General features: G+C 37.6%; 1 protein-coding gene across 1 annotated transcript; it reads right to left on the reverse strand.

Annotated features, from left to right (window-relative positions):
* Nucleotides 1–15,619: 15,619 nt before the first annotated feature.
* Nucleotides 15,620–51,518, reverse strand: SHCBP1 (SHC binding and spindle associated 1). The gene is made up of 13 exons (XM_036751378.1): nucleotides 51,353–51,518; nucleotides 47,827–47,994; nucleotides 47,257–47,372; nucleotides 42,676–42,884; nucleotides 39,646–39,738; nucleotides 35,219–35,452; nucleotides 34,973–35,138; nucleotides 34,556–34,676; nucleotides 25,931–26,062; nucleotides 25,111–25,229; nucleotides 19,696–19,782; nucleotides 19,172–19,313; nucleotides 15,620–16,891 (listed from the first exon to the last, which is right to left on the reverse strand). The coding sequence occupies exons 1-13, from the start codon at nucleotides 51,444–51,446 to the stop codon at nucleotides 16,557–16,559; spliced, it is 2,016 nt and encodes a 671-aa protein (XP_036607273.1). The 5' UTR covers nucleotides 51,447–51,518; the 3' UTR covers nucleotides 15,620–16,556.
* Between the last annotated feature and the right edge of the window lie 9,430 nt (nucleotides 51,519–60,948).

Genomic DNA, 60,948 nt, shown 5'->3' on the forward strand with positions numbered 1-60,948 from the left:
CCAGAACCTCGACCCAGATCCAAGCAGGGCAAAGCAAGAGAACCTGCCTCTGCACCAGCAAGCACTCCTTGCACTCCTGCTCTGATACGCTGCTTGATTCCTCCCACCATGTGAGCCAGGGACTCCAGAAGCAGCCACAGCTGGAGCTCTGGAAGCAGCTTCAGGAGCTTCCTGCTGCTGCGCTCCGCTCCTAGCACCATGCAATAGACGCTTCCCAGCGACCATCCAGGCTGTCCTGGGCTGGAGACCTGATTCCTTCTGCTATTTCGTGGGTTCTGCCGCTCTAGAATTTGTTCAGAGCCATTTTTTACAGGTGTTTGGAGGGACCTGGGGGAGAGCTTAAGCAAGTCCCTGCTTTCCAGTCGCCATCTTGGCTCTGCCCTCCTCCCCGCTCCAAGAGCTAGAATCTTAAGGAAGAAAATGACAGCTTGAAAATTAAAATTGGGCAAGGGAAGCCAGTGAAGTTATAAGAGACCAAGAAGTAATAAAACAGAATATAAAGAATGAAAAATAGAAGAGAATGTCTTATAAGAAAAACAACTGATCCTGATCTGGATAACAAATCAAGAAGAGAACATAAGAATAATTAGACTACCTGAAAGCTATGATCAAAAAAAGAATCTTGATACAATAATACAAGAAATAATTAAAGAAAATTGTCCTGAAGTGTTAGAACAAGAGGGGAAAGTAGAAATAGAAAAAATCCACCAATCACCACCTAAAAGAGATCCTACAAGGAAAACCTACAGGAATATCATAGCCAAATTCCAAAAACCCCAGATTAAGGAGAAAATATTATGCACAAGAAAAAAAAATTCAAAAATGGCAGAGCCACAATTAGAATTACACAAGACCTAGTAGTAGCTACACTAAAAGACTGCAGGTCTTGGAACACTGTATTTTGAAGAGCAAAAGAACTGTCATTGCAGCCAAAAATATCACACCCAGAGAAGTTAAATGTAATCCTGAATAGAAAGAAAAAAAAAGGACATTCAATGAATTGACAGACTTTTGGGATTTTATTGCAAAAAGACCAGAATGAAATGGAAAATTTGACATACAAGGTCCAAGACAAATATAAAGTAAACATTAAAGACTAATTACAAGGGACTCAATAAGGACAAATTGTTTACTTTTTATATGTGGAAATGTAAAACATATGTCTAAGATTGTTATTAGTAATTGGGTAGTTCAAAAGAAAGAATGGGGGCAGCTAGGTGGCGCAGTGAGTAGAGGACTGGCCCTGGAGTCAGGAGGACTTGAGTTCAAATCTGACCTCAGACACTTGACACATTTACTAGCTATGTGACCTTGGGCAAGTCACTTAACCTCAATTGCCTTGTCTTCCCCCCTCCAAAAAAAAAAGAGTGGGGTAGAGCTGAGTATGATGTGATTCTGAAAAGCAAAAAAGCAATTATCTCATACAAATGAGGTTCAGAGAAGAACTGATACAGAGAAATTAGATGGGGAGGAGGGCAGGTAATTCTAGAACCCTATTCTCACCGGGAATGGGTTAAAGAGGGAACAATTTATATATATTTAGAAGGGTATATGAAAGTCTTTTAAATCCAAAAAGAAATAAGAGGCAAGCAGATGGGAGAGGCAGAAGATAAGGGTGGGATAGGAAATAGGATGGGGTGGGATATAGAAGGGTGTGTATATTAACAGGAATGGGCTAAGGATGGAAAAACGTATATATTTAAAAGGATATAAAAATCTTCTAAATCTAAATCTAAAATCTAAATCTAAAAATGTTCTAAATTCAGAAAGAATAAGAGGGTAAGGGGATAGGGTGGAGGGAGAGGATACAGGAGGAACTTTGGGGGGGGTAAGTTAAGGAATAGAAAGGTGAGGAGGGATAGAAATAGGATGAGAAGGAAAGTGAGGAAAATAGGAAGGAGGAAAATATACAAGGTATTATAGTTTAGAATGTGAATGGAATGAATTTACTCATAAAATAGAAACTGACAGCAGATGAAAAATTCAACAATATGTTGCTTTTAGGAAACGGTATAAAAATGAGAGATACACACAAACATAAAGGTCAGGAGTAGAATTTATATGTAAAAAATCAGGGATAGTAATTGTTAGGGGTCCTTGACCAGCAAGTTGCCCTATCTCAGTACGCAATGATGAGGTGGGAGCCAAGATGGATATAACTCCAATTTACTGGCAGACATTACCCAGTTTTATAGGATTTTGCACTACATAAGCAGAAGCATGTGTTCAAGGGGTAAGGAGATGAGAGCATGGGAAGATCGATATCTGGTGGGAAGAATCTGGATTGTTGCAAACTATGTTTCCTACAAGCGTATGGGAAAAACTAGGGCTGTGGTAAGGTGGTTTCCATAGGAGTATGGGAACAGAAGGGGAGTGCTGTTTCTACAGTATCTAAAGAGGCATGGGAAGGCTCGGGCAGGATACAAGCTGGTATCAATACTGTATGAGCTATGTGAGGCACGGGGCAGGATGCCCTTGTAAAGTATCCAAGAAGTTCCCATTAATTAAAGCATGTTTGTGTTAGGCACTGGTTCAAGAGCATTTGGTAATGGCCAGCTGGGTTCCTCCTACTGGGCTTGTGAGTCCTTGGTGGATGGACTCTGCCTGCATGAGAAAGGATGGCTACCAGAGCAGGAACGGGGTGCTGTTAGGGGGGCTGCTAGGGACAGAAGTCTTTCCTCTGGGCGCCTACCGTTCCAACTCCTACTAAGCCTATCTGGTTTTACCCAGGAAACAGGCCAAGCGCTAGGGTCCGAGCAGCCCCGGGGTCGGCACTAACTCCCTACAAATAATCATGATCTCAAAGTCAAAGTTAAAATCAGATTTAATCAAAAGAGAAAAATAGGGAAACTACACTATGTGTCAGCCATATTAATTGTTTTAGACGATATAAAACAACTAGATAGTATATGAGAGTATACTTGCCAAAACAGATATGGGAATTATATGAACATAAACACAAAATACCTTTTATACAAAGTTAGATCTAAATAACTGAAGTAATATTTATTGTACATGGGTAGGTAAAGCTAATATAATTTTTTAAATGACAATCTTACCTATTTACATAATACGATTCCAATTAAATTACTAAAGAATTATCTTACTGAATCAGAAAAAATAATAACAGGGTTCATTTGGAAGAGCAGAGAGCCAGGAATTTCAAGGAAACCAAAGGGAAAAGATGTGAAGGAACTACATTCCATTGTATTAGATCTTAACCATATTATAAAGTGAAAGCAGTGTTGTAGTGTAAAATGGATAATTTTGATTACTTTAAATTGAAATTTTCCTACATAAATAAAACCTATGTAACCAAGAATAGAGTGAATGCAGAAAATTGTGGGGGGAGGGGGGAGGTGGAGGGGGGAACAGAACTCTCACAGACAATCTCCCAAATACAATGTGACTGGGTTGGAATATTGCTGTGGTATAGAAAATAATGAGCTGGTGGATTTAGAAAGATATGGAAAGACTTGGGACTTATAAAGGAAGATGCTATCTACCTACAGAGAAACAGACGACAAATGGAAATGAGTATAATGCAGTCTTATGGACATGTGTATATATGTTTATGGATATCTATGTATATGTGTGTATATATGTGTGTATTATATGTGTATATGTATTATGTGTGTGTGTGTGTGTGTGTGTGTATCTGTGCTTAACAGTAGCCTTCTTGGGGGGGATGGGAGAAGTAAGGGGAAAAAAAAATTAAAAAGTGTACTGCAGAGGACAAAAGAAAGCAAAGAAGGAAAGCTTTTAAAATATGTAGTATTTGTTATATAAGTTTTCTTGAAATGGAAATTTATTGCTTCATGTTGAATCCTCTCATGTTCTCCTGTGTACATGGCAATGTTTTTGTTTTCTTTTCTTATTTTGTATTTAAGTTTAAAATAAATTCAAACATAATTAAAAAATTAGAATTGGTTAAGTGGAAGCTAATGACATCAGGAAACAATTTTAAAAAGTCAAAAGAATAAAAAAAATAGATGCAGCTAGTATGAGGAAGGAGAATCAAGAGGTAACTGGCCTCTGAAAAGCCAGCCTCTTTATGTTAACAGGCAGAGCTCAATAGGCCTGGACAACCTTTTCTTTAACCCCTCCAAAAACTCCAGACTGGAGATGAAGGCTAAGAAGGGATTTATCAACAGACATTTCAACTGAGTAAGTAGGGCCAAAGCCCAAAACAAGAAAAATAAGGGGCCTTCCTTCTTTATAGCTGGAAAGATGTAGTTGTAGACAAATAAAAGCAATCCTTCTTTAAGTAAACTTGTAGGAAAATTATTAACCTAAAAGGCTAAAAATAGAAGGGGAAAAGTTCTAATAATGACTTTAAACAAATACTAAGATCCATAACAAGAGAATCCAGGAGCATTCAGGAAACATTCTAAACTTTTAGAAGTTGGTATCATAGCATTCACTATAGCCTCCCCCAAATTCTTCAAAAATATTTGTCTAGAGGGGTGGGCAATTCTGACATTCTCTTAAAAAAAATAATTACCACCAAACAACCATTCCCAAATACATTGATCCTTAGATGGACTTGAAAGTCTTAAAGTGAGGGAATTGAGTGAATTCATCCAGTCTAGCACCTTTTATCAGCACTCATTCTGAACCCAGGGAAGCAGCCTCACCGAGGTGATCATGTCCAGGAGCTCACTTTTCAGATATTAATTTTCACCGTATTTCATTTCTCTGTTCCCTTCGGACCTGGATCATTCCAGGCTTGAGGCTATGGTTAATTTATCTTCTATTTTAGCTGCTGCCACTTATTAAAAATCTAAACCTCCAAAATTACTCTTTTTTTTTAATAAAAGCAAAAACTTGGAAGTCAGGCTGAGAGGCAGAATCTCAAATCAGACTGTTCATTCAGACAACTTCATTCCTGCAACTTTTCTTTTTAATAAATTAGGTCAGTACTATAGCTTTTCTAACGTGTATCTAGAGCCCCAGCTGAGCTAGTTCCTTTTTATTATAAAATATAAATTGGAAAAGAAGTATTCTTCCCCAGCACAGAATTTTTAATATAAAGGAAAGAGGTAAAGACAGTCACATCAACCCAAAAGGCACAGGGTGATGAAGACTGGATACGTACTTCAAGGCACCAGTTCTTTTGTTCTCCATTAATTTTTATAGTTTTCCCTCACAACTGTCAACCAAACTATCTGTCTTTTCACCTGAATATCATGAGGTTTGAAGAGTTCCTAGAACTCTAGGATTTTAGAGCCAGAATAGATCTTTAAAGTCATCTTGTCTAAAGCCTCTCATTTTATATAGGGAACTGAGGCTAGTAAATGGCAGAGAATCCCAAGCCAGATCTTCTGACTCCCAATACAATTTTCTTCAGGGACACAATTGGATTCTCCAATAGTCACTGCAAAGACCATACAAAATTGAATTTTTATCCTCTTTAGATAACTTGGGTAAAAGACAGCAAGGCTGGCACTTCTCTAAGCCCAACCATGGAGATCTGTTACATGCTCGGTTTTCACATTCGGTGAGCAGTCCCAGAGCATGCTCGGCTTTATAACAACATTTGAAGCTCCTAGTAGCATTGAGGTAATAGTTGGAACCAGATCAAAAAATGCAAATTCTAGTTTCTCCATTTTGTCACTAGACTGTGATATAAAACAGTCTTTCAGGATTTGTTCCAGAAGGGAGTAGAAAGTATGCTGGATTTAGAGTCAAAGCACCTGGGTTCAAATCCTGGTTCTGTCACTTATTACATTGGGATTTTGGGCAAATCACTTAACCTCTCTGGGACTCAGTTTCCTCACCTGTAAAATAAGGGAGTTGGACAAAAACTTTAAGGATCCTTCCAAATCTATATTTGTGATGCAATCATCCAATTCTCTTTTCTCAGTTGTGTCTGCTTTCGCTACAAAATCCTGGGGAGGGAACAAAGGAAGGGAGTGGGGAGGGAATGGAGAGGAAAGACATATTAAGTACCTACTATGTGCCAGGCACTGTGCCAAGCACTTTACAAACATCACCTCATTTAATCCTCACAACAACCCTGCGAGATAGGTGCTATTATTAGCCCCATTTTATAACTGGCAAAACTAAGACCAATAAAGGTTCAGTGACTTACCCAGGATCATAAAGCTACTATTAGGTGCTAAGTACAGTGCTGCAGAACACCTGGAAAGGACATCTTCATAACTTCAAATGAGTCATATAAATCTTACTAACTCAGACAAATAATGCTACACCAATCAGCAGAGTCTTCGCATGAGTTTGTGCTTCTCTGATAGATGCGGGCAGTACTAGAACACCAGAGCTTTTCACTTACAGAAAAAAAAGGAAAAACCTACTATTTTAGTTAGCATCAATAGTCCCTTGCCCATAACTATCAATAACTTGTGGTGAACAAGCAACACGCTAGTAAGACAGAATGGATGAGGAATGTATTTTCTAGAAATAAAAACATTGGATAAATATAAAAGTACATGGTGCTGTGATCTTGAGAAAACAAAAAACACCAAGGTAGCCAATGAATGTATTTGACAGAATAGTGGTTTGGGACTTGGCAGAGTTCTAGCAGAAAGGTCAGGAAGAAGATGGAAAGTTTCCCTGTGGCAGAAAGGACAGAAAAATCCTCTATATAACACACTAAAGGAAGGGTTCTTAACCCAGGATCTGTGAATTTGTTTTTAATATTTTGATAACTGTATTTCAATATAATTGGTCTCTTTTTACTCCTATGTATTTTATGTTATGCATTTAAAAATATTCTGTGGTGTCCATAAACCTCACTGGCCAAAAGAGTTCATGACACAAAAAAGGTAAAGAATCTTATTGAAGAGATCCCTGGTGGCTATTCCAGTCATTAATCTAGCCTAAGTTTCACTCAAATGAATTTTTGTCACCTCTTATTATTAATGTAGAAGACACTATTCAGAGTCACAAAGTTGCCCTCATGGAGCTTATAGGCTTAATGGGGGAACACATGAATAAGTATGATATGAGTAGAATGTGCTAAAGACAAAGAAGAAATCCAGGCAAGACACTTTTAGAAAAGTTGAAGGAAAGATCACTTTTGACTGGAGGTGGCAGGGATCAGGGCAGGAGAAATTTGTACTCCAGACTGGCCTTGAAGGATTTCAGCAGGCAGAGAATATGAAAGGTAAGCACTCTAAGCACAAGGTAAACAGTTTGTAAATACTGAAAGACAAGAGTGTAGCATGCCACCAAGGAACAACTAATAATCCAGTTTACAGTAAAGGGAATGTATGAAATAAGGCTAGAAAGGCTGGTTGGAGTCAGAATAAGGAGGGCCTTAAATGCCATGCTATCTGCATTTTATACTAAGGGATCACTTTAGGGTTTTTGAGCAGGGTCCTAAGAGTCTAACCTGAGCACTAGGAATATTAATTTGGCAGCTGGCTGAAAATTATAAAGGAAGAACTAGAGGCAGGGATAAGAATATGGCTTCTGTAAAAGCATAACCTGAGGAGGCTAGGGTCTGAATTAGTCTTGGCAGTATACATGGAAAAGATGGGTAGCACATAAGAAAAACTACCAAGGAATGTTGGCAGGATTTAGCAAAGGATTAGAACGGGAGAAGGAAGGGGGGAAAGAGGTGTGAAAGCAAAAGGGAATGTCCAGGAAAGATAAGAGTCAAAGATAACTCTAAGGTTTCAAGTTTGAGTGACTTGGTAGTAGTTATCAACAGAAATAGGGGAGTTGTAGAGGAATTAGGAGTTTATTGTTTTGGGTTGGGTTTTGGGAGGGGCATCGCAGGAAGGGATAAGAAAAGTATGTTAGACCAACCACTCTCAAAGATTGATGCAGTTGGGCAGTTCCAGAGGAGAGGATGTTAAGGGGCAGTTTGGATAAGCCAGACAAATACTCAGAGCAGGTTAGATGAAGTTCAGTTTATGTACACCTACTCCAAGTATGGAACCCTAAGCACCTCACAATCCAGCACTATGCTTAAAAGGTTTCTATCTTTAGTGACTGACAGACTATCAATCACATCACACCTTAGCTTGTTGGTACCTTACTTCTAAGACCAAAAGCATGGCTAACAAATCCCCAGTTTCTATTTCAGTTGCACTAAAACTAATTTTAAACCAGAACAAATTCAAATCTATTGATACTTAATACAACATAATTTATCTGCTGAAGAATACTTCTCTTACCGTAAGAGTATACATCTTTGGTGCATTGTCATCACTGATCTTAAAACATTGTCTAACCTGTAAATCAATGCCTCTATAGTTACCAAGATTAATAGGGAAGGATAAAAAGCCAACCATTGATTAAAATTTAAGATTTTCGACAGGAGTTCTGGCATAACTAGCTAGAGGGAAAACGAAATAGAATTCCCAGCCCACTCCCCAACTCATGTTTTCTATCCAAACCACTGTGCATACCGCTGGTGGACTAACCTTCCTAACTCAGTCTAATTATTCAGCTACTACAGTCTAAGTATTCAACTACTATCTATTGAGCACCTACCGCCAGGCCATGTGTACAAGGACACAAAGATGACACCCTCCCGGCCCCCCCAAAAAAGTACCTCTTCTCAAGGCACTCAGTCTAATGGAGAAGAAAACATGCAAACAACTATGTACAAATAGGATATATAAAGGATAAATTGAAGATGGTCTCATAGGAAAGGAGCTAAGATTAAGGAGGACTGAGAAAGGCTTCTTGCAGAAGCAGGACTTTAGTCAAGACCAGAAACAGCAAGAAGGCTGATGTCTTTGGACTGCAGAGTACTCAAAAAGGATTAAGGTAGGACAGGATCAGATTATGAAGGATTTTAAAATCCAAACAGAGGATTTTATATTTGATCCTAGAAGTAACAGGGAGTCACTTCAGTTTACTGAAAAGGGGGGGGCAGGGAAAGGATGTGACATGGACAGAAAATTATTTCCTATTACTCTCTTCAAAACATTCAATGGCTTCCCTACCACCTGTAGGAAGACCAAATTCAATTCAATAAACCTTTATTAAGCACATATTATATGCGAGATGGAGAAGCAGCCTGGCATAGTGGATAGAAAGCTAATCTCAGATGCAGGGAAGACTTGGGCTCAAGTTCCAGATCTGATGCATGATAACTATGTGACATTGGGTAAGTCACTTAGCTTCTCAATACTCCAAGCAGTTCTCTAAGACTAATATAGAGGAGGAGAATTTCCTCACTGAGAACTCCCTGTGCCAATGAAATCAGGTCTGTTAAAAATAAAATAAGTTTTAAAAAAATGCAAGGGCATGGGGGTACAAAAGGCAAAAGAATGGAAAACAGTATCAAACCCTTTCAAGTGTACATTCTAACGGGGGTCAAACGAGAAGGGATTAAAACAAGTAAATGGTTAAGTAAACTCAAGATAATTTAGAAACAGAACACTAGGGGGTAAGGAAGGTTTCCTCGAGCTCTTTCCCTAAATTATCTTGCATTTTCTTGACTGTCAAGCTGCTCCTCGTGGGAAGCTAAGGATTCAAAGAGACTGGTGTGAGAAGACAGTGCATTCCAAACATGTGGAAGAGCCATGAATAACATGAAAGAAGGAAACGTTACAATGCTGGGTCCAGAAAATGTCAAATAGGTCTGCTTGACTAGAATGTAGAGTATAGAAAGAGGAATCTGAAACCAGATTATGAAGGACTTTAAATGCCAAGATGAAGAGTTAGCATTTTGTCTAAAAAAGGCAAAACGAAACAAATGGAGATTTTTGAACAAGACAACAGTATGGTCAAATCGGTGCTTTTAGAAGATTATTTTGGCAGCTATGTAGAGGACATATTAGGGGAGGGAAGAATGGAAGCATGAAGCCCAACTAGAATTCTATTCAAATAGTCCAAGTAAGGGTTGATAAGAACCTGAGCTAGAGTGGTGACCACATGGGTATACAGAAGGTGACATATTTCAGCAGATATTGTGAAGGTAGAATACCAAAGATTTGACAACTGGACTTAGAGAAAGGAGAAGTCAATGACGATTCAAGGTTATAATCCAAAATGACTAGAAGGATGATGGTGTTTTCAAAAGAAAATTTGAAATGGGGAAATAAGTTCCATCTTGGATATGTTTAGATTTTGATGCCTGTGGGATATCAAGATGGAAATGACCAACAGATGCTATTTGGCGATGCTATACTGGAGTTCAGGAGAGATTAGGGCTAGATACATGCATCTGGGAGTTACATGTATATAGTTGATAAATGAAACAGTGGGAACCAATGAGATCACTAGGGGAGAATGCAAAGAGAGCCCAGGACAGTCTTGGTGGGGGAGTCCCCTAGGCACAGAAGGCAGGAGAGAGATGCATGATGCAGAAAAGGAAACTGAGATGGAACAGTTAGATAGGAGACCTGAAAAGTGTCAAAAAAGCAGAGAGCGTCAAGAAATTCAACAGTTTCAAAATCTTCAGTGCCATTAAGAATGGGAAACTGAGAAATAGCCATTGGGATTTAATAGGCAATTAGTAACAATGGAGAGAATATTTTCAGTAGAGGGGTGGAATCAGAAACCAAAAGTCAAGGGTAAGCAGGTGACTGGGAGATGAGGAAGCAGAAGTCTTAACTCTTTAGTCTGGAATTCTAGGCCCTTCACAATCTGGCCCCAATCTGTCTTTGCAATCTTTCCTTCTGCACTGTTCTACATGAGCTTTCACACAAATCCTTCATCTAATATAATCAAGAGATGAATGTGTAGTCACATTAGATGATGAGTTGGGGGGCAGCTGGAGTCAGGAGAACCTGAGTTCAAATCCAGCCTCAGACACTTGACACACTTACTAGCTGTATGACCTTGGGCAAGTCACTTGCCCAATTGCCCTGCCTCTCCCCCCGCCCCCCGCCGCCGAAACAAAAAAAAAAAAAAAAAGAAAGAAAAAAGAAAGACGATGGGTTGGTTACTGAAACATCTGTATAAAACAGTTTCTAGGTTTACCAAAAATTAAGCTATAACACATAAGAAGGGTAATGGTACCTAACAGATACCTCATGACCTACTATTTTCACCTAAGCAAGACTGAAAAAGGCTACTAGTAAGCTTCATATTTTCCTTTCTAAAACTGGATGGGATTGTGTGAAGCTGGAGCAGAAAGAATACAAAAGAAACAATCTCCCTCCTAAATTTTACCATGCTTAGCTATTAACCAGGTACATACTTTCAGGAGTTTCCATAGCAACCTTATGGACAACAAGCATCACAAAAAGAGCTATAAGAAAAATGATTTGTCTGATTCCACTGTGATGTTTAGTGCTACACCCTCGTTACTGACAGGAATCATGGACTAAAATGAATTTCTTTAATATCTTTATTCCTAGAAATCCCCCCAAAACTCTCATTTCACTGTTATTTTCCTTATCCTCAAGCTTTCAAGGAGGAAGAGGCCCAAGTGGAATTACAACCTCAAACAGCTTACCCTACACCTTCTGCTAAGACAATTCAACTAATATTTAAGAGAATATATCCCTCTCCTCAAAAATAAAAAGTCTGTAATTCACATCCCAAGTGTTGAGTAAATGTGGTAAAAAAAAAAATTCACATACAGATATTAGTTTTTCTGGGGAAAAAATAGTTAAGCTTTATTATCAATATGCCTTAATATTCTCAAGCCTCTCCAGCCTCTAACCTCATTGCCATTTTGACATTCTGTAGTTAATTTCAACGTGAGCACTTGTCTGGCATTATCAATTCACATCAGCTTCCCCTTCAGAAAAGCTTTTAGGTTATAGTGTTCTCCAGAGCACATTTTCTTTCCTCCTCCCCTCATCAGCTTAATACCATGGGCAAATTAGAAATTTTATTCAACAGTCTACTGAAACACTCCCCCTATCAATTGCAGAATGGTCAATTACAGTCTGGACATAAGCATTTTACATCGATTAAAAAAAGAATTACAGCCGTTGATTCAGTTTTTCAAATTAAGGGACAACATAAATTACAGAACATTGGCTTCACAAAATGATTATTTTAAAGAACTGGATTTAGTTTAGGGGAAAATGTCTTTGAAATACACATTTTGGTGGCCACAAACAGGGACTATAAAATGTTAACTTAAACCCCCTCAGATTGAAATGCCTAAGGAAACTCTAGGCCCTAAACCCAGTATTAGTAATATGTTAAAAAGCAAAAATGTTAATTCCCCCCAGTGATAGACAAGATTTATTTCACTGGCAATTTTAAGAGAGGAAAACAAAGTCAAAATTCCCCTCCTAGCCCTGTTCCTCATTGCCATACTGTCTCTCATCCTGAACTTCACTTAGGGCCTGGGTCTCACCATTGGATTGGAACATCCAATGACCCCAGTGGCTGTGTCTACTTGGAATATCCTTCTGAAAGGTCTGCCCCTTTCTCCCACCGATAAGTCCTTCCTGGGGCCTCCATTTTATGTGGAAAGTCCCAGACTCTCTTTGATTCCCTTCCCCACCCTGTTCCTGACTTCGACTTCCAATCCATGCCTTATTCCCCTCTTCTCCTTCTGCTTTCCAACACCCTTTCGTGTGTTATCTTCCCCCATTAGAATGTAAGCTCCTTGGGGGTAAGACTGACTTTCTTTTTGCTTGTATTTGTATCCCCAGTGCTTAGCACAGTGCCCAGCAAATAGAAAGCGCTTAATTCATGTTTTCTTTCTTTCCATTCTACAAAAACATTTTCAATGACTCTGAGCATTTTAGCAATGACAACAGATTTGAAATGCATTTTTAAAGCAATGACAGGGAATTAAATAGATTTCAAGTGCTGAAAAGCTTAACGTTACTTCAGAAAAGTGTTAAACTGCTCATCTTCCCTGCTGTTCATTTGGTACTGTGTAGGCACTAAAGTAATGGAAATGCAGGACTTCTTTATTAGAGCACCATATAACTAGTGATATACAGTGTACTTACCCATGGCACCTTTGGAAAGTTTTTTAAGATCTAAACAAACACACAGAACAAGTGAATTTTTTAAAACTTATATCAAAAATGTCACTGGTTGTCAGTTAGAAAGTAGCTTAAAGGCTGACAACATATTAAGAACATTTGTCTTTATAGAAATATTCACTAGTACCAGCAATGTCTTTTGCCTCCCATTAAAATATGACAGACTGTTAATAGAGTAATTGGACTACTTTTATTCCAGCTGTTCTTTAGAAGTACAAGGGATTCCAATATTAAAATAAAAAGCAGATATCATATATAGCAAAGTTCTTAGCCATGTACACATGCATGCACATACTTATAAAGCAGATAAGGATGTGATTTGCTGACCAGTTTTAATCAAGAATTAGGACTGAAAAACTAGACAGGGTACCAAAAAAAATCTTTAATTTAGGGCATCAGGCAGTCTAGAGCATAGTTAGCTGGAATTTCAATGGCTAGAACAAAAATCAGTTATGCTAAAAGTATTTTAACTACATAAAATAGTATGTTTCCCCACTGATTTTATTTCAATGCTTTTAAGTAGTTTGCTATTTATTCTCTAATATAATGAAGATTTAAATAGAAATGAGCTAGATGGTAAGAACTATGCAATGTTGTTTGGTTGCCAACTAATATATATATTTTCCCCCTTTTCTTGCAAATGGATCTATATCAACTAGCATGAAGGTCCTGATTCTATATTCTAGCCTAACTCCAGTTAAAATCTATGGATAATTTCACCCAGAATAAGTCTGTCACAAGTTGCTAACAGATGAATTCAAAGGAAATACAGGCGGATTAGGAGGTAGTAAACATTTACAATTACATAACTTCCCCCGTCATCTCCACCAAATTCAGGAAGTGGGAGCTTTTTCCACATGCCTGTTCTCTACATTATGGAAAAAGTGATAATGTGGAATATGCATCACTGATGCTCACATAATTCCTATTCAGAGAAAGAAGGACAAGTATATGAAGAATTAATCTACAACTGGATAGATTAAAAAGCATTCTCCCATCACCTGCTGTCATAATTTAATAGTAAAGACATGCTCCAAGAAAGTCAGTTTCTCTGTTACAAAATCAAAAGCAATGTAAAATGGCAGGTGAGTAAGCCTAAGCACTAAACTTTTTCATTTATACCAAAAAAGGTCAGGTGACAAGACAGTGCGATGAAGAATAAATCATAGTTGATGACAAATATAAGTACTTAACCTGGCCAGGGCAATTTTAGCAAAACACAATTACAGGCTCTTTTGTGGCTATCACAGAACAATGACAAGAAGCTAATGATTTCATATGAATAAAGAAGTCTTGAGAAATCTGAGAAAATCTGAGAAAATCATAAAACCACACTTGTGCCAAAAGTCAACCCAGAAGAGAAAAGAAAATGCCAGCCAAAAGTTAAACAGATGAATTATTTTTTCCTCCAATGTTTCTTATCTTAAAGTCACTCAACACAAATGCTAAGTACACATACGGTGCTCTCTAGCACACAATCCTGTTTTGGCATTCAAATCCCTTTACTACCTGGTGCCCTCCTACATTTTCAGGCTTCTTATACCTTACTCCCCTACCACATACATACTCATACATACTCAGTGACACTGGCCAGCTGGCTGTTCTCACACAAAGCTGTCTCCTGACTTGCAGCATTGTCCATTGTCACTAGCTATCCCCCAGTGTGGGGAACTCTTCCTTCTCCCTTCTGCCTCCTGGCTTCTCAGGCTCTTCAAGTTTCAGCTAAAGTCTCACTTTCTGCAAGAAGCCTTTTCCAGTCCTCCTTAATCTCAGTGCCCTCCTTCTGAGATTATCTGAAAATTATCCTGTATATATCGTTTATAGATACTTGTTTGAATGTTGCCTTTCCCATTAGACCATGAGCTCCTTAAGGGCAGGTTTTTGGGTTTTTTTGCCTTTTTATTCCCAAAACTTAGCACAGTGCCCAGAACATAATAGGTGCCTAATAAACGCTTGTTGACTGACAGCTAACAGCAATTTTCAGTTTTTCATAATTTACGCTTCTAAAAGTAAGCTTGGCCTGAACACTTAAATATCAGACTACTTGAAAAAAACAGTTAAACTTCAGTTTAAGCTAAAGTATATTAAATTAAAATTAAAACACTCATACAAAATAACTACCACTCATATTTATATGGTGCTCTTAAGTTTTGCACAACACTCTCTTCACAAGATAAGTAGTGGAAAATAAAATTATCTCCATTTTGCACGTTAGGAAACTGAGGCTTTGAGAGCTTATATAACTTGCCAAGATCACAACAGTTAGTTAATGACTAAAGTGACCTCTGAAGCCAGGTATCAAGCAAGTCCAGTGCTTTTTCCACTACACTATGCTGCACTGAAACAAAAAGAGTTTTTAGAATACTACATAGTTAAACAAAAATCTCTCGGGAGTACAAACTGTATGAGGTAAAAAGAAACCAATATTACACATGAAAGGAGAATTACAATTGGAAAACCAATTTGATAAAAATTAGTTAAGTAGATGGTTTTAAATTAGTATTTGGCTGAAGCTAATGTGAAAGTAATCAGCATTGCTTTCTTAATTAACCATCTAACACAGAAACTATTTTGCAATAGGTTAAAAAACAATCACCTTTCAGTGGCAAAACAGTAAATTCTTTGTAAGAGAAACTGAAAAATGATAAGGATTAGCATTAATCCACCCACAAGTAAAAGGCATAAAAAGGCATTAAAAACCTTTACCATTCTTTTTAGAATACAAATGATGCTAGGATACTTACAATAGTCCTAAGCTCCATCTTGGTACTGCCTGAGAAGTTTGAAGAGATGTGACTGTATTCAAGTTCAATATAATCTCTTTATAATTTTAATTGATAGGCATACATTATAAATTTTTCAAACATACAAGTTTTTTTTTAAGTTTCATGTCATATCAAGAAGATGAACTCAAAATAGATACATTAACATTATTTCATTTCATCTTGGAAAAGGTGAATGAAAAAATTGGTCATAACACTGTCATGAAAAAGCACTAGCTTTTAGTTTTTCACATTCAGCAATAGTGGAAGAGTCCTATGCACACTCTTAATGACACTTTTAGTTCTGTTTCAAAGTCAGCACATTATCTATGAATGTTTTGATGATTGCACAGTTTGCCCCCAAGAAAACGAATCCTACTGAGTCTTAAAAATGAGTTTGATTAGGTGAGCAACTTCCTAATCATAAAAGCTTTTACTGTTGACACAGGCACTAAGCACCTACTACACAGAAATCAGATCCACAATCAGGATTGAGAAAAAGGATGAGAAATGTTCCTATTGTTCTAACGGTCACATGTCCCTTAATTCCAGTCCCCTCCCTCAAAAGCTAGATTTAAAGTGTTAGACACTACAAACTTACTTAATGTATTCAATAAAAGCCAATTACAATACAAGGAAAGCAGAGCTTCTGGGCAAGTGATTCCTGCCCCAACTCTACTCCCTACCAAGGCTTATTTTAAAAACTTTTTATTTTTCACTTTTCTTATAAAAGGAGAGTAATTCTTGTGCAACATTTGCAGATAAGAATAAATATTGTTGTATTTCATTCAAATACAAAAGGACTAACAAGTACAAAATACCAGGCATGAAGCAAGCTATCTACGAGAACAGCAGTGATTACTATAATAACATGTGCAAATCCAACATTTTTAAACATCAGTTTCCATCAGAATAGAAAAGTACCAAAACGGCCTTTCCCATTCCATTTGAACTGATTGCCCACAATAGAAACAAACATCTCCTGGGACATTAGGTTATCATCAGCTTTGGTGATGCCCAGGCCACTCAACCTTTTCTTTTTCATTTGGCCTTTCCTTGTGGAAGCAGCCACTAGTTCATTGACAATTTCACAATTGCCTTCAATTTGCTCAGTTTGGTCACAAAAGTCAGGTCCAGCATACATCCCCAATTCACCAGGTGCATACTGCATTAGCTCTTCTTGTCCCACCTTCTCCACTGTACCTACTTCTTCATTTGTCTGAACTTTAAGTATTTTGTTTCCTAGGGGAAAAGGAACAAATTAACAAAAATTAAGTCGTACATAAAAACTAAATCAACTAAAATGTAAATATTTCAACATGATCATCTAATATAGCTTCCAATTGTTTTTCTGACCAAGATCTTTTCTAGAATCTTACAATTCTAACATAAGAATTTTAAATTTCATGACTAGATTATCTACCAATAAGATTAAGATTTCTTTGCCTTCCCAATATCACCAGGCTCCCACTCCTTTTCTTTTTACTCATAACCTAATCATGCCCTGAGTTCTTTGGCTCTTCTGCTGTACAAGAGGACCTGAGCTTTAAATTCCCAAACATCCATTTCAGTGTCTAAGCCTTCTCTACCATTTAGGAATAAACAATAGACTGATTCAGACCAGAAAGTCCTAATATATTAGTCTAACTGTCCAAAATCATTGTGTAAACTCTAGCTTTGCAATCCAAGAAAAATGGGAAAAACTGTGGAAAGAGTTCACTGACAAGGAGGAAGCTAGTGGCCAGCTATGCTTTCACTTATCAAGCTTCAGACTCACTGTAACACTGGGCAAGTCCTTTCAATCCTCTGGATCTCAGTTTCCTCACTTGCAGAAAGTAGTTGAACTAGATTTCTGAAATCCCCTCTAATACTAAACCCTGCTGCCCTGTTTCTAGTTTAACATTGCTATCTGCTCTCTTCCTCCTACTCTCTCCTCTGAGCCTTCCTGACGCTACTATCTTTCACTCCAAACTCTTCCCTCTTCCAAACTTCACTATTTCTGTTGAAATTCTGTTCCTTCCATACTCTCAAGTTCATAGCTTCATTTTTAAGGATAAACCTGCCTTTATGCTCAGGCTCCTCCTTCTCTCTGACACACAGATCTAATTAGGTGCCAAATCTTGCTGTTTCTTCCTCTACAATACCCATTCCCTCAGAGGGCACAACTAGCCCTTTATTTCAAGCCCTCATTACCAAAATGTCTCAATTAGTAGTTCTCACTGCATGGTTTGATGATGATTCACAGAGTTTTGCGAAAAATTATTTAATGGTGCTTTAAGAAGTAAATAACTAAAAAGAATATTTTAAGTAGTATAGTAAATTACCCTGGAAGTTCACTACACATTCTTTGTTGTTGTTGAAAGAGATTCAAGGAACAAAAAGCACAGGGAACCATTGGCCCAATATTAGTGCAATGGCCCTCTTAAGTGCTCTCCCTTCCTCAAGTCTCCCACCACTCCCAGACTATCCTCCTCACTGCTGCCAGACTGATTTTCCTTAAGAGATGACTGTGTGACTCCCTTAGTCAATCAATTCCAGTAGCTTCCTACTGCCTCAAGAATAAAATATACACTTCTTTGCTTAGCTTTTAAAACCCTATACAACCTGGTCCCACCTATCTTTTTGGCCTCATAAGGTATTACTCTCCTTTTTGGGATCCAGTCAAAACTGTCCTTCTCTCTGTTCCCATGACACTTCACTCCATCTCTCATCTGGGTGTCTTTGGACTTGCAAGTGCCCCTCCTCACCACAGCCCAGGAACCCTCTGCTCCTTTAGGATGCAGCTGAGATACCATCTTCAGCATGAAGCTTTTCCTGATCCTCCCAATTCCTGGTGTCTACCTACCCTCTCAACCAATTTTGTGTTTACCCACTCTGTATTTATTTGTATTATTCCTCTTTATATTTTTTTTGTATATACTTATATATGTGCCTATCTTCCCCATTAGAATGAGTAGGGATTTCCTTATTCTTTGGACTCCTTATGAGTAGGGATTTCTTTATTCTTTGACCCTGAATCCCCAGCCCCTAACACAGTGCCTGGTACACAGCAGGAGTTTAACAAATGCTTGCTGATCAATAGCAAATGTAATTTTGTTTTCCTGGCTCTTCTAACCAGCTACCTCCACCTATCCCTACAATGTTAAAGATAGCTAATATATCCCTTCCTTATCAAAACAAACATTAAGTGCCTACTATGGACTGTGTTAAGGATATACAAAAATTAAAAAGAATATAGTTTCTACTTTAAAGAAGCAAATAACCTAAAAGAGGGGGATGTGACATGCATTCAGATAAGGACCCCACTTTTTCACCCGGGCCCAGGCATTAAGAGAAGAGCAGCACAACTGGAACAATGCCACAGCTCTATCTGACATCTATCTATCCATCTATCGGATTTTTTTCCCCCAAAAAGGGAATGAAGGTGGGGGAGAGAGAATCAAAACCTTAGTTCTAGTTTAGCTCAAACAGATTAAACTAGGTCTATATTTTTTGAATTAAAGAATGAATAAAATAGAGTACCTTCAGATCCATCTTGAGCATTTTCTTGCAGGTCAGAAAAAATTTTAGGTTTCACCAAGACAACACCATAGCCTTCATTATTATGTATGACATTATTCACCATGGTTATTTTGGGAATGTCATAATGCTCATCTAAGAAGTCCTATGACATTGAAAACAAATGTTTTAAGGAACTGTCACAGCCAACACTGCCTGATTTTAAAATCTCCTCACTTTTTTCCAGGCTAATCTAAAAATAAAGATAAAGCAAAAAGCTAAGCTTATTAATGTTACAGCACAGACTGAGCTCTGAGTGACATATAGCATTTTCTCTTCCATCATCTAGAGATATAGGGAAAGGAAAACCATTCCCTATAAGAGACAGAAAACTTCCTATCACCCACTATTGATATTACTGAAATTCACACACTGCAAATGTTTTTCGCAACCCAAAAGCAAAAGAACAAAGGCATTTAGTAGAACAACTATTCAATAAGTGAAATCAATCTAATCTTATAAAAGAGCATACTTCAGTTTGCACTCACCTTAATTAGTATGCCTTCCTTGCAATGATGTATCCCATTGTCACTCAAAGCACATTTACTCCCTGGATATATTTCTATACCTGCACCCTATAAATTAGTTTGAGATATTAGTCATCACAGTTTTTAAAAGTCTTTAAAAAAGGCAGACATAAGATTAAATTTATTATCATTAACATTTAATTTCTTAAAATATTACAAATATAAAGTACTTTATGAATCAATTTTATTAGGCGTTCCTAATCGACAATTCCAATTGTTCTATTTCCATCAGGTTGTATGACAATGTTTATCACTTTCATATACAAGACACTGCCTTAGAGCTTCAACACTTGATCCTTGCTTTGGCTTCTCCAGGGCAGATCAATTTTCTGATTCTATAAAGCTATTATTTAACAACTTCCTTGGAAGATACAAAATTTATTCAAAGTGACCACTTGACTCCAACAGACTCAATTAAAGGGAAACCAAAATAAGTGAGTGAAGTTTCATAAGATATTGCTGTCCCTCTGATATCTCACTTTAGTAGAAAGGTGATTGCTGGGTTCAAATGACTGTGAAATAGTGCTGAGAAAGCACTTTACAAATGAGGAAAATGTGGTCCAGAAAGGTTAAGCAAATGCCCAGATCAACAGCTAGAAATAACACAGCCAAAATTCAAACCCAGGTCATGACATCCAATGTTCCATTCTCCAAATCCATGCCAGCCAAATACAAGTCTGGCAACAGATAAACCAAGGACCCATCCTAGCTACTTACTGAAGTTCTTTACCAAGAGGCTAGCCAAAGGTGACAAAACATTTTTGGCTATATCCATTTGTAAAATGAAAAGAGGCAAAAATGGCCCACATCCTAACTCCTACAGTGATAGCAGTGTAATGGCAGAAAAAGGAGCAGAGGGGAGCTAATGAGAATCAAAATTCTCAGACACAAGTTCAAATCCTTGCTCTGGCCAGTGCTGGCCACAGAACTGTCAGTGAGTTATTTTATCTCTTGAAGCCTCTGTTTCTTTATCTATAAAGTGTGTGAGCATGTGTTGTGCAAATAGATATGTACACATGTGCATGTACATATGTATTTACATAAATACATAGCTATACATATACATGATCTCTAAATGGACCTTCACGTAACATGATAAACAGTACAATAGTAAATGACCATAGTAATCTAGTGTTTGATAAACCCAAAGATCCAAGGCTTAGGGGCAAGAACTTACGATCTGACAAAAATTGCAGAGAAAACCGAAAAACAGTTTGGCAGAAACTAAGCATAGACCACACTTCGCACCATTTACCAAGACAAGGTCAAAATGGCTACATGATTTAAACATAAAAGGTGATATTGTAAGTAAATTAAAGGAGCATGGAAAATTTTACCTGTCAGATCTATGGCCAAAGGAAGAGTTTATGACCAAACAAGATATAGAGGATCACAGGAAGTATAATGGATAATTTAAATATATAAAATTAAAAAGATTTTGTACAAATGAAATCAATACAGCCAAAATTAGAATGAAAGCAGAAAATTCAGGGGAAAAAATTATAGCAAGTTTTTCTGATAAAAGACCTCATTTCTCCAATATATAGGGAACTTAGACAAATTTATAAAAATAAGACATTCCCCAATTGATAAATAATCAATGGATACAAACAGGCAGTTTTCAGAAGAAATCTAAGGTACCTATAGTCACATGAAAAAAATACTTCAAGTCACTATTGATTAGAAAAATGAAAATTGAAACCACTCAGGCACCATCTCATACCTATCAGAGTGGCTAACATGATAGAAAAGGAAAATGATAAATGCTGGAGAGAATGTGGAAAAATAGGGACACTAAAGCACAGTTGGTGAAGCTGTGAACTAGTCTAACCATTCTAGAGAACAATTTGGAACTAGGCAAAAAGGGCTATAAAACTATGCATAGCCTTTGACCCAGCAACACCACTATTAGGTCTGCATCCCAAAGAGATCAAAGGGAGAAGGACCTATATGTACAAAATATTTATAGCAGCTCTTTTTGTGATAGCTAAGAATTATAAATTAAGGGAATGCCCATCAACTGGGGAATGGCTTAACAAGTTGTGGAATGTGATTTTGATCGAATACTATTGCGCTACAAGAAATGGCAAGCACAATGGTTCCAGAAAAACCTGAGAAGACTTATTTGAACTGATGCAAAGTGAAGTAAGTAGAACCATGAGAAGTGTCACTGTAGCAGCAATATCCTAACGATATTTAACTGTTAAAGACTTAGCTACTCCGATCAAGACAATGATCCAAGGCAATTCCAAGGGACTCATGATGAAAAATGCTATCCACCTAGACAGAGAACTGATGAACTCTGAGTGCACACTGAAGCAATTTTTCTTTTTTTTCTTTGCAACATGGCTAATATGGAAATATGTTTTGCATGACTTCACATGTATGATATCCTTCATTCTCAATGGGTGGGAAAGGGACAGGAAGGAGAAAGAGCATTTTGAACTCAAAAGTATTTTTTTTAAAAGAATGCTAAAAATAAATAACTTCTTTTAAAAACATGGTAAATAGTAGAGAACTAAAACTAAGAGCCAGTATTATGTGTAATGGGAGATAAACTAGAGTCCTTTGTCACAACTCCTATTTTACATAAGACTAGAAATGCTAGCTATAGCAGTAAAACAAGAAAAAGAAATTGTGAGAATAAACATAGGTAAAGAAGAAACAATGTTTTTCAGATGATATATGGCACACTTCAAAAACTCTAGAGTCTCAACTAAAAAACTTTCCCCAAAATTTCTGTATATTGCCAATCAAATCTAGCAGGAAGAGAAAAATAACTACAAAGTGTGTTAAATATTTGGTAGTCTACCTACCAAGATATACAAATACTACACAAATACTGCTACCAATTACAAAACACTCTTTACAGAAATAAAGAAAGACCTAAATAACTGGAAAAATATTAATTGCACAAGGGGTCAGCTAAGTCACTATAATAACAATGACAATACTATCTAACTTAGCTTATTTATTCTGTTATCATACCAAACTACCACAGGATTACACTAGAGAACTAGAAAAGACAACAAAATTTATATGGAAATACAGAAAGTCAAGAATCTCAACAGAATAATGAAAAAAAAGTAGGAAGGAAGGTCTACAATGCTAGATCTCAAACTATATTACAAAACGGTAATTGTCAAAAACAATTTGGTACTCGTTAAAAATCAGAAAGACTGATTGGTAGAACAAATTAACTATACAATATATAGAACCAAATAAACCTAGTAGCCCAGTATTTAATAAATCCAAACACCCCAGCTACTGGGATAAAAATATACTATTTGATAAAAGCTGCTGGGAAAACTACATAGCAACATCAATCAATCAACATTTCTTTTTTTTTTTTTTGGCAAGGCAATTGGGGTTAAGTGACTTGCCCAAGGTCACTCAGCTAGTACATATGTCAAGTGTCTGAGGCCAGATTTGAACTCAGGTCCTCCTGACTCCAGGGCCGGCGCTCTACTCACTGTGCCACCTACCTTCCCCCAATCAACATTTCTTAAGCAGCAATATGGTAGAAATTAAGTTTAGACCAACATCTCACACCTTATACCAAAATAAGGTTCAAATGGATGTGTGATATAGATATAAAAAGTCACAGATAAACAAATTAAAGGAACAAGAAAGAAATTGCCTTTCAGATGTATGGATAGGGGAAGAGTTCACAACTAAATGAGGGATAGAGAGGATCAAAAGATAAAATGGACAATTCTGATTATAGAAAATTTGAGAAGTTTTGCACAAAAATCTAACATAGTCAAGATTAGAAAACAGCTAGATGGGGGGAAAATCTTGGCAGCATATTTTTCTGATGTGCCTCATTTCGAAGATATGTGAGTAACTGATTCAGATAAGAATAAGTGCTATTCCCATATTGATAAAATATCTAAGGATATGAACAGTCAATTCTCAAGGGAAAAAATTGAAGTCGTCTAGAGGTCATGAGAAAAAATACGACAAATCACTAACTGGAGAATTGCAGATTAAAGATACTCCAAAGCTCTCCCTAAGACTCATCAGATTGGCAAAGCTGACAAAAATGAAAATGACAAATATTGGAAAGGCTACAGGAAAACAGTCACTGTTTGTGGCACTGTAATTTGGTCTAAAGCATTCTGGAAAGCAATTTGGAATTATGCCCCAAAGTTACTAAAGAGTATATCCTCTTTGACCTAACGATACTACTCTAAGACCTATACCCCAAAGAAATCAAAAAAGAAGAAAAGGACCAATATGTACGAAAGTATTTATAGCAGCTCTTTCTGCAGTGGCAAAGAAGTGGAAATTCCCATCATTTCCCAGGGTTCCCATCAATTGGGGATGACTGAAAAATTATGTTCTATGAATGTAATATCATTATGCTATAAGAAATTAAGAAACAGGAAACCAAGGATGACTTGTATAATAAATTAATATAGATTAGAGCCATAATAATTTACAACAACAATATTGTAAAACCAAACAATTCTAAAAGAAATAAGGGCTCTGATCAATGAAATGATCAGAGAGAAATAATGGACTAATATGAAGAATGAGAAATGAATTTTTTGACATGGCCGATGTGGGAATTTGCTTTGCTTGGCCATGTTTATATGACACAAGAATTCTATATTTCTTTCCTTTTAGTGATGGAGGATGTAAAAGAGGGAAAATAATAATAATAATAAAAATAATAACAAAATAATAATAAAAATGATAATTGAAAAAAAGTTTTTAATGGGTTTAGTAATACTTTTAGTACTAAAACCTCACAGGCCTACTCTGAGAAAAAGGCTTTGTAAACTGTAATGTGCTATATACAAATGTGAAATTATTTATTGAGCACCAACTACAGTAGGCAGTGCACAAGGCACTATGACCATCGTATCAAGCCATTTTTGTACTAGGAGTAACCCCTTATGCCAAGCCATTCATTCTTGCTTAGTCTTCCCCTTTTGACTCCCAGCAAACACCAGGCTATAAGCTGATATTACGTAGCCTGTGGGTCACGCAACACAACAAAACTAGGCTATATGGAAATCAAATAGGCAAACTTGGTCTTATCAAATTGCTATAAATGAATTGCACTAACCAACCACTTAGGAAGTAGGAGAATCACATGTGAGACATCACGAAGGAAAATAGAAATTCGATAACGTTTACCGATTTATATTTGGCTAATAAGAGCTAGTTAACTAAGAAACATTATCTTAAAAGACTAAATTTCTCTTCAAGTTAACTTCCTCAACTTTGGGGTTTATTTTTCCTCTTCCCCTGTACTTCAAAAATGCTCAATACATTTATTTAACTTTTGTAATTTGATTTTGTTGGTTTGCTAAAAATAATGATCTAGGGTGCTTTGGAATAAGTAAACAGTATTGTGTACCATACCTTGGCCCCGTACAAATCAGAATTTTTCATTAGTAATTCTGCTGATGTTCGAACCGTTACTCCTGTAGTCTCACATTGCAATACACAGTTTTCCAATGTGGTTTTGCCACGGTGAATGCCTGTGATGGAAATGCTCATCTACTGTCAGTTGCATTAGAATTTATCTTGCCCTTTCCAACATTAACATATAAACTAGATATTTTCAGAGGGTTTCCAATTAAAGTCTCCTTGAGGTAAATCCCCAAAATTAATTGTAAATTAATGGTAACAATGCTTCACACAATACAATTCTAACATTATCAACTAGGTAAATGATAATTTTTTTGATTTGTTCTCTACTATGCAGACAAAACACAGAGAGACTTTCATGGCCATAAAAGGACAAAATAAGGTTTTCAAATTTCATTAGTGGATATGTTAACCTTTTTATGTAGAATATCCCGGATAAAGAAACAAGCCACAAGTTCTACAAAGAGGCTATAAATCATGGGAGGCAAGTAACATGGCAGCTTGCAGTCCCAGTTTAAGGTTAGAGCTAAACCTAAGATAAAGAAACAGACCACAAGTATTAGAATTTTAAAAGTGTATTAAGAAAATCTTGGCCAAATGTACAAATGCACAAAAGCAATTTATTGTGAGCTATTTTTCAAACACTTTTAGGGAAGTTTCTCATCTCGTACACTCTAAATACAAAAATAATCAGTCCATCCATTCACGAAAAGGTGATGAGAATTTAAGGGTTTGTTTTATTAGTTACTCTGATAAAGAAACACCAAGTTTTCCTTCACAAGTTAAAAGCTCAACAGATTCAGATACTTACTCAAGATTCCTTCCACAGCATCATGCTGAACAAATTTCACATTTGAGATTTTAACATTGGCCCCTGTACAATCTACAAAATTGTCTCCTTTCCCCCTCTTTTCTATCACAATGTCATCTGGCAGACCATATCCTATGAAGAAAAGAAAAAAGTTAAGATGAATTAGAAAAAGTATAAACTCAATCTGAAAAACATGTTTCTGTGATTCACCAGACTCCAAATCAGTTATAAAACCAGTCAATCCAGCAAGAATTAGACAAAACAATTTGTTTAATTTGGGCAAAGAACTGATACAGTCCACTGATGATTCTTCACTGTAAAGTTTCCTTTTAGACACCTAATGGCATCAACATTCCCTCCAAACTACTTCTGTGACTTTCAGCCACATCAACCTGAGGCTTTGCCCGAAAACAGAATCAGAAACGATCACTGTCACTAACAAACCTGGTCACAAAATTGCTCTAAGTCTTAAATGTATGAAATTGAATCAAAAGAATATTGCAACCAGTTTAAATAAGGTTAAAAAGGCAAACCTGAGCATCTCAAAATATTAAATCAAGTCAATTACTTTTAACAAGAACCATATAATTCACTGCTGAAAATAAAAAAATCCAACCTCCCTTCATAACTGAACATCTACTACATGCAAGGTACTATGCTGCAGGTTCTACCTTCAAAATCCTGAAAAAAACTTATCAAAAGAACATTTTCTAATTCTATTCTATATGAAAGAAAAGCTTAATACATGGATACACCATTTTCAATGGTTATGGCACTCAACAAAGAATAATGTCCAAAACAGAAAAGAAAATTAGTACATTCCATTGGGGTCATAATCCAACTATTAAGTTTTCAGATATTTAAAAGCCTTCTTTCCTGCCTTGTTACATAGCTAAAAGGTTTATGACTAAGATTTCCACAAGCTTCAGTCAAATAATAGAAAACATACTAGGGCCTTTGAATGGTCTACTATGGAAAAAAGATGTTCAGTACATGGCACTAGTATTTTCTTTTTCATCTCAAAGCAGATCCAAACAGGCCAAGAACAGAAATTCTTACTTATGTCTTAACTCCCCAATTCAGTGATTATAAGAATGAATGCACCACAATGCACAAAATAAACAACAAGAAAGTGCATCTGTATATTCCAAATTTGTATATTTAAGTGAATAAACGTTAAGCTGCACTTTAACGAGACAAGAAGGCCTTGATTAAGGTTGTTTTACTTGAAACAATTGAGAGCTTACTTCAAATAATACATCTGTAATTTCAACAGAGTGGATACCACCTTTACTAACACAGATAACACATCCACACTTAAGCAAATATCTTCACGAACTGGTATGGATAAAAAATGTTTTCATCTTGTGATCAACCTTTTGGTGATTTGCCTTTGAACTTATACAGGCGATTCCACCTTGGTAGGATACTGTCAGAGCTTACATTCTGAAGTAATGGTTTTCAAATACCTAGAGTCATCTTTAGTGCACAAGGAGGAGACATCAAAGGATCAGGGGATCTTACTACTATTTGCAAGGCTCTATACCATTATTTATTTCCTTGATTTAATATGCAAGATTGATCAATTACTCCATTTTAATTCAAACATTAGATGATTGCTATAAACAAAGGATTATTCTAGGAACTGGGGATAAAAAATAAAAATGAAGCTTATATTTCACTGCTGGCATAATGACACATACAGAGAAAAACATAATACAAGTAAGGATATACTGGGGAGAAAAGAAAGCAAGTGTCCCAGGAAAATTTGAGAATCATGTAATAGAGATTATCAAAAGATAAAACACACAATTTGGACTATATAAAATGTAAAGGCTTTTGAACAAGTGAGATAAATTTAAATAGATTTAAAGGAGAAATTGAAGAGTCAGGGGAAAATATCTGCACCAACTATTTTTTTCCCTGTTTTTTTATTTAATATTTTTAGTTTTCAGCACTGATTTTCAAGAGTTTGAATTACAAATTTTCTCCCCATTTCTACCCTCCCCCCACTCCAAGATGGCATATATTCTGATTGCCCCGTTCCCCAGTCAGCCCTCCCTTCTGTCACCCCACTCCTCCCCATCCCCTTTTCCCTTACTTTCTTGTAGGGCATGATAGATTTCTACACCCCATTGCCTGTATATTTTATTTCCTAGTTGCATACAAAAACTTTTTTTTTGAATATCTGCTTTTAAAACTTTGAGTTCCAAATTCTCTCCCCTCTTCCCTTCCCACCCACACTCCCTAACAAGGCAAGCAACTCAACATAGGCCACACGTGTATCATTATGTAAAACCCTTCCACAACACTCATGTTGTGAAAGACTAAGTATATTTTGCTCCTTCCTATCCCGTCCCCCTTTGTTCAATTTTCTCCCTTGACACTGTCCCTTTCCAAAAGTGTTTGCTTTTGATTACCTCCTCCCCCTATCTGCCCTCCCTTCTATCATCCCCCCTTTTTTATCTCCTTCCTCCTTCTTTCCTGTGGGGTAAGATACCCAATTGAGTGTGTATGGTATTCTCTCCTGAGGTCAAATCTGATGAGAGCAAGATTCACTCACTCCCCCTCACCTGCCCCCTCTTCCCTTCCTACAGAACTGCTTTTTCTTGCCACTTTTATATGAGATAATTTACCCCATTCCATCTCTCCCTTCCTCCCTCTCTCAATATATTCCTCTCTCATCCCTTAATTTGATTTTTTTTTTTTAGATATCATCCCTTCATATTCAACTCACCCTGTGCCCTCTGTCTACATATATATATATATATATATATATATATATATATATATATGTATGTATGTATGTGTGTATATTCCCTTCAGCTACCCTAATACTGAGGTCTCATGAATTATACACATCATCTTTCCATGTAGCTATGTAAACAAAACAGTTCAACTTTACTAAGTCCCTTCTGATTTCTTTTGCTTGTTTACCTTTTCATGCTTCTCTTGATTCTTGTGTTTGAAAGTCAAATTTTCTATTCAGCTCTGGTCTTTTCACTGAGAAAGCCTGAAAGTCCTCTATTTTATTTAAAATCCATATTTTGCCTTGGAGCATGATACTCAGTTTTGATGGGTAGATGATTCTTGGTTTTAATCCTAGCTCCACCGACCTCTGGAATATCATGTTCCAAGCCCTTCAATCCCTTAATGTAGAAGCTGCTAGATCTTGTGTTATCCTGATTATGTTTTCACAATACTCAAATTGTTTCTTTCTGGATGCTTGCAGTATTTTCTCCTTGATCTGGGAGCTCTGGAATTTGGCAACGTTCCTAGGAGTTTTCTTTTTGGGATCTTTTTCAGGAGGCGAACGGTGGATTCTTTCAATTTCTATTTTACCCTCTGGCTCTAGAATGTCAGGATAGTTTTCCTTGATAATTTCTTGAAAGATGATATCTAGGCTCTTTTTTTGATCATGGCTTTCAGGTAGTCCAATAATTTTTAAATTATCTCTCCTGGATCTATTTTCCAGGTCAGTGGTTTTTCCAATGAGATATTTCACATTGTCTTCCATTTTTCCATTCCTTTGGTTCTGTTTTATAATATCTTGATTTCTCATAAAGTCACTAGCTTCTACTTGCTCCAATCTAATTTTTAAGGTAGTATTTTCTTCAGTGGTCTTTTGGACCTTTTTTCCATTTGGCTAATTCTGCCTTTCAAGGCATTCTTCTCCTCATTGGTTTTTTGGAGCTCTTTTGCCATTTGAGTTAGTCTATTTTTTAAGGTGTTATTTTCTTCAGTATTTTTTTGGGTCTCCTTTAGCAAGCCATTGACTTATTTATCATGGTTTTCTCACAACACTCTCAATTCTCTTCCCAATTTTTCCTCTACTGCTCTAACTTGCTTTTCCAAATCCTTTTTGAGCTCTTCTATGGCCTGAGACCAGTTCATGTTTTTCTTGGAGGCTTTTGATGTAGGCTCTTTGACTTTGTTGACTTCTTCTGGCTGTATGTTTTGGTCTTCTTTGTCACCAAAGAAAGATTCCAAAGTCTGAGTCTGAATCTGAGTCCATTTTCACTGCCTAGCCATGTTCCCAGCCAACTACTTGACCCTTGAGTTTTTCGTCAAGGACAAAGAGTACTTTGTCCCAAGCTTGAGGGGCTGCACTGTTGTTTTCAAAGCTTTTTCTACACAGCAAGCTCTGCGACACCAGCGCTACTCCTCTCCCAAAAACTGCCAACCTGGACATGACTCAGATCTGAGCAGGCTCTGCACTCCCGCTCAGATCCACCACTCAATTCTTCCCACCAGGTGGGCCTGGGGCTGGAAGCAACTGCAGCTGTAGTTCTGTAGCTGCACCACCTCCACCGCCCCTGGGGCGGTGGCCGAACCATGAACTCCTTTCACTCTGTCCTCACAGTTTTTTCCCACTAACCTTCTCTGTTGTCCTTGGTGTTTGTGGGTTGAGAAGTCTGGTAACTGCCAAAGCTCACTGATTCAAGGCGCTAGGGCCTGTTCTGCCCAGCTCCCGGTCTGGTTGGTCCGGGTGCAGCCCATGTTGGGCTCTGCTCTGCCCCCTCCCAGCTCCGTGCAATAGACCTTACCCAGCGACCATCCAGGCTGTTCTGGGCTGGAGCCCTGCTTCCCTCTGCTATTTTCTGGATTCTGCAGTTCTAGAATTTGTTCAGAGCCATTTTTTATAGGCGTTTGAAGGTCCTGGGGGAGAGCTTTAGGCCAGTCCCTGCTTTCCAGCTGCCATCTTGGCTCTGCCCCCTCGGCACCAACTATTAACAATAAAAAGTCTGATATCCAAAATATGAAGAGTATTGGAACAAATAATACAAAGAGCCATTCCCCAATAGATAAACAATATTTCAAAGGAAGACTGGCAAATTATAAATGGGAATATGAAAGCATACTCCATATCACTAATAGCATGATTCATGCAAATTTCAAAACTCTGAGTTTTCACTTAACTCCAGGAAAACTGACAAAAAGTGAAAATGATAGAAGAGTCAATACTGAAGAGGCTGGAACAAGGTACCAACAGCAGCTGTCAGAGTGGCTTCATCATTCTGGGTATCAGTTTGAAACATGCAAGAAAACTAACAACTAACTATCCATGCCCTTGGATCCAGTAATCCCAATCCTCAGCATATACCTCCAGGAAGACAAATAAAAAATTTCAATAAATAAAAATATTTATTGAAATAAAGATCCAATATGTACCAGAACACATTCACAGGAGCATTCTTTGAAGTAACAAAGTACTAGAAGCAAAGTGGGTATCCATCAATTGAGTTATAGCTGAAAGAAAAAAGAGCTATGGTATATGAATGTAATGGAATATTATTGTGCTGCTGTATGAAATGAGGAACATGAGAAATTCAGAGAAATGTGGAATATTTATATGAACTAAAGCAAAATAAACAGAACTTAAAGAATACAAATAACGACTACAACAACAAACAACCAGATCATGAAAAGGAAGCTACAATAACGCAAAAACCAGTGATGGTCCTGAGGAACAGATAATAAAACATACCTAGAACCTCAGAGCAGAGAATGAAAAGAGACTACAAGAAAACATTTCTACAGTAGATGTTTTAACCTGGTTGCTTTTCTGTCACCAGACAGGGTTCAGTCTGGGCAGAGAAGGGAGAGAAAATAACCATGATATAAAGACAAAAAGGAGTAGCCAACCTTCAGTATGGTGGGATGCATGGAAGTAGAACAACTCAATTCTCTCAAAACTACTCCAACAAGGATTAAAAAAAGAACACCAGGCTAAAAAATGATAAAGAAATCCAAGAAGAAATAAAGAGCATTTTGCCCACTCAGGTCCCCAGGCTCAATTCTCTCAAAACTACTCCAACAAGGATTAAAAAAAGAACACCAGACTAAAAAATGATAAAGAAATCCAAGAAAAAAATAAAGTAAGAGCATTTTGCCCACTCAGGTCCCCAGGACTGAGCCAAGATCTAGGGAAGCCTAGAACCTGAACCAGTGTACAGCAGGAACAGGGGAATGAGATCCTGATGCAGGGTCTAACCAAGGATCCCTGGACCCTGTAGCTGTGCTGCTCTGACCCTGAACTGAGGCTCAGAAGTCTGTAGTACTCCTTCTGGGAGGGCAACCATCCGTGCACCCTGAATTAGACCATTCTGTGTAGACATCCCAACTGGCCAGCTCTTCCTGAGGTACCTGAAGAACACAATGCTCATTACCCAGACCCCAGATAATACACAGATCTGTGTGTGAGCATAAATAATTTTTCATGAGATAAAATATGAGAGAAGAGAGTATACTTTTCTCAATACCCTGCACTGGCTGAATTCAACAAATATTAAGCACCTTTATATACATGGCAACATGCTATGAGCTAAGGAGACAAAGATGAAAAATTATACAGCCCAAGGCATCAAGGGCCTTACAGTCTAGTAGAAAGAATGCTGTTGTTTAGTTGTTTCAGTAGTATCCAACTCTTCGTGACCACATTTGCGATTCTCTTGGCAAAGATAATGGAGTGGTTTGCATTTCCTTTTCTAGCTCATTTTACAGATGAGGAAACTAAGGCAAACAGGGTCAAGTGACTTGCCCAGGGTCACATAGCCAGTAAGTGTCTGAGGCCATATTTGAACTCAAGAAGATGAGTCTTCCCAACTCTAGACCCTATCCACTGTGCCAGAAAGTGGATGCCCAGAAAGGACACATATACAAATAATCATGCAAGTTAGGATGCATTAAGTGGAGATCAAGTAAGACATAAGAGACTCAAGAAAAATGGATTACATCTAATTCTGAGGAGAGATAGAGAAAGGGGGCAGGAGGAAGAGGAATAGGACAGATTCAAAGAAAAAGTAGTTTGAGCTAGATCTTGAAGGAAAATTAAGGGTTTGAAAAAAGAGAGGGAAAGATGTGGAATGAATTTATTCCAAGCATGGGGGAATGGCAAGAGCAAATTTATGGAGGTTGAAAAGGGCAAGACAAAGTCAGGAAAGAGCTAGTCATCCTATCTGGCTAGAACATGGAATAATCAAAGTGGATTAGTATGACAGAAGACTGGAAAGGTAGGCTGAGACCAAAATATGTTGAGTCTTGAATGTCAGCCTCAGCGGTTCACATTTTATCCTCTATAGAATGCAGAATCCATAAAAGCTACTGAATGAGGGAATAATACGATCCAATCTATACATTAAAAATTAATCAAAAGGCAGTTGTTGGGCATTTACTATGTACCAGGCACTGTGCTAAGTGCTGGAAATACAAAGATAAAAAATGAAACAATACGTGCTCTCAAGGAGCTTACATTCTGTTAAATGAAGAACTTACTGAATAAGCCAGTAGGTATTCAATTTCTTGTTAACAGAATGCAAAACTCAAGTACTTACAATTCCTATTTATTCATATCAAAGAAACGAGTCATATAGACTACAAATTTCCAAAAATGCCCACTGTTAGTAAATCTATACTCTTTTCCCTTCAAAACTACCAACAGTCATCCTCTAAAAGGTTTTATTTGGATTCTATATACCTATTTATTATGCTGTAGCAATTATGCTATCATTTCCTCACCAATTCAAGAAATCCTGTCATCCACCACACAATCCATGATACCAATATTATTTTCACTATGCTAAAGAAAAAGGTGTTTTTATTGCAGTGATTTATTTTGCAGATGTGTTATTTATACATACACATCTCTATAAATCAAATGTAGGAAAGAAGGAAGAGAATGAAAATTATGCACATAAAATAAAAAGGGGGATAAGATGATGCAGTGGTGAACAGCAGGAAATTAAACTCCCAGCCTTCCTTCCATTAAGAAGTTTTGACAAGATAAAGATAAAGAACACAGCTTAAGCAGTTTGTGAACAGCTGCAAAAGCCCCAAAATGATATATGGTTTCTTGCATTACAAGTTTTATTGCTAACTTGAAGCTGTTTTGGTAAATAGTGGAACAGGTGCATATATATTTGACACATTATGGAAATATACTGGACAAAGATAAAGGATTGTAAAATAACCCAAATTTAGAAGTCACTCCAAATGTATGCTAAGACTGAATGCTACTAAGTTATTATTTTTTCAAATGGGCTCTTTCAATGTTAAAAATTTTTAAAGAAAGAACACATTAGTCAAGGTACAAAGTAGAGAATTTGTAATATGTCACCAAGTTTTTAAAGAATTAAACTAAAAACAATAGTTTGGTTTATGCCAGCTCCCAAAACATGATACCATCTTCCTCTCATGGAAATAAGCTGAATTTACAACAGAATGTCTGCAATATGTATGAAAGAAGAACAAGCCAAAAGACCAAGAGAAATCCTAAGTTTAAAACCACTTCAGATATAAATTCTAAAAATGAAACCTCAACATACACAATTTGCCTGGAAAGTGTTTGAGGTGTTTCTTCAAAAAATTTTGCAATTTTTGCATCTTGTATCTGCAAATATAGTTCCAAAACACAAATATACCACAAAAACATGGGACTATAAAGAATAAACTACTCAAAATTCCAACTTTAAGCCCAAGATAGATTTCAAGACAACTCACCCAGAAACTTTCATAGAAATCATTCAAACATTAACTTTATATTCTTGGAGCCTAACCACAGTTAGTAATTGACTTCTTTTAAGCATGCAAGGCATGTCAATTGGTTAGGTGATCTTTTATACATACCTTCTAATTCAATGGAGTCAGCAATGGAAAATATGCCATTTACCACGTAATGACCAGGACAAATAATGACAGTGTCCCCTTCATAGCAAGCATTTATAGCTGAAAGTGGATCATTATGAAACTAGGAAAAGAAGAAAATTTTAAAGCAACATGAAAAAGTTATTGGAGATAGTTTCAAATCTCAACTTGGAAAACCATAGTGCATAATTAACACGTCTTGGTATATATGGCACCAAACACAAGTATATGGCCGTTGATGATGAAAGAATGGACAATTTTGGCAACATATTCTCTTCATTTCCTTGTTTTTAATTTGTTCAACAAACATTAAGAATCTACTAAGTATACGTCACTAGTTCTAGGAAATTATCTGTAGGTTTTTCAGATATCTGAACTATTTTATCTACTTAGACATACCTGAATTTCCATTTCTTCATGAGGCTCCTGATAAAGCTTGTCCCTGAGCAGAGAATGCAGCAGACTAGCCATCATGGAAGTTGATACAACATGGGTGATCTTTCTACCAGTTGGACGAACTCCTTTTGCTTGAATGCCAGTGTGCTTCTGATAACCAAACACGTATCTTAAAGGTACCAAATACATCTGTCAATTCTCAACAAGAGCCATGTGGTGAACATTATCATTCTAAAAGTAATATACTACCTTAGAAGAGGGTTCTCAATGAGTTTTAACTTCTGTTTCAGCTGTTCCATTTCAGAATACAGCCTTAACCCTTCCGCCATGGAAACGTTTTCCAACTCAGTGTCTGAGTCACCATTTGATATATTGCTCCTTAGATTTAAAAACTTCCTATAAATTTCTTCACACTCAGAGAGTAGATTGCGGTAGTCAATAATGAGCCCTGAAGGGACTCGTTCTTCCAGTATGTCATAATGCCTAAAAACGTAAAAACATAGTTAAAATCACTGCCTTTCAGAGGACTGAATAGGCTTTTCCTAAAGACATAGAGACTTGTTTTAATATTGTACATGCTCAAATGTATTCTAACTCTAAATAAAACCACTGTATGTTAAAGACTACCTACCAGAAGGCAGGTGAAGAAGGAAGATCATTTTAAGTTTATTAAGTATTTTGAAAGGTTGGTCTAATTTTTTCCCCTTAGGCCAGGGTACTTCTCTAATACCAAAAGTCCCTCAGGAAAAGATGATACTCCTTCACCTTACGCTTTTGGTTATCATTTAAAAAGCAACCTTTCTTTTCCCATAGATAAAACTGAAAAAATGACTGACAATACATAAATGAAAAGCAAAGGATGCAAAACAAGGAAAGAACCAAGTCTTAAGAAAAGGGAAAAAAAGGAACTCCAATACTTTAAAAATATAACATAAAACAATACCGTGGCTGTAACACATCAGGAATTACAAGAAATTCAAGTCTTCCTTTTGCCTTTAAGCAGTACTATACCTAATTATGCTGAATCTTCACTTGGGGAAATGATTAAACAATTTAGAAAATTGAAACCTTTGAGATTCTAAGTAGAAAATCATCACTAAGCTAAAGAAATACTATAAAGTAAGAACAATAGATGGTTTTAGCTGGACAACCCTATAAATCTACTTTATTATACTTATGCTATTTGCTTAGCTACCTACTCAAAAGTATCACAAACGGAACTAGAATAGTTTACCTCTTTTTAGGTCAACAAAACAATTTATTATACACTAGAGTTTAAACTACTAACTTTAAAAGAAGATGTAAAATCATTACCATCTAAATAAAAAGACTGTCATCAAAACAGTTTCAAGATAATAGTTTTATTACCAGAGTTAAGAAAAGCTGGGCTTAAGTCTCATTTCTGCCAGATTTTGGCTGTGTGACCCTAAGCAAGTCATTTAACCTCTGTGAAGATTATTATTAAAACCAAAAAAAAAAACTTACATAAATATCAAATTACCATAGACATTTTCTGGATAATATGGAGAAAAAAAATCAGAACCTAAATCCTAAAGAAATCAGCATCAGATGATGATGAAAACAAATGGTTTTTTAAATGAATATAAAATTAACTGATTTCTTTTCAAATAAATGCAGCAGATGAATCTTGAAAGGAAAGCATTTTATCTCTATTGATTAATGTATGAATATTTAAAGCCATTCTAAAAATCTGCTTTACAAAGAGAAATTGGAGAAATAAAACATTAGATATTCAGCCAAAAGTTTAAGAAGTTGTGAAAAATTAAAGTCAGAATCCAAGAATAAACATCTTAATATTTCTGATACCTAAGCCAATCCATCTTTTTAATTCTTCATATTGAATCTCCAGAATATGGATGTCCAATTTGGATGGACAAGGAAAAAATGATCTGTGTAACCCAGACCAATAAGTTTTAAAGCTTGATGTTTTGAATTGGAAATAAAAAATATGTACTGCAAAACCAAAATGGTGTAGTCTGGTCTCCTTTGAGTGCTGCCTAATCCCAGCTCTACTCTCATCTGAGACTTTCTTAAAGAATGTTCTTAGATACAATAGCATTCAAGACTCATCAACAACAAAGATTCTTCTCAACTCTTGAAAACAGTTCTTCCCTTCTGTTTTATCATCTGCTGGTGCTCTGCAAAATGTATATAAATCATTTATTCTTGTCTAGCCATGTAAGCCAAATCTGAATACATTTTTAAAAGTAAAGATGAAATTCTCCAAGTACGAACAGCATTCAATTATCATTACTTTTCATTTAAGTTAAAATAAATCATTATTCTTTAAGAGAAATTATATCATGCCTCAAGAATTTTCTGGCTGACCACAATTCTGGCATTTTATTGCCAAGCAAGAAAGGAGATAATAAAAATCCCAGCTATTTGAAAAAAAAATGAAATTATACATTACGATAAACCTAAAAAGTCTCTCTCTTATCTTTCTTTTTTTGTTGTTGTTGGTATTTTGTTGTTGTTGGTATGTTGGTATTTTGGTATAATTAGATCAACAGGCCTTTCCTTGGGCAATTAAGTCTCCATAAAAATTGACAAGGTTAGTGGATTAACATATACAACCAAATCGCCTTCCATAGAAAAAGTTTCCTTCAACAATATTTTCTGAAGTACAAGTCTTAGTTTTATTCACATTTCAACACTGTCTACTAAGTCACCCTTCCCCACATACAATAAAAGTTATCTGGTTTTGTAGCACCATCTAGTGGAAGGCTCAAAACCATGTATACCTAAAACTAGTAATCCTAGAGCTGTATAGAACAATCTATTTAGTGAAAAATTTGTTTTAGATCTTTAAGAAAGTAATTTAGGGGGGAGGAAGAGGGGATCAGCTGTACATAAAAATGTATGGTTTGTAAGTAATCCAAAACCTTGTTAATTCAGACTTCTCTGTATTTTAATGTTTTAGAATTCAACAGACTATAGACTAATAACAAGATATGTTTATCTTTGAATTATCAATGAATAATAGCTAGCATTTCTATAATGCTTTAAGGTTTGCGAAACATTTTACAAATATTATCTTATTTTATCCTGACAACAACCCAGAGAGGTAGGTGCTATATTATCATCCACATTTTACAACTGAGTTAATAATGAAGGCATATAGAAGTTGGGTGATTTACCCCAGGTCAGGGCTAGGTAAAGGTCTGAGGATGATTTTTTTTCCTTAAAAAAGGGTTTGCAAAGCAAATAGTGTAAATGGTATAATTGGGGCATTATTTAGCCTACTTAATAAAATAATACTTAAGCATTTATGAGCCCACATTCACAACCAATGTTAATTTGTTATTGTGTAATATTATTCGTATATAGCCATTTTAACAAATCCTAGGATTTCTACTTCATAAATTATCCTGACAATATTTTGTTAGCCTACTTTGTGTCACCATCTGAACTTAGACTAAAACTACATTCATTGGCAAGTATTCTATAAGTCAAGTAATTTTTGCTATTTTTCAATATTATTATTGACCTAAATCTGTTGTAGATTTAGATATATAGAGAGCTTCATTTGTCTTGGAGTTCCACTCTTGACTCTTGAGTTTATCCAACATGCCACAGTAGTCTTCTCACCTAGAAGTTTACTCCTCTCCCTGTGGCCCCTTCCTCTGATTAGTTACTTCAAGAATCTTCATTTTAAGGAGAGTGATCAAGCCAGTTGTCTTTCTTCCCCTCCATGCTCCATTTCTGATTCTCTCTATCAGCCCATAGCAACTTTCTCACCCTAGAAGTTCATTAGACTCGGACCATCTCACTCTAGAAATTCACTTCCCTGTGGCCTCCGACCCTTATTGGATGGTTACTCCAAGAATTCCAGTCTAAAGGAAAGTGCCCAGGCTAGTCATGTCTGCATTCCCCTCCAGGCTCTATCCTTGACTCTGTGGACTTTCTTCCCCCCGCTTTTCCTCTTTAGCTGCCTTTTACATATTGTTTTCCTCCATTAGAACATAAGATCCTTTTTGTTTGTATTTGTATTTTCGGAGCTCAGAATGGGGCCTGATGTACAGTACAGCTTAATCAATGCTTGTTGACTTGACTTATAACGGAGATTCCTTTGGTGTAGGTATTGGAACTGGAAAGACAATGAGGTCATTTCCAATTCTCAAAATCTGTGATTTTATTAATAAAATTTTTTTAACTACCTTGAATTTTTTTTAAAGCATGAGATTCATAAGATTACAGATTCAAACTTAGAAGAGACCTCAGCAGTCTCTCATTATGCATACAGAAACCTGAGGCCCAGAGAGGTTAAGTGGCTTGCCTTAGGCTTCCCACTGAGTTAGTGGCAGAGCCAAAGTTTGACCTCAAGCCTTCAAACTCCAAACCCAGCACCCTTTCCACCGAATGAAACTCTTTAGGTAATTCTTTGGTGACATGAGTTTTTTTCAGTTTAGTATATTTTCTTAAACTTATGTAAAGCTCTGAATCAAGAACCCACCCTCACCACCCCCTCCACTTTACCAGGTGGCATCCTCAAGTGACTAGCCAGCAGGTTTGACCTTGGCAAATGATCCTGTTTCTGTATGAGGCCTAGTTTTATACAATTTAATAAAAATAAAATCTAGTTAAAAGCACTTGTCATCACTGCAGGCACAATGAAATATGCCACCTTGAGAACAGTAACATCATACACTTACAGACGTAATCGAGGTTCAACACATCTGACAAAATAATCATATTCATCCTCCTCCTCTTCATCCCAACTCCTCCAAATATTCTGGTAGAAAAACCTAAAAAAAAAAAATTTATACACACACACACATGCATATATATGTATATGTATATATGTACACATACATACGTAAAATACACACACACACGCGCGCGCGCGCACACACACAAACACACACACACACACACACACACACAGAGTCATTAGCTCACAATATAAAAATTTCTGTAGGATAAAACCTGAACTTGCAAGTAAATCAAAGCGGTTATGTCAACTACAAGAGTATCCCAAACAACATAAAATATTCCCTCATATCCTAATAAAAACTCAGAATCATGAATTACATAAGTTATAAACATTCTTTCTATCTACTTGTGCAGTTTTTCCAGAATCACTGATTCTTTCAGTTTCCTTTCTTCCCCAAAAACAAATATTAAGAAGCAAGACACTATAATAAATACAATGAGCATTATTGTATGGTTCTTTCCCTCAAGGTAACAATTAACTAGGGCAGCCAGGTGGTGCAGTAGATAGTGCCCCAGACCTGAAGTCAGGAAGACTCATCTTCCTGAGTTCAAATCTAGCCTCAGACACTTACTAGCTGTGTGACCCTGGGCAAGTCTCCTGTTTGCCTCAGTTTCCTCATCTGTCAAATGAGCTGTAGAAGGAAATGGCAAATCATTCCGGTATCTTTGCCAAGAAGAACCGTAATGGAGTCACCAAGAGTCAGACACTACTGAAAACGACTGAACAATTAACTACTTGGGGAGGCAGGACACAAATATGCATGAAAAGTTAAAATAAGACAACACTACAATTAGCACCTGGTTGTCAAATATTTAGTATTACAATAAGTATTATCAATTCAGAATTGAGGTGACTGCAGGCTTAAAGATTTAACTCATGAGTACATTGGTCTATGGAACTCCTGAATATGAAAACTGCTTCTACCAATACAAGTTGATAACCTTCTTTGCAACTTAGAGTCTTAGAGAATTGCCTAGAACAATAAGAGGTCAATAAGTGACTGGCCCAAGGTCACAAAGCCAGTATGTGTCACAAGCAGGACTGGAAACCAGGTCTTCATGGTTACAAGGCCAGTTCTATATCCCCTACCATATGTTTATATGTGTATATGACATATGTACATGCATGTACATGTATGTGTTATCTACATGTGCATAGATTCACACGTTCTATATCAGAAAAAATCCTAAATTTTCCCTTTAGGTCTACCATACATATTAATTTTCAAATAATTCATAACCAGGAAATTCCAAATGCCAGATTTGCATCATCTTGACTGAAACCAATAAATCATCATGTGATGACATTGTCTGGTCAAAGAAATGAAGAGCCTGATTAACAGTATCTTGTTATACCTAAAAATTTAAACCCAAAAAAGTGAATGACATCTCATGGAAGAAAAGTATAATGCCCCTAAATATCCTGAATAACTTAATGTATACCAGCTACTTCTTATGTAAAATCACGACAAAGAAAAATCTTGAAATAGTCATATAACTTTCCCCAAAAAGTTCACCTTATCACCAAAACCGAACTGGTAAAGCAAACATGAATATTTTGATTGGATTCTTCTAACTTGCTTTTGAGAGACCCACAAATCCAAAGAGTTTCTCTGTTATTCATCATTTCCTTAAAATGCAAGTTTTCCTTACCTCAAACCATTTCCATTACTTAATAGAAATTCTGGTAGAACCAGGATGACTACTTCACTTTTCTAACAATGCTGAATAGTTCTTTGGACATGGAGAGGCAATATGTGTTACAGTGAAAAGAGCAAGGGAGTTGGAATAACAAAATCTGGATTCAAGACTCAGCTTTCCCACTCAGGGGCTATATGATCTTGAATAAGTCAGGGAGGATCAACTGAGACAAGATAACATAAGGTACAGTACTTGGTAACCATAAAGTACTACCAAAGATAAATTAATACACTTAGCATAGAATCACTGATGGTGTTTTGTGTTAAATGCTTTTGTACAGTGTCAGGAATGTTACTTACAATCTAGGGCTGAAGAAGATGACAAGGAGAAGGATTTTCAACCTATAAAACCTGGACCCAGTTCTTAAAATACAATAATGGAAATGAGTAGTTTATTAATCATATGGGGCTATCTCCCATTTTCTAGATAAAATTAAGAAGGAAAAACAACATATTCTATCCTTGAATAACCAAATTAAGCCTTTTGTAAGAAAAAAATTTAAGCCTATTTTAATGAAATGGAACATCCAATCACTCCCCTAAATTAATCAGTTAAAGATACAAAAACTTCAGCTATACAAAATAAATGAGATAATGATCCTATTTTTACAGTTTTTTAAAAACCCAGGAAAATACAAGTCAATACAAATAGGTTCTGGTATTCTTTTAATCTCATCTGAAGTACAGAAATGAGTTAACAGTAACCATGCAAAGCTGAAATCAATTATGCCAAAAAGCGCTGGTCAAAACTGAATTTTCCCTGAAAAACTACAGGAAGGAGCACAGAGAGTTTAACTGATACTGAAATTGAAACCAATTTTTATCATGAACTGATAAAAAAGAAAATAGAAGATACGTGGAAAAATCAGGGCAAGTTTTTCTAGCACATGTCATTCTCTACCACCTTGTTAAAAGTCAGTTCTTCAGTCTTGGGACTCTCTCAGAACATGTAATATTTATTTTCCCTTAAATTCAGTTATTGCCCATAAGCCCCAGCTTCCCAGAACCTTAAAAATTCTCTAACAATAATTTCCAAATAACCCAGCTCCTACAAAAATTCTCCACACTAAAAGTCCTTTTTCCAGGTGTTTTATTTTTTAATATCACTGCTTCTGCAAGCATACATTTAAAGAAAAAACCTCTGTCTTTAAGCCTTTTAAAATAAAGACATAATAACTGATCTGATAGCTTAGTTTTGGGGTCTTTGCAACCTCAATTCCATCCAATATTTCTGGGTACAAAATCATTTTTATACATTTTTCTTCTTACCTGACATGTTCAATTGCAAGTGCTGTCTGGTCAAACTCTCCTGAATCATCAAACACCACCCAGAGTTCTTGAAGAGGCAACTGATTTTCTTTCAGTTCCAGCAATTCTTTCATGCATTCCAAAGTAAAGGTACTAACTCTAGATTCACAAAGGTAAGGGTGAGTAAGTTTCACTTCTGCTTTCAGAGATGAAAAATCCACATCTGTGACCTAAAATTTAAAATAATATGACAATTTGTTAAGACAGCATTCTTATCAAGTGTACAAGTAAAACAACGCTAGGGAGGACAACTGAATACACTAGAGGACAGAGTAAGGATCTCAAAAGATCAGTCTAGAACAATGGATCGAATATAAGATACTGCTTAATAGGAATAAATACAAAGTCAGACACTTCAGTTTAAAAAAAAAAAAACCTCCCAAATGAAAGATGAAAGAGGTACAGCTGGATAACAGTTCATGAGAAAAAGTTCTTGAGGTTTATTTTCAATGAACTACAAACTCAGAAGCAGTCAACAATATACCACATCAGCCAAAGAAGCTAATTCAACCTTAGGCTGCATTAAGAGACATAAGGAGGTGGCAGTCCCACTGTATCCTGCATCAGTCCACATCTGGAATACTATATTTAGTTCTGCTTTCCACATTTTAGGATCTACACTGACAAATGGAGAAATCTAGAAAAAAGCAACCAGGATGGCAGTAGAACCAGTGACAATACCATATGAAGAGCAAATGAAGGTACTACAGATGTTTAACCTTTGGGGGAACAGAAATAATAGCTGTCTTTGGGGATTTGATAGGCTGTCATGTGAAAGAGAAATTAGAACTATTCTGCCTGACCCCAGGAGGCAGAGGTATGGTGGCTTCTAAGGGGGCTAGAAGATCACTTGTAAGGGATGATGTCAAGACCACAGCGCAGTTAGGGGTCAGTGTAGATGGTCTCCAACATCTCTTCCAATTCAGTCTACAAAATTCTTCGGAAGAATGTGTAGGCAGATTTTCTGTTTCATTTTAAGATGTAAAAAAATAACTGAAAATTTAATAACTCAAAGGTGAAAAATTCTTATAGTCTAAGACTTCAAAAAACATATAAACTTTAACATGTATAAAGAGGAGTTAACTCCTTATTGATCTCCCTTCCTCAAGGCTCTCCTCTCCCCAATCTATTCTCCACAAATGCCAAAATGATTTTCCTAAAATGCAAGTCTGACCATGTCATTCTTTTATGCAATAAACTCCACTGGTTCCCTATTACCTCTAGATGAAATAAAAACTCCTCCATTTATTAGCATTTGCAACCTTTCAAAACTCAGCCTCCACTTACCTTTCCAGTCTTGTTATACATTGCTCCCTTCATACTTGCTATGGTACAGCTGAATTGATCGTCTCACTGTTCTTCAAACAATACATTCCATCCCCCATCTCTCTCCCATCTTTGTACAGCTGACTATCCCCCACACCTTGATGCACTCACTCACCTCTGCCTCTCACAATCTCATTTCCCTAAAAAACTTAGCAAAAGCACCACCTTCTATATAAAGTTTCCTGATCCCCATCTGCTAGACTCCCTACCCCTCCAAAAAAAACTGCCTTGTATTTATTTTTTATATATTTTGCAAATATTTATACACAAAGCACCCCCCCACCCCAAAAAATGATAAGTTCCTTGGAGATATGAATTGTTTCATTTCTGTCTTTGTATTCTCAGCACCTAGTACAGAACCTGGCGTGTGGATGTGGAACGTTCTTAATAAATAATTGTTGACTTCCTAAAAATGCCTCAAACTATGGTTCCAAATAATCTCAGAAGCCTAACTTCATCTGCCTTCCTATCAAATACTGCCCACAGTTGAATTTTCTTACAAATTATTTGTTGACTTTTGTAACTTAATGTAGGATTTGGAGGTTACTTTAAATTGAGTAAGAAGGTTCAGGTGCAGCCTATTACCAACAATGAATACTTATCAGGTGCAGCATGAATGGCACCATCAAGGCCAAAATGGAGGTAAGTCAGTCATGCAGCAAGTGGGGGAGATAATAGCCCAAGAGTCAGGGATCACAGGATAATAGATTTAGAGATGAAAAGCATCTTAGAGTCTTCTTTTTTCTATGAGGTGAGTGAGGCTCAGTAACTTAGCCAAGGCCACACAGGAAATAAAGTGGCAGAAGTAGGATTAGAACCCAAGTCTTCCAACTCCAAATCTATCACTTCTGCACTGTGCCACCAAGCTGCAAGTACAGTGAAAAAAAAAAAAAAAAAAAAGAGGACTGGATTTGGAATCAGAAGACCTGGCTTCAAATCATGGCTCTGCTGACCACTTGGATGGATGGCCTGCAGCAAGTCGCTTTGATTCTCCTGGCCTCAGCTGCCTCATCTGCAAAATGAGAGGTTTGTAGCAGGCAGCCTTTAAGGTCCATTCCAGCTTTCCTTCTATGATCCTACGAACTGCATGGCTACCCATAAACTATTAAAAGAACTAGAAGAAGGCCTCCAAAATGCTGAGTAGATCCACTATGGAGGATTTACAGACAGCCAAGGACATGAATAAAAAGATGAGAAGGTATGGATAAATATTTGATTTGTACTAGTGAGACTACCCACACCAATGAGAATACTAATCCATTAAAGTATTAAAGGAAGACCATGTCAAAATCATCTCTAAAATATATAGTCAGGCAAGTTGTAACATAATTAGTGTATTGCTTAAAGAACATAGAACAGACCAAAGTTAGGCTAAGACTCTAAAGTTAAATCACAAATATCCATATTTGACTCTGAAAATTTAGGCATTTTCCTAAATTCAAAAGTTTACTGTGAATATCATCGCTTTTAATACTGCAGAGTTTCAACAGGAAGAATATATTTAAGAATGTCACAGTTCTATAGCCTGACACTACTATACCAATAATCAAAGGGTCTTTAAGACCTTTTAAGACTTCTGAAACTTTCAAATTTCATGGAAAGCAACCTCTTTAGTACCAAATGGTAAAAGAAAAAATCACACTGAGAGAACAAGGCAAAGTAATCATCATATGAGAAAAATCTTGTTAGTTTTACTTTACCCTAAATACAATTCTTCAACTTATGGCTATTTTTCTGAATGATCTTCCTTTAAAAATCCTCATCTAAAGGACAATTTTGAAAGTAACAAGTGGAATTTATTGCAAACTTTTTTTAAAATAAAAAGTAAGCAGTGTGACACAGAGATTCATAATTTCATATAGAATCCTCTTTTGTGTTTTATTGTATTGTGGAAATGCTCTCTTGGTGTTGAATTTCAGAATTTAAAAAAATCAAACCTATCTAGAATTTTTTTTCCCACTGTATGGACGGAAATGGCTCCAATAAAGCCCTACCTCCAGTGTATCATCACGCTATGGAGATAACTTTAAGTTTTTGAAAGTTATGCTATTAGAGCACAAGCTCCTAAAGTTCTATCAAGCCGGAACTGCTTCAAATATTGGCACAGGAACAAACTATCACCCAAGCACCAGCATAGTCAAGAATAGAGAAGTTCACCACCAATTTTTTTGGCCAAAGTAACCCATAAAATTCTCTATCATAATACTGAAGGAGCACTACCATGATACAATCATGTATCTTTTCAGGTAAATAATTCTTTGATTAATAATCAATGGGTAGAATAGATACATCCACTTTAAAGTCAGTCTGTACCAATATGTCATCAGACAACAGAAGGTATCCTTACTCCCATATGAATTGAGAAAAAAATAAAGATGTCTTATCAAATATGAATTTTTTTTTCAAAAATACTGATCTCAAAGATTAAAAAGTTATTCCAGAAGATTCTCAAAGAACTATCCTAATAAAAATTTCTAAGTGTGAACTTTATTCCAAATTAATACAGAAATCCAGGGTTAAGATAAAAAATTCACAAGCAACATCTATGATTCACTGTCCTGTACATAAGCACTGCAGTAAATGACGTTGTTTCTAAAGGAGTTGTAGTATAGTGACTTGTATTCACACTTGTCAGTTTAACATTACAGTTTAGCTGGGGTTTTTGTGGTCCAGTTAACAAACACTGAGAAAATTCACAGCTGTAATTAGAGTGCAAATTTAATGGGAAAGACCCAGTCAGTTGAAAAATAAGATTGTTTTACTTTCTGCAATGGGGCACATTACCAAGAGATTAACCACATAACTACAGATTTGTTAAGCAAAAAATGGGCCGTCTTGCATTGCCTATTCGGTTTGAGCTATTTAATGTGCTACAATTAAAACGACAAAAAATTAATTGAAACTGCTGTTGACTTTATAACTAGACCTTATTTTTTAAATGAGTTCAGAATACCTACACTTCATAGATCTATAGTCAACTTCTCCTTATCAAGAGGACACTGAAACTTAAACTATTGAGATTCCCAAATAGCTTTCCTTCAGTTGCTTTTAAAATTTGCTTGAATGCTTTATCCACCGTGGCAATTAGATGTGGAAAACATGCTATTTTCAATCAGCTCATAAACTTTAATTAAAAATAAGTACTTTGGCTATAACAGTCTGAAGTAAAGTGCTTTTAGCTAGAGACAAATGTCTTAACAACTGAATTAAATTTACCTCAACCAGCACCTCGAACACATTAGTGCGCCAGATTGCCTGCCATCCAGATGGTTCAAGGACCTTCTCCAAGTACTCAGCTGTGAATTCCCTTACCTCGGAAGCCTTGCAGTCAGCTACAAACAAATTAAATACTTGAAATAAGAATTTATACTACATAAAGCAGAAGGAAGCTACCGTCCACCCAACCATTTGATGTGTGCACTCCATTCTCAATACGACACTGCAGTCAGACTAAAAAGACTGTTCTCAAATGCGTTAACACACATTTTTTTGTAGTAATTATTCTTTGAAGTAGTAAAAATATTACCATCCTCATATTACAAATGAGGAAACTGAGATTTAGAGAGTTTGTATTGCTTGTCCAAGGTCCCACAGCCAATAAATGGCAGAGAAAGAAGATTCCATTCCCTATCTCAGAAACAGTGGCTCTATTTACACAGTAATTCCAACAGCAGATTCTAGGGTACAGCAGTGCAGTAAAAAGATGCCATATTCCCACCAAATTACAAAGACACTGAAAATATAAGAAGCAAGAAAGCCCATCTTACATGCAAAGTGAATACTTACCTAGAATATAATCTTGATAGGCTCTGAATCGCTCATAGAACAAAAGCTGATTTGTTTGGAAAATGTCTGGAAAAGGTACATTCCCTTCTGGCACAAACCTCTGCAAAATGGTCCCTGGCTTATCATGACTGCCATAATCACTGAATGTATCTTCATCTTGCAATAAGTCTAAAAGAATAAAAAGAAGAACATTCAACTTCCTACACACTTCCAATGTTTTTCAATTATACAAAAATTAAAACACTCATTAGAACAGAAAAGCACAAATGAGCATTGAGGTATCATAGTTTATTTACCTCTCCCCTTGTCAGACTGGGACTATAGTTTATCCAAGCAAGGCTGAAAACATACCAAATTAAAAGTTCTACTTCAAAATCCTAAGAGCTTTTTACAAGTTTAGATTTTTACATCAAAAGATGCTTTCCTGACTTTCCTCCAAAGATACACCTCTAATTCTTTACCATGATTTAGCACTTTTTATTTACTCAACATTTTACAGTCATATGGCATTTCCCTCATGACAATACTATAAATTTACTGGGGAATAGGGAAAAGGGTGATTTATGACTCTTCTTCTCTAAAGATGGCACTGTTAGAGAACTGGGAGCCTCTCTTTTTTTACTCCACAACTTCAAGTTCATAGTGCTTGTTCAATATACAGTGATAAAATAACTTTTAATAGAAAAGGGTTTACTTTCCTCTTATGTAGGCTGTGGGCTCCTTCTCATTGGAGACGTTAGCATTTTAAAAAACTGTCCAAAAAATCTTCTATAAGCTGGCCCTCAATGATAAAAATATGATTAATCATAATTATATCAAACATTTACTATCTGTAGCAGTTTCTGTAGTTTACCTCTCTGTTTCTACTCTTAATAGCTAAGTAACAACGCAGGATTTATCATTCCATGCTGACTTCCCAATTTTACCTCTCTCCCAAACAGTATTCTATACAATAACAAACCATATCCAATTAATAATATAGGCCAATGTTTAGGGGCAGCTAGAGGCAGCTGGCACAGTGGATAGGGTGCACAGCCTGGAGTCAGGAAGGCTCATCTTTCTAAGTTCAAATGTGGCCTCAGACACTTACTAGCTGCGTGACTTTGGGCAAGTCACTTAACCCTGTTTTCCTCAGTTCCTCATCTGTAAAATGAACTGGAGAAGGAAATGGCAAACCACCCAAATGGGGGTTTTGGCAAATGTCTAACAAAATGTCAGACATGACTGAAAATAACTGACCATCATCAACGTTTATGGTAGCAGTCCACAGATGGATTTAAGATTGACAGGAGTAGCATCCCTAAGTGTTTCAGAGCTAGTTAATATTAAATATTGGTAGCATTCACTTCTCTTACCTCACATTGCTCCTGCTTTCCTAGACTCTTTCTACTCCAAGTCTTGGGACTGCCCTGGTAGCTTGCACTTGGCTTTACTTAGCCCCACAGTACAGCAATGGAGGCATACAGTGCAATGGGGATCTACATTTCAGGACTGAAAATACTGACTGGGTTTGAAACTAGAAAACCCCAAAGTGACAAAATAATATCAGTAACTCATTTATATAGTCCTTTACATTTTACAAAGCACTTTCTTCATAAGAACTCTGTATGAAAGGTAATAACTCAGATCTACATGGGACTTCAAGGCTTAAAAAGCACTTTCCTTACAACAATCAATCAATCAATATTTATTAAGCACCTACTATGTGCCAGGCACTGTGCTAAATCCTTGGGATACAAAAGAGACAACCTTACCCTTAAAGAGCTTACAATCTATTGGGGGAGACAACATGCAAATAAATATATACAAAACAAGCTATAATCAGATTAAATAGGAAATAATTAACAGAAGGCACTGGAATTAAAGAGGGGTTGGGGAAGGCTTCCTGTAGAAAAAGTGTTTTTATTTTTCCAGTTTACAAAGAAGGAAGCTGAGATTTAATTCAACTGAAGAAACATTTATTAATGACTACTAGGGGTGCAGTACTGAAGTAGGTGACAGGATGCCAAGGCAGAAAAAATACAACCCCCCCCCCACCCCCACCCTCGCCAAGGAACTTGTTTTCTACATGGAGGGGATACAATGTGTTCAGAGATACATATCTTACAAGGTAAGAAAGATGCAGCAAGGGTAAAGGAAAAGACTAAGGCAAAATGAGTAGGGAAAAGAAATCTATTCTCAGACTCATAAATAAGTGACTTGCCTGTGGTCAACAATTTAGCCCAGGTTACAGATCAGAGCTGGAAAGATCTGAATCCAATCCATTTACATGGCAGGTAAACCTGAGTCTTCTAACTACAAGAGTACTTCTCTCTCATGGCCTTAACCTGGATCACCCTACATCTTACAGTATAATATTTGAATATTTCAAGGATTCATGACTGTATCAGCGTACTTTCTCAACTAAACCAGAATCGAAACCCCCTTTCTTCATGACTTAGGAGTGCCAGGTGATATCTGTCTAAACTCAGAGCCTTAAGTGGTCAAGATTTATTAGCACCGACTTCCTGGGTTTGTCGCGAGGATAAAATAAGGCAGTTTTTGAAAAGAGCTTTGCAAACCTTGAAGCATTACAAAAGCGCTAGCTATTCTTATGGGCAATTAGCTATTGTGATCGCTGTCCTCTAATACCTGGAGTGGCAAAGGTAGCTGGGTTTTCAAAGGCTGAATACAAGCATCCTACCAGTTTCGGACCCTGTCTGTTATTCAATAATCATTTACCAAGCTTGCACGTGCACAAAGACATGATATATTTGTCCCGTTTGACTTTATGGCAGACATACGGTCCAAACTTTGCCCGCATTCCCTCCCTCCTCTCCAGCTGGACGGGGCCTGAGCGCTTCAAAGAATCTCAGAGTCCGGAAGGACCTCAGAGGGCGTTTAGTCCGTCAACTACTGAACACTACGCGCCTACAACATCCCTGGCACACGGCCAAATAGATGACTGAAAATCTCCAGCGACGGGGAACTCACTACCTCCCGTTCCACCGGAATTTCCCCTAACATCTAGCCTAAATTGGCCCCTTGCTTTGCTCCTACTTCTACCCTGGAGACTGGCTGTGCGGCCGCGGCCGGGGCCGCGCCCGCCCCCACTCTTCTTTCTCGAAATATGCCTCCCTGGTTGCTTTACCTAGGCCGGCCTTGAGGGGTCCGGAGCACCCCCAGCCTCCTAGCAGCGGGTCAGCCGCAGTCACCCGGTCCAACCCCCTCTTTTACAGACCAGGGAAATTAAATAAGGCCCAGAGAGGTCGAGTGACCGGACCGAAGTCACACGGACGGAAGGGATCAGAAAACGCGACCCACGCAGAACTATCCCGGGCGTGTCCCTGTGGCCCCGGGGTCCTTCCTGCCCCGACGCCGCCGGACTCCCTCCCCTGGGGGCTCCCGGGGGCAGAGGACGCACCGCCCCGCAGAGGGCGGGGGGCGCCCAGGGCCAGAGGGATTGGAAGCGCCAGGGGCGGACGACAGCCGCGGCCCCCGCCCGCCAGGCCCACCGCGGCCGCCCCGGGGACGGAAGGATGCGTACCGTGCTTCATGAACGCGGGCAGCTCGGGAGAGCCCGGCTCCGGGCCCGGCTCCGCAGCGCCCAAGCCCTCAGCCGTCACCAACCCTTCAGCCATTTCAAATTTCCGCGGGCTGCACCCTGGGACGCCGTGACGTAAGCCCACCGGCTCTGGTTGGAGAGTAGCCAGAAGCACAGAGACCCAATCAGAGGAGGGCTTACTTACGTTCGCCCTTCAGGCAGGCACCGAGCCCGGCCGCCTCTCGGCATATCAAGACCCAACTGTGTCTCCCTCTGCTGGCGGGGAGGCGAGGTTGCAGCCTCAACGGCACTAACGTAGCTGTTTCCATCCGCCTGAGGTCATAGAATTTTAGATTTAGATCTGGGAGTGTTTTTAGACTCCCTCCAATCCAACCCCTTCGCTTTTTGCAAACTGAGAACCGAGGAAGATAAATGCCTTGCCTAACCTAGCGTCGCAACTGTTGGTAAATGCTAGACCGAGGCAGAAATTACACTAGACTTCAGGCCCAGTACTTTTCCCACGGAATCACATGGCTTCCTATTGCTCAGTAAATCGTTTGTTTTTACTCATCTGGGTACACGTTGTATCCTTCTTGAGAGCAGGCACTGTTTCTGGTTTTTTGTCTTTGTATCCCCAGAGCCTCCATTGCCTGCCAAGTAAGAGGCACTTGATAAGTTGAATTGGTAGATCTTAAGATACCGTATAAATATCAGGGGTTGGCTTTTGTTTTTTGGGTTTTTTTTTTTTTGAGAAGCTGTGTAATGTGGTGGCAAGAGAGCTATGCTTGGAATAGAGACCTGGTTGTCTTGTCTGTGGTATCTCTGACACAAATCAGTAGTCAATAGTGTGTGGGTCTGAGACCACCACTCACATTAAAAATAAACAGTGTTCTTGAGAAAAGGCAAAAAGGAATTTATTACTTTCTCATGAGAAAGGACCCACCCCAGCGTGGCCCAAAATGATGCCAGGGCGTGTGTGTGGCATACAGCTCAAATCGAGTTATATAGACCCTAACACAGAGTTCCCCCACCCCCTACTGGCTCCTCTTCCCATTGAAGGGATTTGGAGCTCACATTCTAAACGGAGAATCTTTTCGCAGCAACAGAGAACAAAGAACAAAAAGTCACGTGGGAGACCAGGGAAAAGGGAGTAAAAGCCAGATAAAACAGGACCTTGCAGGTGTCTGTATACTGATGTAATTTCTTGTTTCTACTTTCTCGGCATAGCAGTTTCTAAAAATATAGAAGGGGTACAAGGTGGGAGGTGGGGTGGGAGGTGGGGTGGGAGGTGGGGGTGGAGTTCACTATTTCAGTGTTTCACTGGATACGGTTCTGAGGGGGCTTCTCTATTTCAGCATGCCACTCAATAAGCATTCATAAAGTATGTGCCACGCACTGTGTTAAGTACTGGGGATACAAATATGTAAAAGACAGTCCTTGCCCTCAAGAAGCATAAAAATCTAATAGGTTGGAAGACCCTTCATTCATTTAGCATTTATTAAAGTGTTGTGTGAGATAGTGAGAGAATAAAGTGTGAAGGCTTCACAGGGAATATGTATATATATGTATTTATATCTAAAATGTTTGAGAATCAATATTTAGAGAAAAGGGAAATGAGATAAATTTGAGTCTGTGGGAATCTGATTATTTAGCCTTTAGGAATGTCTTTCTCCCCCTTTTTCTTTAGATTCATAGATGTCACCTCAGCTGTGAATAGAACACAAGATTGTGAAAGCTTCCCTATGAATAACTCAGGCAAGGCAATATTCAAATAGAGATAGTACAAATTTAGTTAGGATGTGAACCTCACCAGTCCTAAGTTTTGTTTTCCTGTAAATCATATGATTTCGGGGAAACCAGATGGTATTCCCCTCTCCCCGTCCCCTAGCCTACTAACAAACGGCCATCTTAGCATTAAAGTTTCCCTATAAGGTAATTCCGTAGTTTCTGTGCCTATATTGGGTAAAAACTTATTCCTGGTTAGATTGTCAGGCCACTCATCTCCGCAGATGGGGACGGGGGTCCAGCCTCTGGGGTGGGATTTCTTAGAATTGTTTGTACAAGGGTATATATCTCCCTACTTGTCTTCTCCCCCTTGCCTCTCGTCACTGCTATCTCTGCCCTACTAGTGAGAGATGCCCAATTCTTGCGAGACTTGATCAAATAAAGCTTCTGGTTTTTTTCTGCCTTAAGAAACCGAGATACCTCTGTTTTTTTTTTACTTGAGTCAGTGGTCTTTTGACCCACACAGTGTCTACTATGTTCCCAGGCCCTGTGCTAAGTACTGGAGATACAAATATGTAAAAGACAGTCCTTGCCCTCAAGAAACTTAAAATCTAATGGGGAAGATGACATACAAAAATGAGGTGGGGGTGAGAAGCAGTGTAGAATAATTCCAATTCAGATTGAAAGATTCCCAGCTTGGAGGCACAGTGGAGACATCCAAAAAATCCAAAATGAGTGCAAATACATCTGGAGAAGACTAAAAAGTCTAAAATGATAGCGACTGAAGAAGAAGCTAATGAAGGCCAAAATGAATGCAGCCGGGTGGGAAATAAAGAGTTATTAGGAGGACACCAGTTGTCCAGACCTCATCTTCCTTATCTGTAAAATGGGTGTGTTAATTTGTTTAATTCCTACCTCACTCAGGAAGATCACATTATCTAATAATGGTCATAGTAAAGTGCTTTATAAACCTTAGAGTGCTATATAAACATCAGAGATGATTAAAGCACTCAGATTCCTGCCAAATTGACCTATTTGCTATTCCCCAGTCAGGAATTTCCATTTCTTTTCACAGGCTCCCCATCGTGCCTGAAATTCACTCTCTTCTCACCTGTATCCCTAAGACTCCCTGCCTTCTTTCAAGGTTCAGCTTAAAGGCTGCCTCCTACATGAAACCTTTCCTCATCCTTCCAGCTGCTAGTGACTCCTTCTACTCACTATCCCCATAACCTTGAATTTATTTCATATTACTGAGGCAATATTTGAGTGCAGGTTTACTTGACTCCAAGATCAATATCATATCCACTATACTAAGTTCTTAAGACTTTCATCACTTTCTGTCTTACATGCAGCTGAATCCTCCCATATGTCTTATCACCCCCCACACATACCCACACAAATATTAGAGCATGAGCTTCTTGAAAGTGAGGACCATCCACTTCAGTATTTGTATCCCAACATTTAACATAGTGCTTGGCTCTTGGTCAGAACTTAATAAATGCTTTTTCAAATGCTATCCACCTCCAGAGAGAGAACTGATGAATTCTGAGTACAGATTGAAGCATACTTTTTTCCACTTTCTTTATTTTTCTTGCCTTTTTGCTTTTTGCAACATGGCTAATATGAAAATGTTTTGCATGACTTCACATGTGTAACTGTCATATTGCTTGCCTTCTCAAGGGTGGGGGAAGAGCTAGAACAAAAGCAAATTTGGAACTCAAAAATTTTTTAAATGAAAGTTTAAAATTTAGTTATTTTTAAAATGCTTTTTCATTAATTCAGTCAATTTGGATAGGCGTTACCTACCCTTAAGGGAAAGGCCCCAGAGCAGTGTCCACAATGAGAAGATAGGGGAACTCCTGTTCACTGGGGAAAGCTCTAGGCCATTGGATTTTCCCTTGGGCCTTGAACCTGGATGTAAGAACAGGCAAGGAACTTGAAAAAAATAAAAAAGGGAAGGGGAGACCTACTTAGTGCAGAGACAGGTAAAATTGAGAAGTTATCATGGAAAGAGAAATCCCGTGATGTTCCTGAACTACCAAGAGTAGAAACAAAGAGGCAAGCTGGGGGCTGGGATCAGAGTGGGGATACAGAAAGAGGAAGGCATAGGATGGTATTGTCATGGGGACCCCAAACCTAAGAGTCCTAATAGAATCCTGATGCCTGCTGAGCTTCAGCAGACTCCAACCTTCCCCAAGGTGGTAGCATAGCTGGCCACTGAAAACCTTCAACAAAGATTAATGGACAATTTCCTCAATCCATCTGCCCATATGATGAGGGACAGTTTCACAAACACACCCCACACACCTCATAAGTTTTCCCCAAGAGATTCTTTCTCCCCTTCAACCACCTCGAAAAATGATGAGATTATGTTCACATGCATATATATATATATATATATATATATATATATATATATATATACATCTGCATATGTATATATATGTAATATATATATATGGGCATCAGAGAATGATTCTACAATTTTATTTCCTCTTAAAATTTTCACAGTTTTCATATCTTAATTAACTACTTTTAGTATTACATTGGTGTCTCTTTCACGGTCTGCTAATAGAGTTGTTCTAAATAGAGACTTTGAGCCATTTTTTGTATAACTGATTACTCAAAACAGGAAAAGTAACAAGGGGCCCCAGAACCAGTTAGAGACTTCAGGGGCCCACTTGTTAAATAAACGTAACATCTGTTTCATCTCTCCTCCTGAGATACTGTGAATGCTTTTCAAACCAGTCTTCAGAGCAAATTTTCTGGGGAAAGAGAAGGAAAATTCTGGGCATCCAAGGAGGGAGAAAATGACAACAGAGTGGAAGAGAGAGCTATAAAGTAGAGAGACTGGGGCACTAAAAATAAATTTTAATGACTTACACATCAATCTGGTCAGGTCGTTCTTCTGCTTAAAAGTTTTCAGTGGCTCTCCCTTGCCTATCAAATAAATTCCAAACTCCTAGCTAGTATTCAAGACCCACCACAGCCTGGCACCACCCTGTATACCCAGCCATCAGTCATGGTTTTCATCTTTGTCTATGCATTGCACCTTGCAGCTACACTGTACCTTCTATCCCATTAATGTGCCCTGTATTCTCCTATCTCCAAGCTTTTGCTCCCTGCACCTGGAAAAGAGTCTTTTCTCTTCTTTGTTTGGTGAATTTTAACTTAATCTTTAAAGCACAGCTCAAATACCACCTCTTCCAAGAAGCCTTCCTTTATACATCCTGACAGCTCCCAAATTTCACATAATACTTTGTTTTGCAATTCCCTACTGGGTTTCAAAATATAACATAGAAAGCCCACATGTAACAAGACCCCATGTATGGCATAGGACCACATGTGGTGAGGGCTGTCCTTATGTGGCTTGAAGGGAGGCAAAACAGACATCTTGAACCTCTTCTCTCCCCACCCTTCTCCACAGGAGACTTTAAGTCCTGCCAGGAGGAGAAACAGGAAGTTTGGGCCAGAGGCCACTCGGCTCTCCTCAAAGAGAAGAGGTATCATTCCCTTAAATACTGTTAGTCTATGGAATATGATCTGGTTCAATCTAACATTTGATTGCTGTTTCTCATTATCAGGGGAAGGAGGACCCCAGGCTCTACAGACAAGGCTTGATCCCTTTCCTACCTAATACCAAATTTCACAATGAGCACACATAGCAAATAGCAATTTTTAAAGAAAATCTATTTATCCAAATCAGTAGCAAAACAGAAATCAAAGAAAGCACATAGAGGAGAATATTTACCAGATGATACAGAGTAAAAGAGCTCTCCCAGTGGGAGCGAGTTAACTCAGCTCAACCAAGAGTGTCCTAGACCTCACCCAAGGGGAAACTCCTCACAGTCTCTAGTGTAGCAAGCTGAGGATATGGACCTGGTGGAGACTGTCTGCTCCTCTCATTTATTCCCAGACTCTTTTCCTTCAGCTGCCTAAGTGAGGGGTGGCCTTTTCCACTCCCTTCTGGAAGCTAGAAGCCAGAAATGCCCTAAACCATTTGAAGCTTGAAGAGATTGGAAGAATAACGAAGGCTGGAGCTCTCCAGCTCTCACAACGAGAGGAAAGGAGAGGAGAGGGGAGGGGAGGGAAGGAGAGGGTTCATCATTTTTCCCTGGCATCATTCAACCAAAAAAAATGTACGAATTTAATTCAACTACTATTTATGAAGTGCCTACTCTGTTAAATGCTGGAGATACAAAGATGAAAAACTGACATGGTCTCCAAAGTTTAAAGTCTGAGAAAAAGGGGATAATAGTAATAGCTAATATTTATATAGCACTTCAAGGTTTATAAAGTATTTTAAATACCTTAATCTCATTCAAGTCCCACAATGACCTCACTAGGTACAGATCCTATATACATTAGGTACCTATTAGGTCCCATATATTAGGTACAGGTATTATTATCCAAATTATACAGATAAGGAAACTGAGACTCAGCCATGGTCACAATAGAAAGTTCAAAGACTGGACTTGAACCCAGGTCTTCCTATTCACACAGCCACCGGCTTAGCTGACTTCTCATCATCTCTCACTTGGGCTATTACAGTGGATTCCTGATGGATTTCCCTGCTTTCTCCATTTCAATCTATCTTCTACATAGCTGCTAAAGAGATCTTCCTATAGTCACTGTTTTCCGCTAATGGTCCTGATCAGTGAAAATTAGCTAACACTGATAACACAACAGTTGAATTTAAACTTTTGTCTTGGGATAGGTTTCAAGGGAATAAATTTTCTTTTTTTAATGTTAAAAAAAAAACTCTGAACATTTATGTGTATTATATGGGAATGAATGAACAGAAGACCTCTACAGTATTAGGTGGTAAGCTACATACTCTAAAGCAGTGACCACAATCCACTCTCTGTGCATGAGTCTCAAACATCTGGATGTTTGTTGTTTTCCTATTTACATCGCTTTACCACATCAACTTTTTATGGGTTTCTTTAACCTGATCTTCAAAAGCAACAGTGTCAAAACCACTAAAGTATATAAAAAATCTTCCTGTAGTCTTGAATAAAACTATAACTTGAATTTATTTTTTAAAAGTTATTTTCCTCATTTTAAGAACTGATGGCACTTCCCTGCTCAACAAACTCCAGTTGCCTCTAGGATAAAATATAAACTCTTCTGTTTTTCTTTTTAAAACCTGTCACTACTTGACCCCAATTTTTTTTCTACCCTCTGTTATTCTACTGCCTGCACTCTACAACCCAACCACGCTGGCCTTCTCTCAGTTTCACACACTGTACTCTACCCCTCGTCTCACCTTTGCACTGGCCTTGCCACATGGAGAATGAACTTCCTTACTTCCACCTCATAGAAGCCCTCACTTCTTTGAAGTACCACCTTCTGCACAAAGCATTTCCTGATCTCCTTCCCTCCTCAACTGATAGTACCTTCCCTCCTTTACTACCAATTGCTCCTACAGCATCACAATCACAGCTACTTGAAAAACCTAGAAAAGAAAGTTTTTGCCACCGATGTCCATTCAATGCCAGAAACTGGTGTCATTTTGTCAGTGAAAATGGCATTAAAGAAGAAGCATTAACATCTCCTTTACTGCTGCATTTTAAGGACTATGGGACCTTTCCATCTGACTTGCAGCTAAAACCTTCCCTGTGTTATCTCCTGCATTAGAATATGAGCTTCTTGAAAGCAGGGTCTATCTTACTTTTGTACGGAGAATATGAGCAGGCTCCAACATAACCAATGAGGAATTCTAAAGAAGAATCAGAAAAAAATGATGAGATAAAAGATCAAAAGTAATGTACGCAGATGATTCTTTCTATTTTTACTTTATCCTCTGGCTCTAATAGCTACGGGCTATTTCCATTTATGATTTCTTGAAATATAACGTCCAGGCCCTTTTTTAACCGTGTTTTTCAAGAAGTCCCATGATTCTTAAATTATCTCCCCTTGACCAGTTTCCCAGGTCAGTTGTTTCTTTGTATCAGATATTTTGCATTTTCTTTTGTTTTCAATCTTTTAATTTTTTTAGCCTAGTATTTCTTGTTATCTTATGTAGTCATTGATCTCTATTTGGCCTATTCTAGTTTTCAGAAAATTCATTTCTTGGGTAGATTGACCATTCTTTCTTTTTAGCTATTTATTCTCCTTCCAATTTTTTCCTAAAGAGCTATTTCTTTTTTTTCCCATCTCTTGCCTTATTTATTTCAGGTATTCATGCAATGCTTGTGGAAAATCCATTTTTTCCCTTTAGCTCTCTACTTATAGTTGTCATGGCATAAGACTTGCAATAATGTTTGATACTGGTTAGTAATTTGATTTAATTATCTACCCGGCTTTAGTTCCCAAATTGGGGCGTTGTACCAGAAACAAGGCACTCTTCCCCACTATGATTCTAAGGTTTGTGGTCTGACCTGCTTAATCTCACTCTTGTTCCTTATGTTCTTGTACTGACCTTCACATCCTCGGGTTGCCCCCCCCCCAACCCTATTAGTAGAAATAGAGAGCCAGCACTAGATCTTCAAAGCCCTCTATGCTGTCCCAAGAAAAAAATGTTAGGGACATCAGAGCCCCTGGGCCTGGGCTATCCGAGTCTGGGTGCCAGTCAGCATCCTGCCGTTGATGGCCATGGCTGGATAAAGAGCCGCAGGCCACGTGTATCTGCCCCATCCTGCAGTGATTGCATTTGCTTTGCTTATTGCCCTTGGGGATTCCAGCTGATTTTTTTTGCAGTTCTGAGGTAGAAAATGCCACTTATTGTAGTCTGTCAATGTATTTTTTATCATTTTGTCTGGCATGAAATTCTAGAATTTGCTGGTGTAGACATGGGGGACTTAGACAGCCTACCTCTCATTTGGGCAACCATCTTGACTAGAAGTCCTAAACTTCATCTTATTAAATTTGGCTCACTTTCTAAACTGAACTAATTTGGGGGCAATGATATCATCTGATGTCTTAGACATTCCAAAGAAAATTCTGGCTTTATTAAAGCCAATGAGTGAATTACTTTTATTATAGTTTTGATGTCAACCCCCAATATGTATTTTTCTCTAGCTGAAGAGACAGCATCTGAATTGGCTCTTCAAGAAAAAGAGAGGTTTCAAATTATAGAGATAGAAATTTGGGGGGACTAGAAGGAGGCAGTTTATTCCAAGAAAAGGGAAAGGCATAGTGATAGGAAGAGAAATAGATACAATAGCACAGTTATCAATAAATTCTGATGGCACCATTGTCATTTTCTTCAGGAGACTATCCTAACCACTTTCTTTATAATGATTTGAAAAAAAAAGTTCCTGACTCTATAAAATAGAAATAAAAACGATTCTATGGGAATAGAATCATCATTATATTACCAATGGTACTAAAAAAAAAAAAAGAGTTGGTATGTTTTGTGTCTGAGTACCACAGGGGGGCGTCCTAACATTTCATAATGCAAAGATATCCTCAATTTAAAGTTTAAACTGATCCTGCATTTATATTTCTGTGTATTGCCCTGTTCTCTCATCTACATCCTCTTCAACCCTACCCCACCCGTGTAATTGGCCTTAAATACAGATCTGACCACAAATCTACTCAATCAACTCAAACAGCTTCCTGTTGCCTCTAGGATAAAATATAAATTCTCTATAGCTTTTAAAACTCTAACTGTCTCTAACAAAACAGACTCATTGAACATTACAGTCGCTCCTGATCTCTAGATTCAGGCAAACTCTGTTGCTCCCATGTGACACTCCATCTCCCCTCGCAGTGACTGCCCCAGATGCCTGGAATGCAATGCCTCCTTACCTCCACCTTATGATATTTCTCTTCTTTTAAGATAGTGATCAAGATCAATCTTCTACATGAAGCCTTCCTGACTCCCCTAAGTACTAGTGCCCTTCTTCCCAAATTATCTAGTATTTAAT

Source organism: Trichosurus vulpecula, chromosome 3 (genome assembly GCF_011100635.1).
Source record: "Trichosurus vulpecula isolate mTriVul1 chromosome 3, mTriVul1.pri, whole genome shotgun sequence".
NCBI classification, from domain to species: Eukaryota; Metazoa; Chordata; class Mammalia; order Diprotodontia; family Phalangeridae; genus Trichosurus; species Trichosurus vulpecula.

What these genes read in the sequence shown, in the direction of transcription:
- SHCBP1 (XM_036751378.1), bottom strand. Translation starts at nt 51,446, where the DNA reads ATGGCTGAAGGGTTGGTGACGGCTGAGGGCTTGGGCGCTGCGGAGCCG. An exon ending in ATTGAGAACCCTCTTCTAAG is followed by an intron (nt 35,139 to 35,218) that starts GTAGTATATTAC and finishes GGTACCTTTAAG; the next exon opens with ATACGTGTTTGGTTATCAGA. An exon ending in TGCTCAAGATGGATCTGAAG is followed by an intron (nt 16,892 to 19,171) that starts GTACTCTATTTT and finishes CTTTTCCCCTAG; the next exon opens with GAAACAAAATACTTAAAGTT.